The sequence below is a fragment of the Triticum aestivum genome, chromosome 3D (assembly GCF_018294505.1).
Source record: "Triticum aestivum cultivar Chinese Spring chromosome 3D, IWGSC CS RefSeq v2.1, whole genome shotgun sequence".
Lineage (NCBI taxonomy): Eukaryota > Viridiplantae > Streptophyta > Magnoliopsida > Poales > Poaceae > Triticum > Triticum aestivum.
This window is the reverse complement of record NC_057802.1, coordinates 580,962,049-581,034,137: the sequence shown is the minus strand read 5'-3', so window position 1 is coordinate 581,034,137 and position 72,089 is coordinate 580,962,049. Positions and strand designations below refer to the sequence as shown.

General features: G+C 46.2%; 2 protein-coding genes, 1 long non-coding RNA gene and 1 other non-coding gene across 4 annotated transcripts; all 4 read right to left on the bottom strand.

Annotated features, from left to right (window-relative positions):
• Nucleotides 1-19,232: 19,232 nt before the first annotated feature.
• LOC123075610 (amino-acid permease BAT1 homolog) lies at nucleotides 19,233-23,253 on the bottom strand. The gene is made up of 7 exons (XM_044498172.1): nucleotides 22,757-23,253; nucleotides 22,081-22,099; nucleotides 21,475-21,694; nucleotides 21,133-21,314; nucleotides 20,647-20,936; nucleotides 19,741-19,870; nucleotides 19,233-19,649 (listed from the first exon to the last, which is right to left on the bottom strand). Exons 1-7 carry the CDS (start codon nucleotides 23,134-23,136, stop codon nucleotides 19,299-19,301), a joined length of 1,572 nt encoding a protein of 523 aa, XP_044354107.1. The 5' UTR covers nucleotides 23,137-23,253; the 3' UTR covers nucleotides 19,233-19,298.
• Nucleotides 23,254-27,059: 3,806 nt separating this feature from the next.
• LOC123081244 (5.8S ribosomal RNA) lies at nucleotides 27,060-27,215 on the bottom strand. Its single transcript, XR_006438714.1, has one exon. It is a non-coding gene; the product is annotated as a 5.8S ribosomal RNA (ribosomal RNA).
• A 19,035-nt stretch (nucleotides 27,216-46,250) lies between these two features.
• On the bottom strand, nucleotides 46,251-47,957 carry LOC123075609 (uncharacterized). The gene is made up of 2 exons (XM_044498171.1): nucleotides 47,021-47,957; nucleotides 46,251-46,918 (listed from the first exon to the last, which is right to left on the bottom strand). The coding sequence occupies exons 1-2, from the start codon at nucleotides 47,881-47,883 to the stop codon at nucleotides 46,279-46,281; spliced, it is 1,503 nt and encodes a 500-aa protein (XP_044354106.1). The 5' UTR covers nucleotides 47,884-47,957; the 3' UTR covers nucleotides 46,251-46,278.
• Nucleotides 47,958-66,962: 19,005 nt separating this feature from the next.
• LOC123075608 (uncharacterized) lies at nucleotides 66,963-68,528 on the bottom strand. The gene is made up of 3 exons (XR_006436173.1): nucleotides 68,150-68,528; nucleotides 67,135-67,263; nucleotides 66,963-67,055 (listed from the first exon to the last, which is right to left on the bottom strand). It is a non-coding gene; the product is annotated as an uncharacterized lncRNA (long non-coding RNA).
• Between the last annotated feature and the right edge of the window lie 3,561 nt (nucleotides 68,529-72,089).

The following is a 72,089-nucleotide window of genomic DNA, read 5'->3' as shown; positions in this document are numbered from 1 at the left end:
CCGGAGTCTCATCCCGACTTGTGGGGGAATCATAGTCTCCATCATCCTTTCCTCACTGGGACAATGCTCCAGTAATGATGATCATCACACTTTTATTTACTTACAACTCAATATTACAACTCGATACCAGAACAAAGATATGACTCTATATGGATGCCTCCGGCGGTGTACCGGGATGTGCAATGATCTAGCGTAGCAATGACATAAAAAACAGACAAGCCATGAAAACATAATGCTAGCTATCTTACGATCATGCAAAGCAATATGACAATAAATGCTCAAGTCATGTATATGATGATGATGAAAGTTGCATGGCAATATATCTCGAAATGGCTATGGAAATGTCATGATAGGTAGGTATGGTGGCTGTTTTGAGGAAGGTATATGGTGGGTTTATGGTACCGGCGAAAGTTGCGCGGTACTAGAGAGGCTAGCAATGGTGGAAGGGTGAGAGTGCGTATAATCCATGGACTCAACATTAGTCATAAAGAACTCACATACTTATTGCAAAAATCTATTAGTTATCGAAACAAAGTACTACGCGCATGCTCCTAGGGGGATACATTGGTAGGAAAAGACCATCGCTCGTCCCCGACCGCCACTCATAAGGAAGACAATCAATAAATACCTCATGCTCCGACTTCGTTACATAACGGTTCACCATACGTGCATGCTACGGGAATCACAAACCTCAACACAAGTATTTCTACTAATCCACAACTACCCACTAGCATGACTCTAATATCACCATCTTTATATCGCAAAACTATTGCAAGGAATCAAACATATCATATTTAGTGATCTACAAGTTTTATGTAGGATTTTATGACTAACCATGTGAATGACCAATTCCTGTCAACTCTCTAAATAGATATAAGTGAAGCAAGAGAGTTTAATTCTTTCTACAAAAGATATGCCCACACTCTAACAAATATAAGTGAAGCAAAAGAGCATTCTACAAATGGAGGTTTTCTATGTGAAGAGAAACAGGCAATCCAAACTTCAAATGATATAAGTGAAGCACATGAAGCATTCTATAAAGCCATACTCAAAAGATATAAGTGAAGTGCAAAGAGCATTCTATAAATCAACCAAGGACTATATCATACCAGCATGGTGCGTAAAAGAAAAATGAAAACTAAAGCAAAAGACGCTCCAAGATTTGCACATATCACATGAATGAAACGAATCCGAAAACATACTGATACTTGTTGAAGAAAGAGGGGATGCCTTCCGGGGCATCCCCAAGCTTAGTTGTTTGAGTCTCCTTGAATATTTACTTGGGGTGCCTTGGGCATCCCCAAGCTTGATCTCTTGCCTCTCCTCCTTATCCTCATATCGAAACATCCTCGATCTTCGAACACTTCATCCACACAAAACTTCAACAGAAAACTCGGTAAGATCCGTTAGTATAATAAAGCAAATCACTACTCTAAGTACTGTTGCAAACCAACTCATATTTTGTTTTTTGATTGTGTCTACTTTAGTATAACTTTTTCATGGCTTAATCCACTGATATAAATCAATAGTTTCATCAAAACAAGCAAACTATGCATCAAAAACAGAATCTGTCTAAAACAGAGCAGTCTGTAATAATATGAACATTCACCATACTTATGGTACTTGAACAATTCTGCAAAAAATAGGAAAAATAAAAACTTTATACAGAAAGACAGTGCAAAACGTTTCAGAACCATTCGACGTTCCAGTAAAAAATGAAAAATCGAGCAGTACAGCCAAAGTTTCTGTCCTGCACCGTACAAACCAACAAGCATTGTAAACATCCTAAAGGCAAACCTTGGCACATTATTTTTATAATAAAATGGAATTGTACAAGGGGATAATTATTTTTGTTGAAAAGTTTCTGTAATCAAGATTCACAAAGTTTCCGTGAGCATGAACAAAGTTCAAGGCTAGCTCCCACTTCAACAATGCTTGTCTCTCTCACTTTCACTTTCCTTTTTGAAAAAAGTTTTGGGTTCCCCTCTTCATCTTTTTGTTTTTAAACTATATAAAAGCACTCAACAGAAATAAATGACTCTCTAAAACTTCCGGGTTGTCTCCCTGGCAGCGCTTTCTTTAAAGCCATTAAGCTAGGCATATAGTGCTCAAGTAATGGATCCACCCGGATCCCAAGGTATATCAAAGCCAATTTTAATTAACAATGATTTAGCATTTAGTAGTGAGCACAAGGTAACATATATCATGCAACAATGAAGTCTAACTCTCTTCCTATGCATCGGCATGTCATAAAAGAACAATTCATGCACACAAAGTAAAGGCCAATGCATAGTATAAACAGTTTCTTGCAATTTTATCGTGTTGGAAACATAGAGAGGTGGAGATATAGTTCCTCTCTCATAATAATTGCAAGTAGGAGCAGAAAGCACATGCATATTATATTCATCAAAATCATCATGTGCAACGGTATACGGCAACCCATCAATATAGTCCTTAATAAGGGTAAACTTCTCCGATATAGTGTAGTTGGGAGTATTCAAAAAGATAATAGGACTATCATGCGTGGGTGCAATAGCAACAATTTCATGTTTAACATAAGGAACTATAGCAAGTTCATCTCCATAAGCATAATTCATATTGGCATCTTGGCCATAAGCATAGCAAGCATCATCAAAAAGGGATATTTCAAGAGAATCAACGGGGTCATAATAGTTATCATAGCAATCATCCTTCGGTAAGCACGAAGGGAAATTAAACAATGTATGAGTTGAAGAGTTACTCTCATTAGAAGGTGGGCACGGGTAGCTAATCCGCTCTTCCTCCTTTTGTTCTTCGCTCTCCTCATCATCTTTTTCATCCAATGAGCTCACAATGTCGTTAATTTCTTCTTCCATAGGCTCCTGCAAAATATTAGTCTCTTCCTGGACAACGGAGACTTTCTCAATAAATGCATCAATATCGGCATTGTATTCATAATTCTCATAGCAATATTTAAGGATAGCTAAATTTTCAGGTCTATAAACAGCATCATAAAGATTTTGAAACTCTTTGAACATAGATTCAATTTCATAAGCACCCATAAAAGCAACAAATTCTTCTATTTGTTCCACATCATAGTAATCATATATACCTCTAGCATAAGAAGCCAAGGTTTCATTATCATTAAATTTGCATGAAAAGGGAAGGTGTGGAGCCTTCATCCTAGAGCAACAAGTATAATCATATCTCAAGCATAGTTGCCTAGCATACCACTTTAACATATAAATTTGATCCCATAATAGTTTCCCTTTTTGAGTCAAGCGATAATCCCTAAAGTATTCACGTTGATCCAACGTGTCTCTCATTACCAGATTGAATGGGGTTTTCTCTGGATTATCAAAGTAGTACATAATATCTGTCACATAACGAGCATCGAGGGTTTTAGGAGGTTCCCCATCTCCATGAGCAGCAAGTACACCTAATTGTTTTGGTAGTTCGTGTTCTATATCCATAACTAAAGATAGAGATCAACTAAGAACAGCAAAATAAAAATTACTTAGTGATAAAGCAAACAAGCACACACGAGAATATTCACCCCACGCTATTGCTCCCCGGCAACGGCACCAGAAAAAGGTCTTGATAACCCACAAGTATAGGGGATCAATTGTAGCCTCTTTCGATAAGTAAGAGTGTCAAACCCAACGAGGAGCTAAAGGTAGAACAAATATTCCCTCAAGTTCTGTCGACCACCGATACAACTCTACGCACGCTTGACGTTTGCTTTACCTAAAACGAGTATGAAACTAGAAGTACTTTGTAGGTGTTTTTGGATAGGCTTGCAAGAAAATAAAGAGCACGCAAATAAAAGCTAGGAGCTGTTTAGGTAAAGACACAACTAAATTAGTTTTAGTAGAGAGCTTTTTGTTACGAGAAAGTTATTTGTCCCTAGGCAATCGATAACTAGACTGGTAATCATTATTGCAATTTTATTTGAGGGAGAGGCATAAGCTAACATACTTTCTCTACTTGGATCATATGCACTTATGATTGGAACTCTAGCAAGCATCCGCAACTACTAAAGATCATTAAGGTAAAACCCAACCATAGCATTAAAGCATCAAGTCCCCTTTATCCCATACGCAAACAACCTACTTACTCGGGAATGTGCTTCTGTCACTCACGCCACCCACCATAAGCAAATCATGAACATATTGCAAACCCTACAGCGGGAATCCCTCACGCTTGCGCAACACGGAGAGCACCATAGGATAGCACCAATAATAAAACATGCAACTCAAACCAATCTTGATCATCAAATAGCCCATAGGACAAAACGGATCTACTCAAACATCATAGGATAGCCATACATCATTGGGAAATAATATATAGCGTTGAGCACCATGTTTAAGTAGAGATTACAGCGGGTAAGAGAGAGGTTACACCGCTGCATAGAGGGGGGAAGAGTTGGTGATGATGGCGGTGAAGTTGTTGGTGAAGATTGCGGTGATGGTGATGGCCACGGCAGCGTTCCGGCGCCACCGGAAGGGAAGGGGAGAGGGGGCCCCTTCATCTTCTTCTTCCTTGACCTCCTCCCTAGATGGGAGAAGGGTTTCCCCTCTGGTCCTTGGCCTCCATGGCATGGGAGGGGCGAGAGCCCCTCCGAGATTGGATCTGTCTCTCTGTCTCTCTCTGTTTCTGCGTTCTCCCCGCTGCCCTTTCACCGTTTCGTGTATATATCGAGATCCGTAACTCCGATTGGATTGAAACCTTCGCCGTGATTTTTTCCCAAAAATTAGCTTTCTTGCGGCCGAAGAAGGGAATCAACCGCCTTATAGGGGGCCCATGAGGGTCAGGGGCGCGCCCCCTGCCTCGTGCCTCCCTCGGGCACCGTCTCGCGTGGATTTTTCTTCGCATATTCTCCGAATATTCCAAAAATAATCTCCGTCCGTTTTATCCCATTTGGACTCCGTTTGATATGGATATTCTGTGAAACAAAAACATGCAACAAACAGGAACTGGCACTGGGCACTGGATGAATATGTTAGTCTCAAAAATAGTATAAAAAGTTGCCAGAAGTATATGAAAGTTGTATAATATTGGCATGGAACAATCAAAAATTATAGATACGACGGAGACGTATCATTCACCGACTCCCTGCCAAGGGATAGATCGTCCCTACTCTAGAGCCCCACGAGAGGGTTGTGTTTCTTGCACATTTCGTCTGTGGGCTGGGCTTCCCTCTTCACCCCTTCGTCCATGGACTGATGTTTTACTACGGGCTAGACTTCCATGACCTGGCCCCCAACTTCATCGTCAACATCACGGCATTCATTGTCATGTGCGAGGCCTTTCTCCGCATCCCATCTCATTTCGGCCTATGGCGGAAGACCTTCAATGTGAAGCCGAAGGTGGTGAGCGGCCAACAAGCAGAGTGCGGAGGCGCCATGGTGGGTAAGATGCCCAACGTTACCTGGCCCGAAGGCTCATTCACAGAGACGGTGAAAGGGTGGCAATCGGGGTGGTTCTATATCACCGAGCCACGTGACGCCAACTGGGTGGCGGCCCCCGAATTCCGATCTGGAATCCCGATGCGGCTCACCTCCTGGCAAGAGAGGGGCCTAACCTGGGGTCCCTTGGAAGAGCTGACTGGGCTCCAGACGTTCGTCTAGAACATGATAGATAGGAAGATCAAGCTCGTCAACGTGGTCCAGGTCATGCTCATTCGTCGGGTCCTTCCGTGCCAACGCCGGACTTGCTATCTGTGGGAGTACGATCCGGCCAAGCACCAGACGCTACTAGAGTTCTTCGGCATGACGCACGAAGAAATCTGGAAAGTGCTCTTCAAGGCCAGCGAGACGCCACCGCCCATGACCGAAGATCGCGGGCTTAGCTTAAAACGCCAGGCTAACCCGGTAAGTTCTTTTAATGTTTTCAAGGCGTACCCTTTACTAGCATATTTTGAGAAAAAGCCTAAGCTTTCCTACCCATGTTTTCAGGCCTAGATCAAGGTAGCAGAGGGGATTAACTGTCCGGCTCCGCTGCCTGAAGACCAAGAATTCCCATTACTGACGAAAATGCTCTTTCCAGCACCTTATGAGGTGCCAGAGAAGACGGCCAAGAAAGCGGCCAAAGGGGCCAAGAAGGGCCCTCGCCAAAAAGGCGCTCCGGACGTGATGTCCGAAGACGAGACTTCCTCTTCGTCCGCTGACGACGATGATGAAGAGGAAGAAGAAAACGACTCTCCACATGAAGTGGGGAGGAAGAAGAGAGCGGCCCCCACAAATCCGGAGGCGAAAGCGCCTAAGAGGGTTAGAGGCTCCCTCACGGATAACTCCGTGTGGGATGTTGATAGCAGTCTGGAGCGACCTCACCGGACCAAGCCTCGGGCCGCCTCGTAAGTACCAGATCCGAAAACGTCTGGCCTTCCCGGTTTGTAATATTGATATACCTTAAACCTTGTTATTGCAGTCCGGCACGCGATGGCTCCCCGCGGTCCTTTACAGAGGGATCGCTAGACTCAAAGGAGATGGCTAGCATGTCTCCGCCACCTGCTCATTCCATCTCTCCCAAGGGTGACGACGAGGTGGTGTCGCAAAATACCTTCCCCGACCGGGGGGGGGGCTTTCGGAGATCGTCGGGGTGGCGCCCCAGGACGATTCTTCAGTTGCCGGACACATGGGGGAAAGAGCCCCTATGGGGACTGGTGACGGGGGCCGAGTTCCCTTCAGACCTGAGCCGGATACCATTTTGAAGATGTACGCGGCCCCGGAGTCCAACGAACGGCATTCCCCAAAAGGAGGGAATGTGCCTGTTCCGCCGGTGACCTCTGTCCAACCAGAGGCACCGGATAATCTGCTGGAGGCGCTACGAGGAGCCTCTATTGTGGATGAACACCGTGCCCTTATGGGCACGGTAATAGAGAAGGTTCAGTTCGTCAAAAGCGAACTGACCGAAGCCTGTACTAGCCTTCTATCGGGCTTTGAGGTAAGTAATGTGGTTGTAGGAAGAATATCACAATATAGACAGTAGCCCCTGATGCTCTGTTTGGTGTTCGGGAAGAAAAAGCCGAACAGAGGATCAAGAAGAAATATCGCAGGAGTCTAACATAAGTTATCTATGTGAATAAGCAGGTATCGCTGCAGGCTGCCACTGCTCATGCTGCGGAGGTCTCCAGACTGCAGCGGAAACTGGAGCGGGCCGAGGAGGAGCTCGGCCTCGTGAAGAAGCAGCTGGAGGATAGCCAAGGTACGCAGTAACCTGTGGGTACATTTTAAGAAAAAATGAATAGTCCGTCCGGACTAAGGTGTCATAAACTTTATTAGGGGCCACGACCGAGGTGGCAGCCCTCAAGAAGGCATTAGCCGAGGCCGAGGACAAAGCGGCAAAGGAACGCGCCGCGCGCGAGAAGCACGAGGCCCGGGTTGGCGAGGCGCAGCAACAGCTCCAGGGCGCGATCGAGAGATTTGAGTCCTTGGAGCACGATTGTAAGGCGCAAGAGTCCGAATTGGCGATGGCCCGTCAGAGCGCACAGGATGCACAAGCCGAAGCCCAGAACGCCCTCCAGGAAATTCAGGCTGCCAAGAAGATTGCGGCGGGTAAGTCTTTCACCATGCAAAGCAAGTATGTAGAAGAAACGTTCCTTCTACTTATCCGAATTTGCGTTTTCCAGGGGCGTTTACGGATCTGCCGTGCAGTATATCAGATGCTGCCGAGCATTATAGAGCCGAAGAAGGGATGTCTACGGAGAAGCTATTCTGGTCCCAATATCCGGGACCCGAACATCTGGTGCCCTTCAGCGACCAGCTAAAGCAGTTGGTCGAGCTGCACAGGTCGGCAGAGCTAGCCATGAAGGACCTGATAGTCCAGCTGTGGCCTGCCGAGCCTATACCTAGCAGCTACTTCGGACTTGTTAAGTGGCTTGTAAGTGCCTGTTCGCGGCTCGAAGCCGTGAAGCGGTCGGTCTGTATTGAAGGTGCGCGTATGGCATTTGCTCGCGTCAAGACGCATTGGGCAAAGCTGGATGCCAAGAAGCTGATGACCGAGGGGCCGCCGGAGGGCAAGGAGCATCATCGACCCGAGCTCTATTTTGATGGTGTCCTGGAGGGGTCCCTCCTTGTGGCGGAGCAATGTTGGAAGGATGTCATATTCCCATGAGAACATTTGTATTATCCTGTCCTGTAATATGGAACAATGATGTTATGTATTATAATGCTTGCGATTTATATTTTACCTCATGTGCGGCCGTTTATGAAATCTAAGGGTTGACCAGTCGTCGGCTTCTACCCCCACGTAGATAGTATGGGGGTGTTCGGGATAAATCTAAACAATCTTTACTCCACATTCTGGTCCTTAAAGAAGGTGTTTAGCGCAACGAACAAGGCAATCAGACTATGCGGCCTTTACCGCCCTCACTTAGCCATAGGAGTTTGACAATTAAGAAAGTTGGCGAAGCCCCTGGTATTCGGAAGGCCGAACTAGGGGCATTGTACACGCCAATTGGAGGAACCGATTCTTCGCGAGAAGCGGAAAAAATCTCTAACGATTTGGAACCTCTCGAACAGCTGACCAGCTCTCGCCGCATCATGACAGTCAGTTTTCGGCTTTCTCTACTGAGGTGCTCGTCCGGAAGAACCGGGACACAATCGCAGTAGTTCTCCCTTTACTACCCTAGCCGATATAGCAGAACGCAAGGTAGTAAGCACAGGAGCCGGGCAACCCAACTATTGACCAAAGACATGATTCGGAGCCGATGCATATAATGCTATAAGTTCGGGGTGCCGAACTATACTGGAAAAGTGTTCGGACTTTCATTGCCGTAATGTGGGGTGTAATTAAGCCCCTGGCGTAGTAATACGTACCATGATGTACGTGTGCAATAAGTAATATATACAAGGGTAAGGAACAGGAAAATTAAGTAATAAGCTGACGCCACCATTTATTCACCATTGTGATGTAATTAGTACGTCAGGGCGTACTTTGTGTAAGTAATGCGATAAGCAAGTAAAGCTATTTAACATGCCGCGACCAAGAGCGAGCTGTGTGCGGGCAAGTTAAACAAGTATGGCAACGTTTATTAGAGACCACCTGGGGATTCCGTTGTATGCCAGAGCTCATTGTCTCCTTGGTGTGTTCCGCAAGCGGGTCGTCCGCATAGACCTTGAAAAGATAAAAAACCCGTAATAAAAAAGAAAAAGTAAAGGCGTGCGAATCCCAGGGTCGGTCAAGCCGCACTGTGGATCGCGAGCGAGTTATGCCTCCGTCAGTACCCATTGGGTTTTGAGTGCGTACTTATGTACGCGCGGTACGGATGCCATTTCCTCATCGGGGTTGGGACGGAGGCCGAATTTACTAATTCAGCTCTTGACGAACCGAGCTGCCCTGATGCAGTGTAGTCCGGACCTTCTTAACGATGTCCAGGGGCTCGGCGGCCGGATTATAGTGCCGCTTGAGAAGGCCGCTCTGTACTTCTGCTGCTAGGGCTGCGGTATGCTCCTCTGTGCGGAGGGAACGTTCCGTGTTTCCATTTACTGTAATGATGCCTCGTGGATCGGGCAACATGAGCTTGACATAAGCATAATGTGGCACCGTGTTGAATCTAGCAAACGCGGTTCGTCCGAGCAGTGCGTGGTAGCCGCTGCGGAAGGGGACGATATCGAAGATTAGCTCTTCGCTTCGGAAGTTGTCCGTGGAACCGAAGACCACCTCCAGCGTGATTGAGCCCGTACAACGAGCCTCTACGCCTGGTCTCCTTTAAAGGTAGTTATCGTCGGCTTGATTCGTGAGGGATTAATGCCCATTTTGTGTACTATATCCTGATAGAGCAGGTTGAGGCTGCTACCACCGTCCATTAGGACTCGTGTCATGTGAAATCCGTTGATGATTGGGTCGAGTACCAATGCGGCCGAACCTCCATGACGGATGCTAGTTGGATGATCATGACTATCAAAGGTGATCGGGAATGACGACCATGGGTTGAATTTTGGGGCGACTGGCTCTACCGCATAGACGTCCCTGAGTGCGCGCTTGCGCTCCCTTTTGGGGATGTGTGTAGCATATATCGTGTTCACCGTTTTGACTTGAGGCAGGAATTTCTTCTGCCCCCACAGTGTTCGGCTGCCGAGGCTCCTCGTCATCGTCCTCGCTCTGCAATTCCCTTTCCTTGTGTCCGCTATTTACTTTGTTGGCTTGCTTAAAGACTCGGCAATCTCTGTTAGTATGGTTGGCCGGTTTGTCTGGGGTGCCATGTATCTGGCACGGACGATCGAGTATGCAGTCCAAGCTGGATGGTCCTCCGCCGTTCCTTTTATAGGGCTTCTTTTGCTGGCCGGACTTGGAGCCACTGAATCCGGCGTGAACTGTAGTGTCATCGGTGTTATCGCCATTGCTTCGGCGTTTGTGTGTGTTGCGCCGGAGCTTGCCGGTGCTGATTTTGGCCTCGGAGGGGCCTGCTTCATTGGCTGTGTTTGTACTATGAGCCAGCCAACTATCCTCTCCCGCGCAAAAGCGGGTCATAAGTGCCGTGAGGGCTTCCATGGACCTCGGCTTTTCTTGGCCGAGGTGGCGGGCTAGCCATTCGTCACGAATGCTGTGTTTAAAGGCCGCTAGGGCTTCGGCATCCGGACAATCAATGATCTGGTTCTTTTTGGTTAGGAATCTAGTCCAGAATTTTCTGGCTGGTTCTCCAGGTTGTTGAACTATGTAGCTTAAGTCATCGGCATCGGGTGGCCGGACATATGTACCTTGGAAGTTGTCAAGGCAGGCTTCTTCCAGGTCCTCCCAGCTGCCAATGGAATTTTCAGGTAGGCTATATAGCCAGTGTCAAGCTGGCCCTTAGAGCTTTACTGGGAGGTATTTGATGGCGTGGTGGTCGTCTCTACGGGCCATGTGGATGTGGAGAATAAAGTCCTCAATCCATACTGCGGGATCAGTTGTTCCGTCGTATGATTCAATATTGACGGGCTTGAACCCCTCGGGGAATTCGTGATCCAGCACCTCATCTGCAAAGCAGAGAGGGTGTGCGGCGCCTCTATATCGGGCTGCATCACGGCACACCTCCGATGAAGTCCGTCTGTGGTTATCGGCCCGGGTGTGACTAGGTTTGTCATGTCCGAATAGGTAGCCGTCATCCCGAGTCGGGAAGCGTCCTCGCGATCCGTAGATTGATCTGGTGTGTCCAGCTCTACTGTCCAGGTCCTGCCGAAGTTCGTATGTATGGTCCCGAGCTGTTCTGTCTCTGTTTTTGCGAGGCGGTGGGGCGGGCTGTTGTTCGGCATGAGTTGCCGTTTTATCCCGACCGCGAGGTGGTCGGTCCACTACACTATCCCGACCGCGCGGTGGTCGGTCCGCATTGCGTGAGGGAGGTATGGGATCTGGTGCCTCCTCATCAAACTGAGGTAGCAGTCTGCGCTATGGGTAACTCTTGGCTGGGCGTTTGAGGCAGTATTCTTCGGCTGCCAGGACATCAGTCCACCTGTCAATGAGCAGGTCTTGATTAGCTTGGAGCTGCTGCTTCTTCTTCTTCAGGCTTCTTGCAGTGGCTATGAGCTGGCGCTTGAAGCGCTCCTGCTCGATGGGTGCCTCAGGCACGATGAAGTCCTCATTGCCGAGGCTCTCATCATCCTCGGAGACTGGACGAAAACTATCATCATCTGGGTCATTGGGCATGGCCTGTTTATCAGGGTTATCTTGCCCGTTTTCTTGTTCCTCCTGTTCGGATGCAGCCCCGACAGGGTCTTCATTGTTTTCGGCGTCGCCCGGAGTACTATTTTCTCTGGTGCCAGTGTTGCCGTCTTTTGAGCGACGAGGCTTAGAACGGAGTTTAGGGCGCCGGCGCTTGGACTGTGTCTCAGAAGGTTTATTCGCAACTGGGTCTTCTTTGTCGTCGTCACTAGCTTTCTTAGGTGTGTCAAACGTGTACACATCGTACGAAGAGGTGGCCGTCCAATGTCCAGTGAATGGAGCGTCTTGGCCTTGCTCCTTGTCGGCATCGTCGTCCATACCGTCGATGTCTTCGGAGTCATAATCAAGCACGTCAGTTAAGTCATCGACAGTGGCTATGAAGTGGGTGGCGGGTGGGAAGCAAAATTCCCCATCATCAGCCTCTAACTCGAACCGAACATAGTTCGGCTGCGAGTCCTTCTCCAAGGAAAAGTTCTTTAAAGAGTTCGGCTGCGAGTCCTTCTCCAAGGAAAAATTCTCCACGGATATCCGCGACGTAGTTCAAGCTTCCAAATCTGACCTGATGGCCAGGGGCGTTGCTATCGACCTGCTCCAGATGGCCAAGCCAGTTGGCCCGCAGTACGAAGCCACCGAACACAAAAAATATGTCCGGGGAGGAAGGTTCCTCCTTGGACAGCGTCATTATCGACGATTGGAGGGGCCATCGAACCTTTCGTCGACGGCACAGTGGAACTCTCAATGAAAGCACCAATGTCGGTGTCAAAACCGGCGGATCTTGGGTAGGGGGTCCCGAACTGTGCGTCTAAGGTCGATGGTAACAGGAGACGGGGGACACGATGTTTACCCAGGTTCAGGCCCTCTCTATGGAGGTAATACCCTACTTCCTGCTTGATTGATCTTGATGAATATGAGTATTACAAGAGTTGGTCTACCACGAGATCGTAATGGATAAACCCTAGAAGTCTAGCCTATATAACTATGGTAATGTGTATATCCTTTCCGGACTAACCCCTCTGGTTTATATAGACACCGGGGGGATCTAGGGTTTACATAGAGTCGGTTACATAAGAAGGAATCTTCATAATCGGTCGCCAAGCTTGCCTTCCACGCGAAGTAGAATCCAATCCGGACACGGATACAGTCTTCGGCCTTCATGTCTTCACAGCCCATCAGTCCGGCCCAATGGATAATAGGCCGGACACCCGAGGACCCCTTAGTCCAGGACTCCCTTAGCAGGGGCCGCCCTTGGCCTCCTTGCCCTTCTTCTTCTTGGCCTTCTTCTCCAGAGCCTGACGGCGCCTGGACCAACATCTCCGTTACCTGGTGCGTGGCCGGGTTCTCCGGCAGCGGCGCCGGACAGTTGATCCGCTCCGCCTTGGCCGTCCAGCCCTGTACGGAAGACAAGTGATATAATCTTCACTATACTTGAAGTATTGACCGGGTAGGTCTTCGGAAAGACTATGCTTGCCGTTGAGGCCGGGTTCTCGATGTCGAGTCCGATGTCCTCGGTCTTCATCGGCAAACTCTTCTGGGCCTTGAAAAGTTGCTTCCATATATCTTTGTGTGTGGTGCCGAAGAAGCGCTTCAAGGTACGTGGTTCTTCCGGATTGAACTCCCACATGGGGGAGGCCCGGAGTTGGCAGGGAAGGACACGGTGGAAGAGCATCACTTGAATCACGTTTCTGAGACTAGTGTTTTTACCCAACACGTTGGAGATGCGCTTCTGCAGCATCATCACCTTCGGTTGGGACCCCCAATCAAGGCCCTTGGCGGTCCATGAGGTGAGTCTCGTGGGGGGTCCAGATCTGAAGTCAGTCGTGGCCGCCCACTTGGCGTCGCGGGGTTCAGTGATGTAGAACCACTCTTGCTGCCACACCTTGACAGTCTCGACAAATGCCCCTTTTGTACCAGAACGCGTTGGGGAGCTTGCTTACTATAGCCCCGCCGTAGTCCGCGTGTTGACCGTCGAACGCCTTCGGCTTCAAATTTAAGACCTTGAGCCATAGACTGAAGTGTGGGGGAGGCGGAGTAGAGCCTCACACACGACGATGAATGCTGATATGTGGAGGAAGGAATTCGGGGCTAGATCATGGAAATCTAGCCCGTAATAGAACATGAGGCCTCGGACAAAAGGGTGGAGGGGAAACCCTAGCCCTCGGAGGAAATGGGGAATGAATACGACCCTCTCGCCGGGCTACGGAGTGGGGATGCCTGATCCTTGTCACGGAGCCTATGCGCGATATCCGCGGACAGATATCCCGCGCTCCGGAGCTCCTTGATGTCCTTCTCGGTGACGGAGGAGGCCTCCCACTTGCCCTTGGAACCGGATCGGGTCATGGCTAGGGAGGGTGGTGGCGGTGGGAAAGATTGATGTTTCGGGCACTGGAGCTCAGAGATGGGAAGGCAGGAGCAAGAAGAAGGCGTGGGAAAAAAGGAAGGGATCTTTATCCTCTTATAGGCGGTGAAACACCAAACGCCCCCCTCTCAAGCCTTAAAACACGCCTATTCCCAAAGAGATCGTGCGAAAGGCACGGTTGGATTACCCAAAATCGTATTGATGAGAATCCCGCAATGGGCGTGAAAATGTAGGATAAGCCTCGAAACGCGAAATGGGGGGGTGTGAAAAATGGTTTGAAATGTTAAAGAGCCAAGTGACGCTTCACCGAAAAAGTTGTCAGTAAAAGACACTGTTTTATTTTGACATCTTGCCTTCGTGGCTAAGGATTGTATTAATTTTGCAGAACTGGATACATTTCCTTTGTGCAGGGAGCTATCCTAAAATATTCAGGAGATGGAACCCGCCTTGTAATGCCGAAGACAATCCGCGTGCCGAACACATCGTCATCGAAGACTGGTTCAGGGGCTACTGAGGGAGTCCTGGATTAGGGGGTCCTCGGGTGTCCGGACTATTTGATATGGGCCAGACTGATGGGCCGTGAAGATAAAAGCAAGAAGACTTCCCCCCGTGTCCGGGTAGGACTCCTATATGCGTCAATGGCAAGTTTGGTGTCCGGATATGTTATTTCCTTCCCCCACAAACCGACTCTGTACAACCCTAGGCCCCTCTGTGTGTATATAAACCGGAGGGGTTAGTCCATAGAGGCTATCAGAATTCTCATAGGGTAGACAGCTAGGGTTTAGCCATTATGATCTCGAGGTAGATCAACTCTTGTAACCCCTATATTCATTGAATACAATAAAGCAGGACGTAGGGTTTTACCTCCTTTAAGAGGGCCCGGACCTGGGTAAGCATTGTGTCCCCATCGTCCCTCGTTACCATTGATCCTCAGACGCACAGTTTGGGACCCCCTACTCGAGATCTGCCAGTTTTGACACCGTCAGCAGGAGCTGTCTCTGAGTAGTCGAAGCAGTATCACCTTTGCAGATTATCATCCAGAGGTTTGTTATCACAAGGATCCACTTCATAGTGAATGCGGTTGAGCACCTGGGATCCATGTCCCTGCAGCTGGCATTAGAAATCTATAGAAGATAGATTTACACTGGACTAGACATCCCACCCCCCTCAGCCCCCGCGTCGCTCCCGCAGGGCGACTCGGGCGGCTCAAACCCTAGCCGCCGCCGGGACTCCTCCCCCATTCTCCTCTTCCTCGGCACCGCTGGAGGTGGTCGCTGGAACGCCGCGCGACCGCTGGGGATGGTGACGGCGAGGATCTGGTCGCTCCGCCCCTGTGGAGGACCTCGGAGCAGAGGTGGCGACCTCTGGTGGTGGAGCTGCGCTGCCCTCAGCTAGCGGCGCCAGCGGGTGCTGCCCGTCCACCTCGGCCATGCGGGCGGCGGGGTGACGGCCGACGACGGCTATGGTGCGCGGTTGCCTCGAGGGCACCCGCATCAGATCTGATGGCGCTTTCCTCTTCATCCTCAAGTCGCCCTTGCCCCAGATCCGTCCTTCGGTGGTCTCCGGGGGCCGTAGCCGTGCCTTATCTTGAGGTGGAGGTGGGAGGAGGGACCGGAGAAATCCGTGGCCGGCTCTGTCCGCCGCCGGCGGCGACGCCCAAGGGCGCCGTCCCCTACATGTAGGCACTGGTTAATTCCCCCTTTTCCACCCTCATCTTCCTCCCATATTGCTCATGTACCGGGTGAAAACCCAAATCTCTCTGGGTTGGGCGGCAGCGACGCTGTGGGCGTCGTCACCTTCAAGGAGGTGTCGTCTTTGGTGAGCTTTGGGGGGAGCGCGCTTGTGCTGGACGGGGGTTGTTGGCGGTGAGGTCGGCAACTTCGTGCTGGTGCTGGCGGCGAGGCCGCACAAGTTCTCATCTTTTGTGGATGCCCATGGTTACCGGTGTTGTCTTCGGCCATTCGGGCAGGGGATAGGGTTCCCCTCCCAGGGTTGTCAGTGCTCGCCAATGGTGGCATGAGCTCGGTTCTTATCTCCATGAACTTGGTGTCGTGCCCCAGCTCCGTTGTGGATGCTTTCCTTCCTTTACTGCTTGGCCATCAGCAGCCTTGTCGTGTAGTTTGCTTCTCCTCGTGTGCAGCTCTCATGTAGTGTCGATGCTCCCCTTGGCTAAGATCGCTGTTGTTTGGTGGTGGTGTACTGATGTGGCCTTCCGGCTGGCAATGGCACCGATTTCACTTTAGCCCTCGGGTGGGCGTCTCCACCTTTCGACGGATCGGCACCCTTCGTGCCAGGGCGAGGGGGCAGGGAGCCCCTTTCGGAGGTGGAGGAGGTTGACATCGACGACCAGAGCTCATGGATCTGACAAAGGCGCTCCGCCAGCCACTGGATGATTCTTCCCCAAGCTTTGCTGGTGTCCTGCGTGGTGCTCTGCTCGCTATGGAGGGCTTCTTCAACTTCTAGCTGTATTAATGCTTTAGTTTTCATATCTTGGCTAGTAGTTTGTGGTAGCCTGTTAGCTATTTACACAGCACCTTGTATCGTCTCGCTGTTTCTTTTCCTTTTACTCTGCTGCTCGTTGTAATCCTGGCCGGTTGATGGCTTTGTTAATTCAAAACCGGGCTCTTCTTGAGCCTTCGTTCTAAAAAAATTTATGTAGAATATAAATTAAGGTGCGTGTTTCCTTCAAAAAAAAATCTCAAACTGAATTTGTAGCACGAAGGAGAACTTACCAGAGAGGGCGGAGGCGAAGTTCTTCTCTGGAGCCTCTCGAATCCCTTACGATTTGATCTCCGCGACTTCACAGCACAGCAAACTTCGACCTATAAGAACTGGGTTGGCAGCAGCAGAGCCAGAGCACAGTGTCGCCGCGCCGCCCGAGTATTTGCAGGTCAAAGCTACAGCAGATCGATCAGTTGATGCAGAACGGGTCAGTGGGTCAAAATCTTCTCGTTGATTTTGTGTACAGCTCGTGTGCTTCAGCATAGATTACGTACGTGCTGACCATATCTGCTAAACAACTACTGTATATACATGAGGTATTTTTCAAGAAGGAGGGTGTATGGCTGACTCTGCCCATAGCCATACATACATACATCATGTACCATCTTTATCTGCTGTGATGGAGAAGAAAGGAGAAGATTGGTCAGACCCCGTACATTAACAGATGGGAGATTTGAGCAACAAATTCAGCTTTGAAAGCTGTGTCTGATCTGCTCTGCTCATGTGAGGTGTTGTGTTATTTTCCATGGCAAGTTAAAGGTAGACAAAGATACTGGCATATCTTCACCTGTCATTTCAAAGTTGTCAACCTGGGTGGGAGTTATATACAAGTGCCCAGTACGGCAATGCACCTCAGAGTGGAAAATTTCTTGCAAATCATATCTCTACCTTTCACGTCCCGCTCATAGGTGACATCCTCCCTCATCTACGCCCAACCCCTGCTCCGAGAGCCACTCCTGCTATATATCTCTACCTGATTAACAAGAGAGTGCGGACTATATTTTTGTTTTGCCAAAAGCTCGTACGACTGATTTTTTTTCTTAACTCGCACTCAAGTTTTCAAAATTGCAAATTTTACTTATGGAAGTGCAATTAGGTTAAAATTACAGATTGTAATTTTAAAAATCAACCGGAACTTATAAGAAATCAGTTCCCTGAACTTCAAACAAGCTTGGAAACTGCCCATAGTTGGACGCCAGCAATCCCCTTCCGCATGATTCGGCATTGTTGACCAACGGGAAGTTGTTTATAATTTTTGTCATCGTGTATAGGCCGTCCATGGAATTATTGTTCAAACCCCCTTCCGTATGATTCAATATTGTTGACCGAGGGGTTATAGTTTATGATTCTTGTTGTTGTCACCTATAGGTCGTACGTGGAATTATTGTTCAAGATCCCTTTCCACACCATTAATGTGGGAGTGGTATGATAAGATAACAAGAGCGTTTAAGTTGAATTTTCTAGTGTCACGTCAATGGTTCCTTGGAGTATGAATTGCAGTAACTTGACCGAAAATGATGTATACTGCGCTCTCCCTTCTGATTTGTATCCCCCCTCCTCCCTCCAAACTAATTTTAGCTAACCTTGGACCATGAGTTATGATATCGAACATAAATATAATATAGTTTTTGTGGCATATAACATATATTTTTTACTCAAATATATAATCAGAGATTAACCTAAATTAGCAGAGAGCCTTTCAAACCAAAAGGGAGGGAATAGAAAGGGAGACTCAATTTTCCAAAATTGCAATTTTTACTTATTAGAAGTCCAACTAGCAGGTTAAATATTACAGGTTGTACTTTTTAAAATCGACCGAGACCTGTAAGAAATCAGTTCCAACATTCAAATTTAGACAAGGTCGCAAACTATCCAAGGGTTAACACGGGAAAGATCCCCTTCCGCATGATTTGGCATTGTTGATCGAGGGCAAATAGTTTATAATTGTTGTCACCACATATGGGTTATGCATGGAATTATTGTTCAAGATCTCCTTCCGCATGATTTAGCATTGTTGACCAACGGTTCCACAATCATTAGCGTGATATGGAGTGATATGATAAGATTACAAGACAGCTCCTCTCCCAGCCCCTGGCTCTTGGATTATGAAAATTGCATTAATTTGACTGGAAAAAGATGTACCATACCGGAGTAGAATATATAGAAAGGAGACCATTTGCCTCCTTTGTACCTGGCTCTTGGATTATGAGAATGGCATTAATTTGACTGGAAAAAGATGTACCATATAAGAGTACAATATATAGAAAGGGAGACCATTTGCCTCCTTTGTTCCCGTCAATGTCAACTGTCAAGCCAGTGTGATTAGGCTTTGTATCCCTGATCTTTATGTCTGCATCGATTGATACACTCTGTGTGATTAGAGATCGTGGTGTTGTTTCATCTTGTTTTGCATTTTGAAGTAGGATACTTTAGTGTAGACGACAAATATGAATGAATATATCGAGTTTTAATTAATCATGTTGTTGTCATAGAACACATGAACTATACATGACACACGATGCATACGTTTTTAATCCCATGAACAAACGAACACATTAATCGTGTATGTTTTTAATCTTTCTGCAGCTTATTGCGGCCGTAGCGCACCGCTAATCGATGCTGCATATGCATATGGATCCGAGCGGGTAACCCCTACCATGGGCAGTCGGCCCGCCCGGTGAGAGATTTTTTGAAAGAGGGGCGGAGAAAAAGGTGTGTTGTGCGGTCAAGATCCCCGCCGCAGCTGCAGAAAATCTACCTCCGGTTCGTGCATAAACATCAAGCAGCCATTAAACTAATTAAGTTTACAAGGCTCATAATTCTAGTATGTGTCAACGTTCACGATGGGTCCCTTGAACCAGAACCGAGCATGGAACACCCAAGAGCCAACACTGAGCAACAACACCCCGCCGACGGCAACTGGCGTGTAGTTGAAGACGTCCTTTCCCACAGGGTATGCCACCGGCAGCGAGAATAGCACGGTGATGAAGGCCACCCACAGCACGGCGGCCCAGCCGATGATCACACCGTACCTGCCGAGATGAAACGGCCCTCGGACGAATGACTTTCGGGCGGTCGTCACCCGGAAGAAGATGGGCAACGCATAAGAGATGTACAACCCTAGAGTCGCAATGGACACCATCGCCTGGAAGGCCACCTGGCTCCCCAGTGACTTCGCACGCCAAATAACATGAAGCAAGGAAATGAGATGTCAGTCGAGGACTAGGGGTAGGACACCGAGTCTGTGAAACATGCATACGTACCGTGAGAGCCATGGCGAAGGCCACAAGCACGGACAGCCAGACAATGTTCAACGGCACCTCGTGCTTGTTCACCCGGTGCCAAAGGTGCGAGTACGGCATGGCTCCGTCCCTTGAGAAGGCATACCCCATCCTGTCGCACAACACAAAGATGACCAATTGAGAGAATACATTGCGACAATATAACTGTGTCTCTCACTTGTGTCGTGCTACTTAAATACATGCGCATTGCAACAAAAATATACATAAATACAGATAGTACTTTGGAACCACATGTGTGAGCAGGGCCCTCGTATGACTTCCAACAAGCCATGAAAAACAAGCTAGTGCAGTTCGTAGGAGATGCCTCTGGATCAATTATACTCCCGAATTTCTCCGCGATTGTATTGTCTACGAATGTATTACCTCTGAGTAATCTATAAAGCTCCAAGTTGCAAAAAAGAAAAGAAAAAAACAAGCCATGAAAAACAGACAACTTTCCCTGTTTCCTCCTTTATGGCAAGAACCAAGCAACAGTCCAAATTTGCAAAACTCGTAACCAACCAAATCATAATAGCAATCTATTATGGCTGTAATGGGACATGCAATATTCGAAGAATTATCAGGCGGTATTTGATATTAATTTTTCTTTTCTAATTACAGCAAAAAGGCCACTGGAACTCATAACCAACAGATTCAGGAGGTGGGAGCGGATGACATACTGAAAAATGACGTCATAAGTTCTCAACTAAATAATATATATTTGTGATTTAGGAATGAGATTTCTGTAAGGGGGCAAATTTGAGGAAGGAGATATTTGTGAGCATAGAACGTCCCAACCATCACGACGACGACGAACACAGCCCCCCCCCCCCCCTCTCCCCCAATAGTAAACAATATATCCAAAGTGATGATAATCTAGTGACGAACCTTGAATTGCTCGTGATGCACGCAACACCGCAGAGGAACATGGCGACAGCAATGACGCCGAGGCACACGAGCCCACCAACACCACTGCCGTACGTCTGGTTGAATATGGTGTAGAGAGCCTGAGCGATGGCATAGCCGCCAGCATCATTATCGGCACTTAGCAGGTACGGGATGTCTGTCACAACTGAAGTCAAGGTCACCAGGTAAATCCACCCAAAGATGTTTGAGAGAACGACCGAAGTGACAATCCCAATCGGACCGCTCCTATCGGCGTTCTTCGTTTCTTCTGTCTGCATATATATCAATATACATAATTAAGCAAGAACATCCCGATCATTAGATCTTTAGTTATATCGACATCGGGGATGGTGTAGTGCAATCGATGTCTAGGAATCAGGGCATGCTCTAATTGGACTCCATATGTGAGTACATGGACCAAGTAATCAACGAAAGTTTATGTGGGAATGAATTAATGTCTTGATGTACCATATGAGCAGATGTATCGTAGCCGATCATGCAGTAGTTGCTCATCAACAGCCCCACCCCTAGAATGTAAGCATTGTTATGGATGCCCATGCCATTGTCCGTGTTGAGGTGCGTGAAGATGAAGTCGGCACTCGACCGCTCCTTGGCAACAGACGGAATCAAGATCACCAGCACAAACACACCTACCATTGTTCAGAGAGTACAGGCACACCAACAATCAAGGACCAGCAAAAAGTTGATGTGTACACAACTACACCTAACATTGGTCGTATGAAATATGCATGCAAATACCAAAACAAAATGCATGTTCAGCTTAGCAATGATCAAAGAATATGAGTATACCTGCAGCGTTCCAGAACGCGCCGAGCTGCCCAAACCAGGAGAGCCAGTGGATGGGGAGGCTGTTGATGAGGCCATGCAGGATGAGGATGAAGCCGTAGATGGCCAAGACGACGTACTTAGACGCGACGTAGCCGCCGCCGTTGGTGCCGCCGGTGGCCAGCAAGATGATCACCTGGATGAGCTGGGCCAGCGAGAAGTCCACGCTGGTGGCCGTCGCCCACTAGGCAGGCATGACGGTCAAAAGAAGAGGCCGGACTGCGTCAGAAATGTGCCAATAATTTAGTTCTATCTATCTGCTCTTTGATTGGAGTATGAGTTCACTGCCTCAGTGGTCAGTCCACTCCGTTGAATATCGACAGGGACGTGGGAGATCCCGCGTTCTGAACACGGTGCTGCTATTTTATCCAAGAATCAACGGTTTTGGTGGACGGCCACATGCATTGTATTTCTTATATAGATATGTTACTAGCTTCAAGTACTAGCGTCCAATACTTATAGATCTATGTACTGAGGCACTACTATTATTATATTTCTTGTAGAAAGGGGAGTGTACTTGAAGCTGCAGATAAATGTAGAAATGGGAATGGAGCGTAGGAGTTGAAGTACCTGTCCCACGATGTTGAACCTGTCAAAACAGAGCATAACTAAGATTATACTCCGTCCCAAAATTCTTGTCTTAAATTTATCTAGATGCAGATGTATAGGGAGGTAATACTTGGAAAGGGAACTAGTCCTATTAATCTGCAAAATGAGAAAAGGGGCATATATGGCCGAGTTTGCAGATATCAAATTTGAGCAAACTGCTACTCAAATGTCAGATATAGTCCATCGTCCATCGCAATGTAGAGAAAGTTCCAAGCATAACAGCATACCAAAAGTCCAAAATCACCCATTCCTTATCATGAAGCTAATTAAGCATGAACTCTAAGAGCATGGTTAATAGTATAGCTAGCTGCTGGCTATAAGCCAGTGCCATGTCATCTACAGCCCATCTTATAGCCAACATGTATAATATAGTAGATCAAAAGAGTGTACAATTTTTTTATTATGTGGTCCACCTTTCATTCTCACAAAGTGTATAGGAGCACGTGCTAGAGCTGGCTCTTCACGAAGAGCCCGCTTACCTTCTCTCTCCTCTTCTCTTTCCTTCAACTAAGCAGAAATATACTAGTTTATTCCTTATGGCCCGCTGACTCAGGTCTATTATACTTGCTCTAATGTGTAGCCAAGCATACTATGCCAACTATAAATGCAATTGACTAATTGAGTAATTAAGTAGTACCAGCCGGTGACCCAGGAGGCAAGGGACGCCCACTTCTTGCCGGCGAGCTTGGCGCTCCAATAGTAGAGCCCACCGGAGGTCGGGTAGGCCGAGCAGATCTCCGCCATGGACAGGGCGACGCAGCCGTTGAACGCCGCCACCACTAGCCACCCCAGCGTCATGGACGACGGGCCGCCGTAGCGCAGCCCTGTGTTGTACGTGGACGTGACGCCGGTGAGCACGGAGATGATGGAGAAGGAGAAGGCGAAGTTGGAGACCACGCTGAGCCCGCGCTTGAGCTCCTGCTTGTAGCCCATCTGGTGCAGCCGGGCTCGGTCCGCGTCGTCGTTGGCACCAGCGTCGGTGACCGCCACAGCGACGGAGTGCGACGACACGGCCATATCGACCGCTTCTGCTTGGGTGAGGCGCTAGTACTACTTGGGCAGTTGAGCTTGTGAGAAATGGTGTTTGGTGTACTAGAGGGAGTCAAAAGGAGGGGAGCTGGGAGTGGAAATGATCCACGATTGCGGCAGCCATGTAGGAACTCTTATTGTACTGCTTCATATCCCAGATTTATCCTGTCATTCAATCGTGTCGTGTGTACAATTTTCTCAGGGGCGACAAAGACCGGGCATTTAATTAAGTGTATATATCTTATGTTAACCTCAAACACGAAATTGAGATGCATGTACTTCGGATAAACTTTTATAATATGTCTGGTATAAAAGAAAAAAGAATCAAACACGAATCTGCGCTAGGTTGACTTTTAATACAGTTGTATGAGGGTTCGGCTTGCATCTCTTAATAATATACTCCTTTTAAAACGAGCTTTCCCATACACACAACACTTTTCTAGAATACGCATACGCACAAAACTGAATAACTCAAAATAATAATTTTGAAAAGAAGGATAACGCCGGCCTCTGCATCAATCGATGCATGCAGCCATATTATTAAATAAAAACGTAACAAAGTCTTAAGGTGCAAAGTAGCTCATAAACTGAGCAGTCGTTGAAAGAAAAAAAGTCTGAACCGGCGATATAAAACTGAAAAGTGCCACATCCGGGCGATAAATAACAAGTTACGATGCCTACACACCTAGCCTATTATTAGCTCGTCACCCAAATCGGCTGAAGGTAGCCCGTGCTACCGTCTCCCAGCGGTTGTACCCAATACCCATAAGCTCCCTGAAGTCCGCATGAGTGAGTAAGGACCACATACGGATCCAAGCTGTAGCTCTGTAGATAACCTGCAAAAAATTAATGAATTTTGTCCCATTAAAAATCATATCATTCCTAGTGTTCCATATAGCCCAGAAAAGTGCACATATTATGATCCGAATATGTTTAGCTATGTCTATGTCCACTCCAGTAAGCCACGTCCCAAATAACGTGTTTATGCTTGTTGGTGGATGGACGTTAAAAGCTATATGAATTGATCGCCATGATAATTTTGCCAGAGGACATTCGAGAAAGAGGTGTTTAATCGTTTCATTTTGATCACAGAAACAACATATGGAGTTACCTACACAATTCCTTTTCACTTAAAACTGAATAACTCATGGATGTAAATCATACGGTCTGATCCATACACTACCACAACATCATTGACCACTAACAGGCGCTTTAACCTCTCCATTGGTGAGTTTTTTTCACATGACAATGATTAAAGGTCACTAGTAACAAAAATAATTATCGATGGGCCTCCCTTCCTCACTAGAACTTTGTTGGGCATTCTCTTCTCCCCCATAGTCGCCGCCATCTCCTCTTCCATGATGGCCTTCAGGGCCTCATCCTTCGTCTTCCCATAGGCAGAGGCGTCCCACTGGGTCAAGTCAACCACGAGAGGATGTGTGTCTCTCTCAAAAGGTGTGTACAGCAAGGATGATTGTGGTGAACTAAAAAGCAAAGACTGAAATCATACAAGACGCTCCAAGAAAAACACATATCATGTGGTGAATAAAAATATAGCTCCAAGTAAAGTTACCGATGGACGGAGACAAAAGAGGGGATGCATTCCGGGGCATCCCCAAGCTTAGTCTTTTTGGTTGTCCTTGGATTTTACCTTGGGGTGCCTTGGGCATCCCCAAGCTTAGGCTCTTGCCACTCCTTGTTCCATAATCCATCAAATCTTTACCCAAAACTTGAAAACTTCACAACACAAAACTTAACAGAAAATCTCGTGAGCTCCGTTAGCGAAAGAAAACAAAAAACCACTTCAAGGTACTGTAATGAACTAATTATTTATTTATATTGGTGTTAAACCTACTGTATTCCAACTTCTCTACGGTTCATAAACTCCATTACTAGCCATAGATTAATCAAAATAAGCAAACAACACACGAAAAACAGAATCTGTCAAAAACAGAACAGTCTGTAGTAATCTGTATCAAACGCACACTTCTGGAAAATCAAAAATTCGAAAATAAATTGCTGGACCTGAGGAATTTATCTATTAATCATCTGAAAAAAGAATCAACTGAATAACACTCTCCAGTAAAAAGTTGTAGCTAATTTCGTGAGCACCAAAGTTTTTGTTTATTACAGCAAGATCAAAAAGATTTCACCCAAGCCTTCCCAAAGGTTCTACTTGGCACAAACACTAATTAAAACATAAAACCACATCTAAACAGAAGCTAGATGGATTATTTATTACTAAACAGCACCAAAAGGCAAGGAACTAAAATAAAATTGGGTTGCCTCCCAACAAGCGCTATCGTTTAACGCCCCTAGCTAGGCATAAAGGCAAGGATAGATCTAGGTATTGCCATCTTTGGTGTTGGGAAAGAAAAGAGAAAATTTATTATCTATAGCATTTATCTTTCTATTTTGATAAAGCACGTGGCCATTAATGGTGGAGTAAAGATTAAGCACGCTACGAAAATTTGCATCTAAGCTAACTTTCATCTATTTGATAATTTCGTTTTGGTAAAAGCACAAAAGAGAGGTGGATTCAAATTTCTCACTCACAGGGTGCCCAAATATAGTTTTCATCTTTTCATAGGTATCTATGGGATCCCCTTCAAGAAAACCCTCTTCAAAAATAGAATCTAAAACTTGCTTGAATGAAGAGGGCAACCCAACATAAAAGCTTTTTAGGTATATCTCAATTTGATATTGGGGCACATAGCTAGCTCGGATCCTTAAAAGCCTATCCCAAGCATCTTTCAAAGATTCATCAAGTAAATAACGAAAAATTCCGGGATCATCTTCATCGAAATTATTCAAACCCTCATTGACAACCCCGGTAGGTCTTTCCATAGCATCATTATTTATGAGCTTAGAGAGGACAGAGGGACTATCCAAAGTATGAAAACCATGGAGAGAGCCCTTGGCCCTTTTTGATTCGGCCATGGCACAAGAAAAACAACGGGAAAAAGGCGAACGGAAAGAGAGGGCGAATAAAACGGCAAAGGTGAAGTGGGGGAGAGGAAAACGAGAGGCAAATGGCAAATAATGTAATGCGAGGGATAAGAGTTTGTGATGGGTACTTGGTATGTCTTGACTTGTGCGTAGACTCCCCGGCAACGGCGCCACAAATGGCTCGTTGTCGGGAGATCAAATCTTGACTTGACTTGGCGTAAGCCTCCCCGGCAACGGCGCCAGAAATGGCTCGTTGTCGAGAGATCAAATCTTGACTTGACTTGACTTGGCGTAAGCTTCCCCCGCAACGGCGCCAGAAATCCTTCTTGCTACCTCTTGAGCATGCGTTGGTTTTCCCTTGAAGTGGAAAGGGTGATGCAGCAAAGCGTAAGTATTTCTCTCAGTTTTTGAGAACCAAGGTATCAATCCAGTAGGAGGCCACACGCAAGTCCCTCGTACCTACACAAACAAATAAGAACCTTGCAACCAATGCGATAAAGGGGTTGTCAATCCCTTCACGGCCACTTGCAAAAGTGAGATCTGATAGAGATGATAAGATAATATTTTTGGCATTTTTATGATAAAGATTAAAACTAAAGATTGCAAAATAAACGGCGACAGAAATACCTAGTTGACAGGAGATTAATATGATGGAAAATAGACCCGGGGGCCATAGGTTTCACTAGTGGCTTCTCTCAAGATAGCATAAGTATTACGGTGGGTGAACAAATTACTGTCGAGCAATTGATAGACAAGTGCATAATTATGAGAATATCTAGGCATGATCATGTATATAGGCATCACGTCCGTGACACGTAGACCGACTCCTGCGTGCATCTACTACTATTACTCCACACATCGACCGCTACAGCCCGATCTTCGGTCCACCGCCCCTTGCGAGACGAGGGACCAGATGCCGCATCCCGATTCCCGATGAGGTTGGTTGGGAGCGTGTTTTGGCGTGACGCCCAGGCAGGCGTGCCCTCGACCGAGTGGCCTCGGGCGCAACTTGCGTTCATAGACTCGATGGTTCGCGGGATTCTGCAATTCACACCAGGTATCGCATTTCGCTACGTTCTTCATCGATGCGAGAGCTGAGATATCCGTTGCCGAGAGTCGTGTGGATTAAATAGCTTTGCAGCACAAGGGACGGCTAGCAAGCTAGCCATGCCCCCGGGTTAGGCACAGTGTTCCTTGACGCCTTCGGCGTCGTGGGTTCTTTTACCCCAAGCCCCCAGCATGCATCTAGAGTATTAAGTTCATAAGAACAGAGTAACGCATTAGGTAAGATGACATGATATAGAGGGATAAACTCAGGCAATACGATAGGGGCAGCAAGGCACGTATTGTATTGTTGCCATCGAGGATAACAAGATGGGGTTTATATCATATTGCATGAGTTTATCCCTCTACATCATGTCATCTTACTTAAAGTGTTACTCTGTTCTTTTGAACTTAATACTCTAGATGCATGCTGGATAGCGGTCGATGTGTGGAGTAATAGTAGTAGATGCAGGTAGCAGTCGGTCTACTTGTCGCGGACGTGATGCCTATATACATGATCATACCTAGATATTCTCATAACTATGCTCAATTCTATCAATTGCTCGGCAGTAATTCGTTTACCCACCGTAATACTTATGCTATCTTGAGAGAAGCCACTAGTGAAACCTATGGCCCCCGGGTCTATTTTCCATCATATTAATCTCCCGTCAACAAACTATTTCTGGCGCCGTTTATTTTGCTTTCTTTACTTTTACTCTTTATCATAAAAATACCAAAAATATTATTTTATCATATCTATCAGATCTCACTCTCGTAAGTGACCGTGAAGGATTGATGATACGTGTCCAACGTACCTATAATTTTTTATTGTTCCATGCTATATTATATTCTGTTTTGGACATTAATGGCTTTATTATACACTTTTATATTATTTTTGGGACCAACCTATTAACCGGAGGCCCAGCCCAGAATTGCTTTTTTTTTTACCTATTTCAGAGTTCCGTAGAAAAAGAATATCAAACGGAGTCGAAACGGAATGAAACCTTCGGGAACGTGATTTTTGGAACGAACGTGATCCAGAGGACTTGGACCCTACGTCAAGAAAGCTACCAGGAAGGCACGAGGTAGAGGGGTGCGCCTACTCCCCTGGGCGCGCCCTCCACCCTCGTGGGGCCCACGTTGCTCCACCGACGTACTTCTTCCTCCTATATATACCTACGTACCCCCAAACTACCAGATACGGAGCCAAAAACCTAATTCCACCGCCGCAACCTTCTGTACTCGTGAGATCCCATCTTGGGGCCTTTTTTGGAGCTCCGCCGGAGGGGGCATCGATCACGGAGGGCTTCTACATCAACACCATAGCCTCTTCGATGATGTGTGAGTAGTTTACCTCAGACCTTCGGGTCCATAGTTATTAGCTAGATGGCTTCTTCTCTCTTTTTGGATCTCAATACAATGTTCTCCCCCTCTCTTGTGGAGATCTATTCGATGTAATCTTCTTTTGCGGTGTGTTTGTTGAGACCGATGAATTGTGGGTTTATGATCAAGTTTATTTATGAACAATATTTGAATCTTCTCTGAATTCTTTTATGTATGATTGGTTATCTTTGCAAGTCTCTTCGAATTATCAGTTTGGTTTGGCCTACTAGATTGATCTTTCTTGCAATGGGAGAAGTGCTTAGCTTTGGGTTCAATCTTGCGGTGTCCTTTCCCAGTGACGATAGGGGCAGCAAGGCACGTATTGTATTGTTGCCATCGAGGATAACAAGATGGGGTTTATATCATATTGCATGAGTTTATCCCTCTACATCATGTCATCTTACTTAAAGCGTTACTCTGTTCTTTTGAACTTAATACTCTAGATGCATGCTGGATAGCGGTCGATGTGTGGAGTAATAGTAGTAGATGCAGGCAGCAGTCGGTCTACTTGTCGCGGACGTGATGCCTATATACATGATCATACCTAGATATTCTGATAACTATGCTCAATTCTGTCAATTGCTCAACAGTAATTTGTTTACCCACCGTAATACTTATGCTCTTCAGAGAAGCCAGTAGTGAAACCTATGGCCCCCGGGTCTATTTTCTATCATATTAATCTCCCGTCAACAAGCTATTTCTTTTGCCGTTTATTTTTCTTTCTTTACTTTGCATCTTTATCATAAAAATACCAAAAATATTATCTTATCATATCTATCAGATCTCACTTTCGTAAGTGACCGTGAAGGGATTGACAACCCCTTTATTGCGTTGGTTGCGAGGATTTTATTTGTTTGTGTAGGTGTTAGGGACTCATGCGTGACCTCCTACTGGATTGATACCTTGGTTCTCACAAACTAAGGGAAATACTTACGCTGCTTTACTGCATCACCCTTTCCTCTTCAAGGGAAAACCAACGCAGTGCTCAAGAGGTAGCAAGAAGGATTTATGGCGCCGTTGCCGGGGAGTCTACGCAAAAGTCAACCTACCAAGTACCCATCACAAACCCTTATCTCCCGGATTACATTATTTGCCATTTGCCTCTCGTTTTCCTCTCCCCCACTTCACCCTAGCCGTTTTATTCGCCCTCTCTTTTCCGTTCGCTTCTTTTTCACTTGCTTCTTGTTTGCTCGTGTGTTGGATTGCTTGCTTGTCACGATGGCTCAAGATAATACTAAATTATGTGACTTTACCAATACCAACAATAATGATTTTCTTAGCTGGTCGGGGTGGCCCTGATGGCGGCGGCCCTGACCGAGGCCCCCTCGGCTGGTCGGGGTGGCGGCGCAGTGGCGGTGGCTGCGCGGGTGCGTGCCCGGCGGCTGCCGTGGTGGTGGCAGGTTGATTGCGGCGGCGGCCAGATTGTTCTGGCGTCGGCTCGTCTGTAGGCTGCCTGTATCGGCCTTCGACTCCTCTCCTCGGCGTCCGTTCGCTTCTCTCGCCGGTGGGCTGGCCTTCTCCCGGCTGCTGTCCATCGACCGTCTCGCACCCGGTGCCGTAGGACTGAGCTGGTCTCGCGCCCGGCAGCAGGACCGGCCGGTCTCGCGCCCGGCAGCAGGACTGCGCTCGTCTCGCGCCCGGCAACAGGACCGGCCCGTCTCGCGCCCGGCGGCAAGACTGCGCTCGTCTCGCGCCCGGTGTCGCAGGACGGCTCGATGGAGGCTTGTCGCCGGCCTATTGGGTCTCGGTGCTGGGATTGGCCAGGGGTGCGAAAGGCGGAGCCTTTCCACCCGTCTCTGCGGTTGGGGTATCAATGGGGCTCGGAGGACTTGGTGTCAAGGTCTTGGATTCCGGGGCGGCGGCCCTGGTGGTGGTGGCGCGGTGCTCATGGGCAGAGCTCGTGCCTCGGTGCTGCCCGGCTGCCACGGTCGTGTGGGCGGCGTGGTAGCCGGGGTGTGGCGTTCGGTGGCGGTGTGTGTTGGCCGGGGTGAAAACCTACTCTATCTTCGGACGGACTGGCGACGGCGAAGATCGCTCCCTTCTTGAAGGCGTCGTCGCGGCTATCACTGCCCATCGTGTTGCTCCAGGGGAAACTCTGATCCTCGGATCGGGCGGTGGCGGCGCTCCGGTGCCGTATCCTTCCTGAAGGCGCCGCCTTGGAGCCCACGGTTCGTCATATGCGGCTTCACTTCTTCGCGGTGTCCACGGATGAAGCTCCCGGCGGCTCGTGTAGTGCTAGGGAATGTGTTGCTGCGCTCAGCGCCTATGTATCCTGCCTTGGGTGTGTGTGCGTTTGTGGTGGGTGCGTGTGGTTGTACTGGGCACTGTTGGTCTATGATTTATATATAAAGCGGGGCGAAAGCCTTTTTCGATAACACTTGATTGCTATCTACTGAAGAAAACAATAGCCGTGTGCAGCAACAGGAAATCATCCAGATGGCCGAAATTTCGTGATCAGCATATACTTGGGTGGCAGAATCGCTTGCAAAAGAAGGAGACTCGAATCATAAGTCACACGCTAGCCTGAATTATATCTCCCCACTTCTGATAACCGGACACCTACCTGGATCGTAATTCGTGCGCCGCCCAAAGCGATCCCCCCCCGGGCTAATCTAATACAATCCAGAGGCGTTTCACATCGGAGAGACGCGAACAAAATACTTTATTTTATCCCGCTCGAGTTACTCTCGGCAGCGCCCCGCGCCGATTCGACAGAGGCGGCCAGAAAGCGGAGGGGATCGACGGGTGCGTACCGAGCGCGAGGCGGCCACCGCGCGACGAGGAGGCTGCGCCGTCACCTGTGGTGGTGTCGGGGGCGGGGTCGATCTCCGGCTAGAGGAATCGGTGGCGATTGGAGAAGGGCCAGTGGTGATAGGGAATAGGATGCTCTCAACCAGCGGTCGGGTCGGCTTCCGAGGGAAGAAGTCATGGGGACGGGCCGAGTGTGGGGTCGTTTGGCATGTGGAGGCAGTGGACACGCTGAGTAGTAGCGTGGGTGTATCGCTAGCGCTATAGCTATTCACTTAATAGTAGCATAGGATTTACGACCCGCGTTAGTAATATTTTTTTATCTGGTGGTCTGGTATGGCACACTTACCGGTAGCGTGCCCAAAAGAAATTAACGCTACTGCTAAGCCATAGCAGAAGCGCGCTTTGTACCCAGCGCTACTGGCACTTACCAGTAGCGTGGGGACACAAATAAACGCTACTGGTAAACTTCTATGTATAAGCATTTTCCTAGTAGTGTGTATAAGTCATGAAGAAAGCAATAGCAATAAAACCTAACGATCATTATACTAAGCTAACGGATGGGTCTTATCCATCACATCATTCCAATGATGTGATCCCGTTCATCAAATGACAACACATGTCTATGGTTAGGAAACTTAACCATCTTTGATTAACGAGCTAGTCAAGTAGAGGCATACTAGGGATACTCTGTTTTGTCTATGTATTCACATGTGTACTAAGTTTTCGGTTAATACAATTCTAGCATAAATAATAAACATTTATCATGATATAAGGAAATATAAATAACAACTTTATTATTGCTTCTAGGGCATATTTCCTTCAGTCTCCCACTTGCACTAGAGTCAATAATCTAGTTCACATCGTCATGTGACCAACACCCAAAGGTTTTACTAGTCAGTAATCTAGTTCACATCGCCATGTGATTAACACCCAAAGAATATTAAGGTATGATCATGTTTTGCTTGTGAGAGAGGTTTAGTCAACGGGTCTGCCACATTCAGATCCGTATGCATTTTGCAAATTTCTATGTCTACAATGCTCTACATGCAGCTACACTAGCTAAATGCTCATACTTTCAATATGTATCCAGATCGAGACTCAGAGTCATCCAGATTGGTGTCAAAGCTTGCATCGACGTAACTCTTTACGACGAACTCTTTTATCACCTCCATAACCGAGAAATATTTCCTTAATCCTCTAAGGATAATTTTGACCGTTGTCCAGTGATCTACTCCTAGATCACTATTGTACTCCTTTGCCAAACTCAGGCTAAGATATACAATAGGTCTGGTACACAGTATGGCATACTTTATAGAACCTATGGCTGAGGCACAGGGAATGACTTTCATTCTCTCTCTATCTTCTGCCGTGGTCGGGCTTTTGAGTCTTACTCAACTTCACACGTTGCAACATAGGCAAGAACTCCTTCTTTGACTATTCCATTTTGAACTACTTCAAAATCTTGTCAAGCTATATAGTCATTAAAAAATCTTGTCAATCGTCTTGATCTAGATCTCGATGCTCAATATGTAAGTAGCTTCACCGAGGTCTTTCTTTGAAAAACTCCTTTCAAACACTCCTTTATGCTTTGCAGAAAATTCTACATCATTTCCAATCAACAATATGTCATTCACATATACTTATCAGAAAGGTTGTAGTGCTCCCAATCACTTTCTTGTAAATACAGGCTTCACCACAAGTCTATATAAAACTATATGTTTTGATCAATTCATCAAAGTGTATATTCCAACTTCGAGATGCTTGTACCAGTCCATAGATGGATCGCTGGAGCTTGCACACTTTTTAGCACCTTTAGGATTGAAAAAACCTTCTGGTTGCATCATATACAACAAAACCATTAAGGAATGCAGTTTTAACATCCATTTGCCAGATTTCATAAAATGTGGCAATTGCTAACATGATTCGGACAGAATTTAAGCATCGCTACGAGTGAGAAAATCTCATCGTAGTCAACACCTTGAACTTGTCGAAAACCTTTTGCGACAAGTCGAGCTTTGTAGATAGTAACACTACCATCAGCGTCTGTCTTCCTCTTGAAGATCCATTTATTATCAATGGCTTGTCGATCATCGGGCAAGCCCACCAAAGTCCACACTTTGTTCCCATACATGGATCCTATCTCAGATTTCATGGCCTCAAGCCATTTTGTGGAATCTGGGCTCATCACTGCTTCCTCATAGTTTGTAGGTTTGTCATGGTCTAGTAACTTGATTTCCAAAACAGGATTACCGTACCACTCTGGTGCGGAACGTGCTATGGTTGACCTACGAGGTTCGGTACTGACTTGATCTGAAGTTTCATGATCATTATCATTAGCTTCCTCACTAATTGGTTTAGGCATCACTGGAACTGATTTCTGTGATGAACCACTTTCCAATTCGAAAGAAGGTACAATTACCTAATCAAGTTGTACTTTTCTCTCATTCACTTCTTTCGAGAGAAACTCCTCTAGAAAGGATCCATTCTTAGCAACGAATATATTGCCTTCGGATCTGTGATAGAAGGTGTACCCAACAGTTTCCTTTGGGTATCCTATGAAGACGCATTTCTCCGATTTGGGTTCGAGCTTATCTGGCTGAAGCTTTTTCCCATAAGCATCGCAACCCCAAACTTTAAGAAACGACAGCTTAGGTTTCTTGCCAAACCACAGTTAATACGGTGTCATCTCAACGGATTTAGATGGTGCCCTATTTAACGTGAATGTAGCTGTTTCTAATGCATAACCCCAAACGATAGTGGTAAATTGGTAAGACACATCATAGATCTGACATCATTTGTTGTTTTTCAAAGCGACGTCATCAATTTCAACACGTTCTTGTTGGGAATCGTAGCATAATTTTAAAATTTTCCTACGCTCACCAAGATCCATCTATGGAGTATACTAGCAACGAGGGGAAAGGAGTGCATCTACATACCCTTGTAGATCGTGAGCGGAAGCGTTCCAATGAACGCGGATGACGGAGTCGTACTCGCCGTGATTCAAATCACCGATGACCGAGTGCCGAACGGACGGCACCTCCGCATTCAACACACGTACGGTGCAGCGACGTCTCCTCCTTCTTGATCCAGCAAGGGGGAAGGAGAGGTTGATGGAGATCCAGCAGCACGACGGCGTGGTGGTGGATGTAGCGGGTCTCGGCAGGGCTTCGCCGAGCTTCTGCGAGAGGGAGAGGTGTAGCAGGGGAGGAGGGAGGCGCCCAAGGCTGTAATACTACTGCCCTCCCTCCCCCCTTTTATATAGGCCCCCTGGGAGGGGGGGGGCGCCGGCCAGAACCCATCTGGATGGGGGGGCGGCGGCCAGGGGGGTAACTTACCCCCGAAGTCAAGTGGGGCGCCCCCCCCCCCCACCCTAGGGTTTCCAACCCTAGGCGCAGGGGGAGGCCCATGGGGGGCGCCCCAGCCCACTATGGGCTGGTTCCCTTCCCACTTCAGCAAATGGGGCCCTCCGGGACAGGTGGCCCCACCCGGTGGACCCCGGGACCCTTCCGGTGGTCCCGGTACAATACCGATAACCCCCGAAACTTTCCCGATGGCCGAAACTGGACTTCCTCTATATAATTCTTCACCTCCGGACCATTCCGGAACTCCTCGTGATGTCCGGATCTCATCCGGGACTCCGAACAACTTTCGGGTTTCCGCATACTCATATCTCGACAACCCTAGCGTCACCGAACCTTAAGTGTGTAGACCCTACGGGTTCGGGAGACATGCAGACATGACCGAGACGCCTCTCCGGTCAATAACCAACAGCGGGATCTGGATACCCATGTTGGCTCCCACATGTTCCACGATGATCTCATCGGATGAACCACGATGTCGAGGATTCAATCAATCCCGTATACAATTCCCTTTGTCAATCGGTATGTTACTTGCCCGAGATTCGATCGTCGGTATCCCAATACCTTGTTCAATCTCGTTACTGGCAAGTCTCTTTACTCGTACCGCAATGCATGATCCCGTGACTAACGCCTTAGTCACATTGAGCTCATTATGATGATGCATTACCGAGTGGGCCCAGAGATACCTCTCCGTCACACGGAGTGACAAATCCCAGTCTCGATCCGTGCCAACCCAACAGACACTTTCGGAGATACCCGTAGTGCACCTTTGTAGTCACCCAGTTACGTTGTGACGTTTGGCACACCCAAAGCACTCCTACGGTATCCGGGAGTTGCACGATCTCATGGTCTAAGGAAAAGATACTTGGCATTGGAAAAGCTCTAGCAAACGAAACTGCACGATCTTTTATGCTATGCTTAGGATTGGGTCTTGTCCATCACATCATTCTCCTAATGATGTGATCCCGTTATCAACGACATCCAATGTCCATAGTCAGGAAACCATGACTATCTGTTGATCAACGAGCTAGTCAACTAGAGGCTTACTAGGGACAGTTGTGGTCTTGTATTCACACATGTATTACGATTTCCGGATAACACAATTATAGCAAGAACAATAGACAATTACCATGAACAAATAAATATAATAATAACCATTTATTATTGCCTCTAGGGCATATTTCCAACAGTCTCCCACTTGCACTAGAGTCAATAATCTAGTTACATTGTGATGAATCGAACACCCATTGCGTCCTGGTGTTAATCATGTTTTGCTCTAGGGAGAGGTTTAGTCAACGGATCTGCTACATTCAGGTCCGTATGTACTTTACAAATATCTATGTCTCCATTTTGAACACTTTCACGAATGGAGTTGAAGCGACACTTGATATGCCTGGTCTTCCTGTGAAACCTGGGCTCCTTTGCAAGGGCAATAGCTCCAGTGTTGTCACAGAAGAGAGTCATCGGGCCCGACGCATTGGGAATCACCCCTAGGTCGGTAATGAACTCCTTTATCCAGACTGCTTCCTGTGCTGCCTCCGAGGCTGCCATGTACTCCGCTTCACATGTAGATCCCGCCACGACGCTTTGCTTGCAACTGCACCAGCTTACTGCTCCTCCATTCAAAATATACACGTATCCGGTTTGTGACTTCGAGTCATCCAGATCTGTGTCGAAGCTAGCGTCGACGTAACCCTTTACGACGAGCTCTTCGTCACCTCCATAAACGTGAAACATATCCTTAGTCCTTTTCAGGTACTTTAGGATATTCTTGACCGCTGTCCAGTGTTCCATGCCGGGATTACTTTGGTACCTTCCTACCAAACTTACGGCAAGGTTTACATCAGGTCTGGTACACAGCATGGCATACATAATAGACCCTATGGCCGAGGCATAGGGGATGACACTCATCTTTTCTTTATCTTCTGCCGTGGTCGGGCATTGAGCCGTGCTCAATTGCACACCTTGCAATACAGGCAAGAACCCCTTCTTGGACTGATCCATATTGAACTTCTTCAATATCTTGTCAAGGTATGTACTCTGTGAAAGACCAATGAGGCATCTTGATCTATCTCTATAGATCTTGATGCCTAATATATAAGCAGCTTCTCCAAGGTCCTTCATTGAAAAACACTTATTCAATTAGGCCTTTATACTTTCCAAGAATTCTATATCATTTCCCATCAATAGTATGTCATCCACATATAATAAGAGAAATTCTACAGAGCTCCCACTCACTTTCTTGTAAACACAGGCTTCTCCATAAGTCTGTGTAAACCCAAACGCTTTGATCATCTCATCAAAGCGAATGTTCCAACTCCGAGATGCTTGCACCAGCCCATAGATTGAGCGCTGGAGCTTGCATACTTTGTTAGCATTCTTAGGATCGACAAAACCTTCCGGCTGCATCATATACAACTCTTCCTTAAGGAAGCCATTAAGGAATGCCGTTTTGACGTCCATCTGCCATATCTCATAATCATAGTATGCGGCAATTGCTATAATGATTCGGATGGACTTCAGCTTCGCTACGGGTGAGAAAGTCTCATCGTAGTCAACCCCTTGAACTTGTCAATAACCCTTAGCGACAAGTCGAGCCATATAGATGGTCACATTACCATCCGCGTCTGTCTTCTTCTTAAAGATCCATTTGTTTTCTATGGCTCGCCGATCATCGGGCAAGTCAGTCAAAGTCCATACTTCGTTTTCATACATGGATCCTATCTCGGATTTCATGGCTTCTAGCCATTTGTCGGAATCCGGGCCCGCCATCGCTTCTTCATAGTTTGAACGTTCACCGTTGTCTAACAACATGATTTCCAGGACAGGGTTGCCGTACCACTCTGGTGCGGAACGTGTCCTTGTGGACCTACGAAGTTCAGTAGTAACTTGATCCGAAGCTTCATGATCATCATCATTAACTTCCTCCCCAGTCGGTGTAGGCACCACAGGAACATTTTCCCGCGCTGCGCTACTTTCCGGTACGGAAGGGGTGACTATCACCTCATCAAGTTCCACTTTCCTCCCACTCAATTCTTTCGAGAGAAACTCCTTCTCTAGAAAGGACCCGTTCTTTGCAACGAAGATCTTGCCTTCGGATCTGAGGTAGAAGGTATACCCAATGGTTTCCTTAGGGTATCCTATGAAGACGCATTTTTCCGACTTGGGTTCGAGCTTTTCAGGTTGAAGTTTCTTGACATAAGCATCGCATCCCCAAACTTTTAGAAACGACAGCTTAGGTTTCTTCCCAAACCATAATTCATACGGTGTCGTCTCAACGGATTTCGACGGAGCCCTATTTAAAGTGAATGCGGCAGTCTCTAAAGCATAGCCCCAAAATGAGAGCGGTAAATCGGTAAGAGATATTATAGATCGCACCATATCCAATAGAGTGCGATTACGACGTTCGGACACACCGTTTCGCTGAGGTGTTCCAGGCGGCGTGAGTTGTGAAACTATTCCACATTTCCTTAAGTGTGTACCAAATTTGTGACTTCAATATTCTCCACCACGATCTGATCGTAAGAATTTTATTTTCCTGTCACGTTGATTCTCAACCTCACTCTGAAATTCCTTGAACTTTTCAAAGGTTTCAGACTTGTGTTTCATTAGGTAGACATACCCATATCTACTTAAATCATCAGTGAGAGTGAGAACATAACGATATCCTCCGCGAGCCTCAACACTCATTGGACCGCACACATCGGTATGTATGATTTTCAATAAGTTGGTTGCTCACTCCATTGTTCCGGAGAACGGAGTCTTGGTCATCTTACCCATGAGGCATGGTTCGCACGTGTCAAATGATTCGTAATCAAGAGACTCCAAAAGTCTATCTGCATGGAGCTTCTTCATGCGCTTGACACCAATGTGACCAAGGCGGCAGTGCCACAAGTATGTGGGACTATCGTTATCAACTTTACATCTTTTGGTATTCACACTATGAATATGTGTAACATCACGTTCGAGATTCATCAAGAATAAACCATTAACCAGCGGGGCATGACCATAAAACGTATCTCTCATATAAATAGAACAACCATTATTCTCGGATTTAAATGAGTAGCCATCTCGAATTAAACGAGATCCAGATACAATGTTCATGCTCAAAGTTGGCACTAAATAACAATTATTGAGGTTTAAAACTAATCCCGTAGGTAGATGCAGAGGTAGCGTGCCGACGGCGATCACATCGACCTTGGAACCATTCCCGACGCGCATCGTCACCTCGTCCTTCGCCAGTCTCCGTTTATTCCGTAGTTCCTGTTTTGAGTTACAAATATGAGCAACCGCACCGGTATCAAATACCCAGGAGCTACTACGAGTACTGGTAAGGTACACATCAATTACATGTATATCACATATACCTTTGGCGTTGCCGACCTTCTTGTCCGCTAAGTATTTGGGGCAGTTCCGCTTCCAGTGACCACTTCCCTTGCAATAAAAGCACTCAGTTTCATGCTTGGGTCCATTCTTTGACTTCTTCCCAGTAACTGGCTTACCGGGCACGGCAACTCCCTTGCCGTCCTTCTTGAAGTTCTTCTTACCCTTGCCCTTCTTGAACTTAGTGGTTTTATTCACCATCAACACTTGATGTTCTTTTCTGATCTCCACCTCCGCTGATTTCAGCATTGAATATACCTCGAGAATGGTCTTTTCCATCCCCTGCATATTGAAGTTCATCACAAAGCTCTTGTAGCTTGGTGGAAGCGACTGAAGGATTCTGTCAATGACCGCATCATCCGGGAGATTAACTCCCAGCTGAGACAAGCGGTTGTGCAACCCAGACATTCTGAGTATGTGCTCACTAACAGAACTATTCTCCTCCATTTTACAGCTGAAGAACTTGTCGGAGACTTCATATCTCTCGACCCGAGCATGAGCTTGGAAAACCATTTTCAGCTCCTCGAACATCTCATATGGTCCATGTTTCTCAAAACACTTTTGGAGACCCGGTTCTAAGCTGTAAAGCATGCCGCACTGAATGAGGGAGTAATCATCAGCACGCTACTGCCAAGCGTTCATAACGTCTTGGTTCTTTGGGATTGGTGCTTCACCTAGCGGTGCTTCTAAGACATAATCTTTCTTGGCTGCTATGAGGATGATCCTCAGGTTCCGGACCCAGTCCGTATAGTTGCTGCCATCATCTTTCAGCTTGGTTTTCTCTAGGAACGCGTTGAAATTGATCTACAAGACATAGTGTAAAGATTTTAGACTAAGTTCATGATAATTAAGTTCATCTAATCAAATTACTCAATGAACTCCCACTCAGATAGACATCCCTCTAGTCATCTAAGTGAAACATGATCCGAGTTAACTAGGCCGTGTCCGATCATCACGTGAGACGGACTAGTCAAGATCGGTGAACATCTCCATGTTGATCGTATCTTCTATACGACTCATGCCCGACCTTTCGGTCCTCCGTGTTCCGAGGCCATGTCTGTATATGCTAGGCTCGTCAAGTCAACCTAAGTGTATTGCGTGTGTTCTGAGGCCATGTCTGTACATGCTAGGCTCGTCAACACCCGTTGTATTCGAACGTTAGAATCTATCACACCCGATCATCACGTGGTGTTTCGAAACAACGAACCTTCGCAATGGTGCACAGTTAGGGGGAACACTTTTCTTGAAATTATCATAAGGGATCATCTTACTTACTACCGTCGTTCCAAGCAAATAAGATGCAAAAACATGATAAACATCACATGCAATCAAATAGTGACATGATATGGCCAATATCATTTTGCTCCTTTGATCTCCATCTTCGGGGCACCATGATCATCTTCGTCACCGGCATGACACCATGATCTCCATCATCATGATCTCCATCATTGTGTCTTCATGAAGTCGTCATGCCAACGATTACTTCTACTTCTATGGCTAACGCGTTTAGCAACAAAGTAAAGTAATTTACATGGCGTTATTCAATGACACGCAGGTCATGCAAAATAAGAAATACAACTCCTATGGCTCCTGCCGGTTGTCATACTCATCGGCATGCAAGTCGTGATTCCTATTACAAGAATATGATCAATCTCATACATCACATATATCATTCATCACATCTTCTGGCCATATCACATCACATAACACATGCTGCAAAAACAAGTTAGACGTCCTCTAATTGTTGTTGCAAGTTTTTACGTGGTTTGTAGATTTCTAGCAAGAACGTTTCTTACCTACGTATGACCACAACATGATTTGCCAATTTCTATTTACCCTTCATAAGGACCCTTTTCATCGAATCCGTTCCGACTAAAGTAGGAGAGACAGACACCCGCTAGCCACCTTATGCAACTAGTGCATGTCAATCGGTGGAACCTGTCTCGCGTAAGCGTACGTGTAAGGTCGGTCCGGGCCGCTTCATCCTACAATACCGCCGAAACAAGATACGACTAGTAGCGGCAAGAAGAATTGGCAACATTAACGCCCACAACTGCTTTGTGTTCTACTCGTGCATAGTAACTACGCATAGGCCTGGCTCATGATGCCACTGTTGGGAATCGTAGCATAATTTTAAAATTTTCCTACGCTCACCAAGATCCATCTATGGAGTATACTAGAAATGAGGGGAAAGGAGTGCATCTACATACCCTTGTAGATCGTGAGCGGAAGCGTTCCAATAAACGTGGATGACGGAGTCGTACTCGCCGTGATTCAAATCACCGATGACCGAGTGCCGAACGGACGGCACCTCCACGTTCAACACACGTACGGTGCAGTGACGTCTCCTCCTTCTTGATCCAGCAAGGGGGAAGGAGAGGTTGATAGAGATCCAGCAGCACGACGGCGTGGTGGTGGATGTAGCGGGTCTCGGCAGGGCTTCGCCGAGCTTCTGCGAGAGGGAGAGGTGTAGCAGGGGAGGAGGGAGGCGCCCAAGGCTGTAATACTACTGCCCTCCCTCCCCCCCCCTTTTATATAGGCCCCCTGGGAGGGGGGGCGCCGGCCAGAACCCATCTGGATGGGGGGGCGGCAGCCAGGGGGGTAACTTACCCCCCAAGTCAAGTGGGGCGCCCCCCCACCCTAGGGTTTCCAACCCTAGGCGCAGGGGGGAGGCCCATGGCGGGCGCCCCAGCCCACTATGGGCTGGTTCCCTTCCCACTTCAGCCCATGGGGCCCTCCGGGACAGGTGGCCCCACCCGGTGGACCCCCGGGACCCTTCAGGTGGTCCCGGTACAATACCGATGACCCCCGAAACTTTCCCGGTGGCCGAAACTGGACTTCCTATATATATTCTTCACCTCCGGACCATTCCGGAACTCCTCGTGACGTCCGGGATCTCATCTAGGACTCCGAACAACTTTCGGGTTTCCGCATACTCATATCTCTACAACCCTAGCGTCACCGAACCTTAAGTGTGTAGACCCTACGGGTTCGGGAGACATGCAGACATGACCGAGACGCCTCTCCGGTCAATAACCAACAGCGGGATCTGGATACCCATGTTGGCTCCCACATGTTCCACGATGATCTCATCGGATGAACCACGATGTCGAGGATTCAATCAATCCCGTATACAATTCCCTTTGTCAATCGGTATGTTACTTGCCCGAGATTCGATCGTCGGTATCCCAATACCTTGTTCAATCTCGTTACCGGCAAGTCTCTTTACTCGTACCGCAATGCATGATCCCGTGACTAATGCCTTAGTCACATTGAGCTCATTATGATGATGCATTACCGAGTGGGCCCAGAGATACCTCTCCGTCATTGATCCGTGCCAACCCAACAGACACTTTCGGAGATACCCGTAGTGCACCTTTATAGTCACCCAGTTACATTGTGACGTTTGGCACACCCAAAGCACTCCTACGGTATCCGGGAGTTGCACGATCTCATGGTCTAAGGAAAAGATACTTGACATTGGAAAAGCTCTAGCAAACGAAACTACACGATCTTTTATGCTATGCTTAGGATTGGGTCTTGTCCATCACATCATTCTCCTAATGATGTGATCCCGTTATCAACGACATCCAATGTCCATAGTCAGGAAACCATGACTATCTGTTGATCAACGAGCTAGTCAACTAGAGGCTTACTAGGGACACGTTGTGGTCTATGTATTCACACATGTATTACGATTTCCGGATAACACAATTATAGCATGAACAATAGAAAATTACCATGAACAAAGAAATATAATAATAACCATTTATTATTGCCTCTAGGGCATATTTCCAACAGTTCTGACATCATTTGTTGTTTTTCAGTCATTTACCTATTTGTTTAGGGAGCTAAATGACCGTGAAATTAAAAATCACTACAAAATGAACCTTGAAAATGTTGGAACTTGGCGTGGTAACATCATTTCACCCGCATAGCATGTGCAAAAGAGTAGAGAGGGTCACGGCGAAAATTGGACGCATTTCGTGTACAAACTGGACAATCTCTTTCGGAGTATCAGGGTTTCGGACGAGAACTCATCTGTTACACGGGCACTTCAATATTTTTTAAACTTATTTGAACTTCAGACTATTTTTGCGTTCAGTATGATGCTTCCAAAGCGACGTCATCAATTTTCAACACGTTCTGACATCATTTGTTGTTTTTCAGTCATTTACCGATTTGTTTAGAGAGCTAAATGACCGTGAAATTGAAAATCACTACAAAATGAACTCTGAAAATGTTGGAACTTGGCATGGTATCATTATTTCACCCGCATAGCATGTGCAAAAGAGTAGAGAGGGTCACGGCTAAAACTGGACACACTTCGTGTACAAACTGGACAATCTCTTTCAGAGTATCAGGGTTTCGGACGAGAACTCATCTGTTACACGGGCACTTCAATGTTTTTTAAACTTATTTGAACTCCAGACTATTTTTTCGTTCTGACATCATTTGCTGTTTTCAGTCATTTACCAATTTGTTTAGAGAGCTAAAGCAAAAATATTCACAAAGAAACTAAATACAGCAAAAAAACTATATAAAACATTGTTAGGGCGCTGCCCAGTGGGCCTGCCAGGCCTAGGGTGTGCAAATTCAGGCCCAGAAGGGCCAGCAGGCTCACAGGGCAGCGCGCCATAGTTAGGCCCAGAAGCCTACTATATAGAGAAGTTCGAAGGAGCAGCCGCGGCTGGGTTTATAAACCAGTGCGGCTGCCCTTCGCTCGGCGAGGTGGGACTAAACATTGTGCACCGCGGGTGGCAGCGCACAACCATTAGTACCGGTTGGTGGCTCCAACCTGGTCACGATGGCGGCGGCCCTGACCGAGACCCCCTCGGCTGGTCGGGGTGGCGGCGCAGTGGCGGTGGCTGCGCGGGTGCGTGCCCGGCGGCTGCCGTGGTGGTGGCAGGTTGATTGCGGCGGCGGCCAGATAGTGATGTGCATTACCGAGAGGGCCCAGAGATACCTCTCCGACAATCGGAGTGACAAATCCTAATCTCGATCTTTGCCAACTCAACAAAGACCATCGGAGACACCTGTAGAGCATCTTTATAATCACCCAGTTACGTTGTGATGTTTGATAGCACACTAAGTGTTCCTCCGGTATTCCGGAGTTGCATAATCTCATAGTCATAGGAACATGTATAAGTCATGATGAAAGCAATAGCAACAAACTAAACGATCATCGTGCTAAGCTAACAGATGGGTCTTGTCAATCACATCATGTTCTAATGATGTGATCCCGTTCATCAAATGACAACTCATGTCTGTGGTTAGGAAACTTAACCATCTTTGATTAACGAGCTAGCCAAGTAGAGGCATACTAGTGACACTCTGTTTGTCTATGTATTCACACATGTACTAAGTTTCCGGTTAATACAATTCTAGCATGAATAATAAACATTTATCATGATATAAGGAAATATAAATAACAACTTTATTATTGCCTCTAGGGCATATTTCCTTCATAATGGCTCCTGGTGAAACTTGGGGAGGGAGCAAACTCCTTGTGTGGTGATTGAATTGTGAAAGTAACTTCATCCACCAAGGTTCAAATCAGTGAGCTCTTTTTTATGCACGAAATGGAAGCGGATTTTTGGGACATGGTTCCACGCGAGGATGTAATCTGGGCAGACCATGCATGCAGTGTGATTAGCACTTTGTATAGCGATTATATGAATACACCAACGCTATGCTTGGTTAATTCAGCAAATACAGATATATGGGCTGGTGGTTGGCTATCTTAAATGAAGCTGGATACGTACTTGAGAGATCAATGTGAGGTGCTATGCATTTTTTATGGTTGAGTGGTTTCCCAGAACACCTTGAATGCTGATAATTACCACGTGGGCTTAACGACTCATTTTTTCTTCTTTGGTCAGCCGTTGTTCATAGTATGTGTTTTTTTTAAGTTGTTCATAGTACTTGTTGGGATTGTAATAGTGCCTCCCCTAGTGGAGACCGTGGGGTTCGGCATATATATGATGTCTTCATTTTTCAAACGTCATATACATGATGTTAGGGGCTAACACAATTTAGTTACTAGCCTTACTGAGGAGATATAACATTACTTTTTGAAATAAAAAAATGTTAACACAAACATCTATACATGCAGAACTTTAAAAACTGGATTGCAAGAAACTGGTATTACATTAGGAGCAGCTGGGTTGTGGCCTTCATTACTACCATAGGTACATGATAAGGATGCAAATAATACGTACTAGCAAATAAACATGAACGTGAGTACATCTGCTAGGGTGGGTTGTGATAATGAGCCATTATCAACATCATTATGGTGGGATCAATGGCAAATGCGATGTGGGTCAGGTATCATCATTGCTACCGAAAAGGCCAGCATATGTCTGGTCACTGACATAGTAATTTGGATTATTTTCACAACTGCCCCTCCTGCCCATCTCCTTCCGATTGGAAGGATATCCCATGATAGAATTTTTCAAAAAATATATTTAAATGTTTCAACAAATTCTGAAAATAATTATGAGTGTTCATGTGACATATGTTGACAACCTGTAAAAAGTTCAAGTCAAAAATTCAAAATACACATGTGGAAACAAAAAGGACAAATACGAACGTAAATAGTGTCATTCTAGATTTTGTCTTTTTGTGGCACTATTCATACTCAATTTGTCTTTTTTGCTTCTCGGCGTGTGTTTTGAATTTTGATTCGAACTATTTACAGATTGTAGACACATGCCTTTCGAACACTCACAATTTTTTTTTTAGAATTTTGTGAACCATTCAAATACGATTTTTGAAAAATGGTATGGTAGCATGTAATGTGTGGTAGCATATGAGATTTTCACCTCTCGCCTGAAGCTTAGTTCAATGTGTTCTGATCTGCACAAATTCAGCCTAACAAAAACTCAGTGCGCTCAGAGCGAATAGGAAAACTATACTACCTTGATACAGTGAAGAGATATTAGTATACGCGCTTTGTGTATTAAAATTGCATGAATCACGTGGGAGCTGACCGGCAGGATTACATCCTCGCGTGATACCATGTCCAGTCGTGATTTATCGCTAAGTATATTTCAATAAAAATATTAGCAAGATTTGGGGTACTCATCGATCTTATGCATGTCATGGTGTTTACATGTACACCTATGTATGAAAAACATAAGAAGGTACCAGACACAATTGATGACAAACAAACTGAGAAGACTATAAACGTAAAACAAATGAGAGCAAATAGATAGCAGTCATAAAGCAAGGTTGGGACATAGATATATGTACACTAATCTTAATCTTCATCATCATCTTCATATTCGTATTCATATTCATCATCTGCTTCCTCTTCATTTTTATTGGAGTAGGCACTTAGTGGAATATCTCCGATCATGCAAGGTGTGTATAGAAATGACTCGTCTATTCCCAATGTTGGGCAGTCAGAGTTTGGACGGAGATAACCTATGTACTGAACTTTTGAGGTGTTCAAATGGTAAGCCACTACATCATAATACCCCACCAAGAAGAAGGCTGTCTCTTTACAGGGATGAAATCCAATTAGAAAGTTTCCACGAAGATGTCCACGCTCATTTGTGTTAAGAATATTATCATCGTCCCAGCTCCAATCAAAACATTGCCCCGCTAGGCTTTTGTTATTTCCATATTTGTCGAGAACATGATTGTTATCTAAGATCCAAGGCTTGCAAATTCCTTTCGGGCTGAGTGAAGATATATTTGCAAGGTCAATGCTATTCTTGAACACCCAGTCTACCTGACCGCTTGATTCACTCAGGGTCCAAATCCGGATTTGATCATGGATCTTTGCAAAGTACACATCCTCCTCCAATCTTCCGAGATAATGCCTCCTAACTTTGCCTTCATTGGCATCTATTGGAGTTCTTATTACTTTATATTTGCCACTAGGCAATGAGAACCTACAAAAATGTCAACAACAATTCGAATGTAAATTATAAGCAGTATGAATACTAGAGTTGGCAAGAAAATTTAATTTCATACGCTTCTGTCATGATGTTTACCTGGTGACAAATGCACCGCCGTAAAGTAGCACATGTAATGCTCCATGACAGTACACGCCGTAGCGCCATCTGCATGTTGACACCAGAAACATGTACATGAACCACACTCTACCCCGCAAATTTACAGCTCTCGTCATAGCACCACCTTCCCTAGCAAAGGACCTCCTCTGCCATTGTCCCGTGCTCGATGAGAAAACATCTAGCACCAACTCAGGCGGCGGCCATTCGGTCGAGTGTGGTGGCGCCTCCATGTCCATGCTCGTGCTCCGTGAAGACCAACTTATCGTGAAGTTTTCCTCGATGAGCTGTTCTGGCAATACTTCTGCCGACTCGCAGTCCCTCACGTTGAACAGTCCTAGATCCTTAGGTTGTATCAAGAACACTGTGTAGTGCGGCGACACTGTAGGATCAAACGTCAGGTACGCGGTGGAGCTTTCTTCGTCAGGCGTCCCCAGGAGGCGCTCCCACCGTCGTGTGGCGGGGTTAACCACGCAAAACACCCTCATGCCGCCACAGTTGGAGAGGTTGTAGCCGTCGCCATAGAGGAGGAGGCCGTTGCAGTGGTCCAGGATCTTGTTGTTGTCCTCCGCGTAGCCGGGCAGGAAGTGCAGATTGCCGTAGTCAACGCCGGGGTGCCGCGTGGAGGGGCGGCCGAGGAAGTGCGGGCGGTCGTAGCTGCAGTAGTTGGTGAAGATCCCCTCGACCGAGTCCGGCAGGTGGTGGTTGCGCGGCAGCAGCCGCTGCCCGTCCACGATGGCGAGCCACACCCTACGCACGCGGCGGCAAGCCGCCAGGTCCCGCCGCGTGGGGCGGCTGAGGATGGCTGCGAGCACGTCGTCCGGCAGAGCCTCCGTGTGGTCCATGAACGATGATCACGACAGCTCGGGGTGTTCTCGGTTCCGACGAAGGTTAAACCTGTCCCCTGCCGTGCTTTATATGCAAGATTTTACGGCCATAGATGGTTGAATTTGTCTGTACTGGTGTCATGTAAAAAGGGAGTGGAAAACTTGGCAGGTACGGAACCAAGTTTTCGAACGGAAAATTTTACTTGTGGCTTACGAGTTACGATCCATGTGCTATGCACGCAAGGTCGAAATTACAGGTTTCCACGGCAAACTATTCTTTTTTGAATGCAACATATATTTCTGATGATACACATGATATACTACATGGTAAAAAAAATACTACATGGTAAAATTTGTAAAAGTGAGCTCCAGAATTCCAATGATCGAGGAATCGAACCTCGCGGCTAACTAAGGTACAGATTACAGAATAATCCAAAAGGAAGCGGTAACAATGTGCTGGTACCCTAGATTATTAAAGTTAGGACAACGCTAATGCCCACACGTGTGGTGGGAGTCAAACCCGCCCACACGCCCTATAGTACACATACTACGCCATGTCACCGCATGCATGCATGTGGAAATCTTTGGACGCCGATAAGTGCCACACGTGTGGGCGTTAGGGGGTCTGCCCACACATTTTGTGTGGTAAATAAGAGGAACAGCTCACACACCTACATGTGGGCAAAACAAGTAATGCCCACACATCTTTTTTCCCTCCCGATCCCTCTCACACGCGTGCGTGTGGGCGAAATAGATAACGCCCACACGCCCCGTACATCAGGCCTCGTACCTCGTGGTCCCGCACGCCCCACGTGACAGTCACCGCGCGTCCCGCAGTTGCCATGGTCCAGACCCTCGTCCATGTTCGCTTAACTGTAGTTGCCATGTCGCTGAACTTCGGTTGCCATGTCGGACAACTACAGTTGCCATGGTTGGTCAACTGCAGTTGCCATGTATGGTCTGGTCTACTGCAGTTACCATGATTTCAAAACTTTAGGAGTTGCCACCCACTAACACTAGGCAGTTGCCATGTAGCACTACAAAAAAGGCATGGCAAAAAAACATGTTCGGGTAAAAAAGAGAGTTGCCATGTGCTCACAAGCACGCTAGGGCAGTTGCCATGTAAAGAGAAAGAGTTGACATCTGCTTACGTGCACGCTAGGGCAGTTGCCATGAACCATGCAAAAACACATGGCAACTCGGATAAAAGAGAGTTGCCATCTGCTTACAAGCAAAGCTAGGGCAGTTGCTATGTACCCTACAGAAACACATGGGAACTGCCAGCTTTTGGGTGTGGGCGAGTAGACGGGCGTGTGGGCGAAGTGATAAATGCCCACACACCAGCCCCCCTCTGCGTGTGTGAAAACTGGTGTGTGGGCGAATTGCTAAACGCCCACACACCACCCCCCGTGTGGTGAAAAAGGAATTGTGGGCGACCGGATGAATGCTCACACACCAGCTTAGTCCTACGTGGCACACAAAAACTGCTAGAAGGCGCCAAGATTCGTGCATAATTGGTTGGACAAGGATCCATGCGTATGGGCGAGTTGCCAGACGCCCACACGTGTGGGCGTTAGTGATTTCGTAATCTTTTTGGATTTTCTGTTTTTAAAATGTTTTATCTCTTAAATGAAAAATCCAATTGAAGATCCGTTTTCACAATTAAATCCCTCGCAACGAGATCGAAACTAGATCTCATATCAATATATTTCGACGTAATTTTTTTGTTAAAAGTTGCCGTGTCTATTGCACATGAATTTTGCATGATGTTTACACTAAAGTTGCCATGATATATTTCAGCTATTTTCTTCTATATTTAAAAGTAAACTTTGACATATTATAAAACGGGAAATTAAGAAACTAGACTTTCCATGCACCATAAATTAAAAATGCCATGATACATGCACTTAAAATTTCCATGGTTCATACAAAAAAATATTTTAAGGGTCAAAGTACTAGAATTGCCATCATCGAAAAACTAAAATTGCCATGATCTACAAACTAAAATTGCCACATGGCAACTTTAGTTTAAGCACTATGGCAACTACAGTGTAAACATCATGGCAACTTTTGGGCTAAAAAATTTCGTCGAAACATATCAACATGGGGTTTAGTTTTGAAGATCTCGTCAAGACGGATTTAATGATGAAAACGGATTTTTAATTCGTTTTTTTAATTAGGAGATAAAACATTTTTAAACCAAAAATCAAAAAGATTTCTGCTTATGTCATCTGTTCATACGTGGCAAAATGAGTGATGATGGAGGAGTGTGGGTGATGTGCAAATGCCCACACGTGTGAGCGTTAGTTTTTTCGTAAAGTTATTACACATGAAAAGCCCTACAGGCACATATGATCCATCCGCGCGTTGACTCACTGTTCAGAACGTCGATCGATCGATTGGATCTCCAAGGGGAAACGTGGCCTCCAAAGGGATCTCCCTGTTGTCAAACGAATCGAAAGAAAGAAAAGAAAAAGGTGTTTCGAATCGAATCGCGGCAGCATGCAAACCCGTACACGTACGAGACTATCCAGCCAGCCCCACTATGTTGTTTTCTCCACGCAGGCATCCTCCGAATTCTTTTTTTTTCTTCCAGGCGACCGCCGCGTGCGACGCCAGCTGACGCATTGTTTATTACTAGGTAGGAAGTGCGGCTTGCCGCAACCGGCAGGCGGTGCTGCTGCTGCCGGATATAGTCATATCCAACCCGCTAATACAGGTATTGAAGCATCGCAAATATAAAAAAAAAACTGCATAATGTAGTTGTGTTTATCATCTAATATATCAAGTTTAGGTCAGAAGCATTGCGTCGATATATACACATTCAATACATAGCAATTGGCCCAGTAAAAAACAGAATGCTTCAGTCCAAAAGCAAGCTATATATATTTAGTACTGGGCAATTGGCCTTGAGGATGCGCCAGTATGTGAGATAGCATTACAATATGTGCGGAATGGGCCTCTCGTCGAGCCTGCGCGGGAGAAGAGTCTATCGCCACAAATGCGAAATCTGCTACGTTGGTACAAGCAATTCATAACATGGGCCGACAAAGAATATATTTATGCGGATGTTACAGAGGAGCATCACACCAAACGGTACTCTATACAAGTTCATATGAGTGAATTGTTCCAGCTGTTCAATCTGCGCGACCTCGACAAATCTATGCTGAGTTGCTACGTTCTGTAAGTGATTTATTTCAACCTTATCTCGTTCTTCATTGCCTGCACTATATATATTGTCCTAACTATATTGTTGCGTACGCTATTATGCAGATTGAAGATTTGGGAATGCAAAATAAGAAACATCCATGATGTTGGGTTCATTGACCCACATATCGTTAATGGACATGTGTTACAATATCACCCCGAAGACGTGGAGAAAGACTTGTACAAGTTTCTTAGAAAGCATCAACTCAAAAGTCATATTCTATTTCCTTACCATTTTGGGTGAGTGTTTCTCTCTTGTGCCCATTCTCTTTTGTTTACTCCATGCATGGTATATCTAATCGATGAGTTATGCATGACTGTGCATGTAACGTGTCCGCAGGTTCCACTGGATTCTGCTAAATATTGAACTTCACACCTCCAGAGTTCTAATCATGGACTCTATGGATTCGGATCCAAAGCGTTGGGCCGACATGAGAAAAATGCTGCAAAAGTAATTATTTTCAATCATTTGAGCTCTATATCGATCGGTCTCTTTCGTTCATTTTCTAATATCAAGTAACTAATAACTCCCATGTTCATTTAATTTTCTTTGCCCTGTAGGGTTTGGAGACGGTTCTCAGAAGAAATTGTCGGTGAATTCAAACATGAGCTAGATTTTAGAAGGTTAGTTAATGTGGATAAGCAGCCACCGCGGACCAATCTATGTGGATACTATGTTTGTGAGAACATCCGGAGACTAACCTCTGAGCGGAAGGCATCGGATAGCGTGCGGAAGGCGACGGATAACTTGCGGAGGAGGCTTAGTCCAGAAGCTCGTTTCCGACCAATTCAAGATGAATTAGCAGGATTTTTCTTGAGGGAAGTCATCAATCCTAAAGGAGAACACTATACCGAGGACGCAGACATTTATATGCATACCCGAGATTGAAACTTGTTCGAAGTTGTATATGGTCCTCCATCCTAATTGTGTATGGAAACTTGTTCGAAGTTGTATATGGTCACCCGAGATTGAATATATATTATATATTCCTCTTGAATTCTTCTTGTTTGAAATTTCATATGCATGTATATAGTATCGTAGAATATGTGTACTGAAACTTCATCAAAATTAAAACAAAACACAAAATAAAATATAAAAGAAATAAAACACTACAAATTAAAAAGAAACCAGGTTTAGGGGGGCTAAAACCCTAAACCTGCGAACGAGGCCTTTAGTCCCGGTTAGCCATAAGAACCGGGACTAAAGGTCCTCCGCCCCGACGGACCCCTGGCGGCCACGTGGACAGGCCTTTAGTCCCGGTCAGCGACGAGAACCGGGACTAAAGCCTTTAGTCGCGGTTCGTAAGAGGCGCGACTAAAGGAGGGGGGTCTTTAGTCGCGCATATTTAGTCCCGGTTGCACAGCCTGGACTAAAGGCCTTTGCGAACCGGGACTAAAGGGCTTTTTTCTACCAGTGAATTCAGATAACTCGGTACCAAGTCCTATGCATTTAGACAGAGGTCGACGTGATTCGTTATTACATACCGCATCTACCAAAAGAGAGCATAAATGATAGTGTTACATAGTCCAATTAAAGGTGAAATGCATATGGCAACGGGATTATAAGAGGCATAAGACTGAAGACTGAAGCGTATCCTTCAAGATTCGCAACAACAATCAATAGCTGCAGAGAAGAGCACATATACTGCTTAAGTACTGATATATTCTGTAGCTGCCATAGGAAATGATTTTAGAAACTGGCTTACATGCTGCCATAGGAAATGCGCCTTGGTGCACAGTGCCTTGCTCAACATATTAACCCGTCGTGTAAAGAAAGCATCTATTGCTGCAAGAGTAGCTGAAAATGGATCACTTCAATGCATCAAACTAACATCATAAGCATTGCATTTCCTTTATATATATATCATAAATTATGCTCAATATGTAGCATCTGTCCAATCAATGCAAGGGGTCGTCACATAGTAGATACATTTTTGCTCCAAAAGTAAACCAACACAATGGGGTCGTCACATAGTAGATACATTGGGTCATTACATAGACCAATGGAGCCACATATTGTAAGTAGCTGCACTATAAATTAATATTTGATAGCTTTCTCGGGTCGTCCTGTTGCCCAGCTCCTTTAATGCCGTGATATAGGAGCCTGCCACAATTATATAGTTTAGCCAATGCAATCACAAGAAGCATTTGCATAGTATGAGTACGACTTTGTAATCAACCCTCTCAAAGCGGGTAGATAGTGAAGAGACGGTTTAACAGTGTAATTCAAAGCGGGTAGACAGTGAAGAGACGGTTTAATAGTGTAATTAAAAATGAAGTAATCCTGTAGCCAATCATTCTCTACAGTTCTAATTGCGGTTTACATGCCTCACTATCTACTTGTCTAATTCAAAATGAAGTAATCCTGTAGCCGATCACATGAAGCATTTGCATGTCTAATTGCGGTTTACACATTCCCTCTTATAAATGTTGTTGTCCGCAGAAAGAAATAACAATGTAATTCAAAATGAAGTAATCATTTTAGAGGAGTGCTTTGTCCTTTGAAAACAAAAAGGAGAATGGTTTGAGATATATTTTGCGGCACAAGAGAAAACATCTTTCGTTATTATTTGAACACAACACATACCCTGCTCCAGATTACTTAATTAAAACTGAAGCAATACAAGGAGCTATCACAAATTGGCATTATATGGCTAATGATCATCTTATACAGAGTAGCAACAACGCCACTTTAATTACCAGCTTACATATAATAAACATGTGCCTATAGTCAACATGTAATGTTGTACCTCAACCGGTCTAACTACATAAGCTAGTAGGAAAAGGGGCTTTTACCCCGGTTTGTAAGGGACTTTTATCCCGGTTTTCGAACCGGGACTAAAGGGTCGTTACTAAAGCCCTAACCCTTTAGTCCCGGTTCTTACACGAACCGGGACAGAAGGTCTTCCACGTGGCCGCTGCTGCCAGCCCAGGCAGGGGGGCCTTTTGTCCCGGTTGGTGCCACCAACCGGGACCAATAGGCAGGGCCTTTTGTCCCTGTTGGTGTCACCAACCGGGACCAATAGGCATCCACGCGTCAGCATTTTAGGGGCTGGGGTTTTTGTTTTTTTTTGAAAGGGGGGGGGGGGGTTGGGGGGTTAATTTAGGTGTTTCATATATTGTGTTAGCTAACTAATTAATAGAGAGAAGTGTCCTCTCTTATCTCTGTGCTTGGTCGACACTACGTACTATATACGTATGGAGAGGACTAGACACGCTAGCTAGTAATCAAATGAAGGAAACAGAAGATCGTCATGAACATATGCATACAGAGAGAAGTGATATCGACCACCTCTCCTTCTCCGAGAGATTGGTCGAACAACAAGTTCTCGTATATCTATCCGACACTATCGGCTACATATATACAATAATTATCTCTTACAATACAATCTCCTAATTAAATTGTAAGAACACAGGGTCCATATAATATTCTCCGTTTTCAGCGATCACGTGGTCAAGGAAGAATGCCGCCAATTCCTCTTGAATTGCTCGCATACGATCTGGTGCTAGGAGTTCATCCCGCATCTGAAACATCTAATTTGAAGAAGGGGGTGAATACATATATATATATATATATATATATATATATATATATATATATATGAATAAATGAAACTCAACACAAATGATGGTAATAAAATAAAATTGTGAATATTATTGCTTACGCACTTCATATTGTTCGTCAGAATAGCCCCGCTCACAGGTCGTGTAGCGGATGGACTCGCAAACGTAGTATCCACAGTAATTATTCCCGGGTTCCTGCCACAACCACTTTACAAGAAATAGAGGTCAATCAAACTGATAAGCAAGCATGCTAAATGGTATTGATGAAACTAGCGCTTGAATCACTAGGAGATGCGCGGAACATGCTACTATAGTACTTACTTTCGGGTGTTTAAATTGCAGCTTCTTCGGCAGTCCCGGAGCTTTTGTGGTGAATTTTCTCCAAACCCTGCCAGACAAAGAAAACAATTACTTGATATCAGGAAATGAACAAAGTTGCTGATATGGTGGATAATGATCGATTTAACTTACTTCTCGAGCATTTGAGTCATGTTCGCATAGTCCTGGGGATCTTTTCGTCTCGAGTCTAAGACGGTTACTACTCCCTGCTCAAGCTTAATCTCTAGGAGAATATAGTGGAAGCTGCGCATGCATGCATAAGTCATCAATTACATTACCATAACCTGGACTAATAAGGGAAACCGAATATGCACAAGACAGTAACACTCACTTGAAGTTGTAAGGAAAGAGTATTATATCTTTGTTTTGATTTAATACCAACGATCGTAGCAAGTTGGCCTCGGCTTCTTTGGCATGTTTTTCAACCGTATATGCATCTATGAGATTTGTGTTAATGAACCCAATATCACCGATTTGTCTTTTCTTCAATTCGGCGATCTTCAATCTGCATAATATAGTGAGGATAATTATAAATACATGCAATGAAAGAGCTGACCTATATAGAGAGACTTAATGACAGAAGTAGTACTACTTACAGACAGTAGCAAGTGATCGTTGTTTTATCGAGGGCCTTTTGATTGTAAAACTGGAAGAAATCCTCAAATGGAACATTCAGCAGTTCAATTCCAATGAGGTCATGCTCCGGTTTAACTCTCAGCGTCAAAGTACTCATCCCATCAGACTCTCTGCAGGTTTTCATGTACCAATCATGTAATCTTCGCATCATCATTGTTAGAGATCTTTCATCTTTGACGAGAGGCTTCCCGTAATGGTATTTGTGTTCGTCCACCTCCATGATTTCATAATGTACATCGTCGGACAGGTAATCTCCAAGATTGCTATAACCGGCCACCATCCTCGGATCATTAGCGACGATGTCTTTTGACACCTTGAGCGGGGGGCACGATTGGTTCGCTTGTTCGCCGAGCTGGGCAATTTTTTTCCCAGCTCGTCGTTCTTTTAACCTTTGATCACTGACAGTACTTCCCGACCGCTCCGCTTCGGCATATGTCTTTGCAAGAATGCGCTCATAGTTGCCTCTCGGCGGAGACTTTGGTGGTTTTGTCAGGGCAGCCAGAGTGCGCTTTGCTTTCACCGGATCTACCTTCTCCTCCGGAGGTGGATGTTTCTTTGCTTTCACCCCTTCAAAGAAGTTTGTCACTTCGGCTCGCACGATCTTCCTGGTTTCCTCCTCGGTCCTCTCCTATGGTAACTTCTCTGGAGTCTTCAAAGAAGGACCGAATCTGTATTGCCTCCCGCCTCTAGCAGCTGTACTGCTAGACGCCGCCAGAGCAGACGGAGCGGCTGCGGCTGTCTTCTTTCCTTGCTTACGAGGCGGAGGAGAAGGACTACGACGCGCCGGAGCAGCCGCAGCGGCGGCGGGTCTCTTCCGCCCTTGCTGACAAGGCGGAGAAGGAGGAGGCTGGCTGCTCTGGCGCGCCGGCGCAGGCGGAGAAGGAGGCGGAGTGCCGCCACGCGCCAGAGAAGGAGGCTGAGTGCCCTGATCACTCGCCGGAGGAGGAGGCGGAGTGCCGCCACGCGCCGGAGAAGGAGGCTGAGTGCCCTGATCACTCGCCGGAGGAGGATGCGGAGTGCCCTTACTCGCCGGAGCCGTCCAGTTCGGAAGGTTGATGAGCTCCTTCCGCCATAGGCACGGAGTCTTCAGAGCTAAACCCAGCCGAGTCTCCCCTTCACCGGTAGGGTGGTCAAGCTGGAGGTCCTCAAATCCCTCCGTTATTTCATCCACCATCACCCTAGCATATCCTTCTGGAATCGGCCAGCAGTGGTAGGTTGCGCCGGGTTCAGGAGGTAAAACAGAGCCAACAGCCGCCTTGGCTTTGAAGTTCTGCCATTGCGCCATAAGGTGGCAATGTTGAGACTCCGTGATAGCATCCACGGGGTAGCTAGCAGGAGCCGTCAAGACATGCTCCAGCTGAAGCAGCTCGGTGGAAGCCACGCTGCTTCTCCGCTGAGATGGCGGGGTAGCTTCGGGGGTAGTTTTGGCATGTCGATTGCTGTCTCGTTCCTCTAGCGCTTGAACCCTTTCGTGCAGCTTCTGAATTTGGGTCTGCTCCATTTTTTTCCTCCTCTCCTGGCTTTTGTAACCGCCTGCGTCCGGAAAACCAGCCTTCCACGGAACGGAGCCTGGCGTGCCTCGTGTCCGTCCAGGGTGCTCAGGATTCCCGAGGGCCATTGTGAGCTCGTCGTTCTCTCTGTCTGGAACGAACGTCCCTTCCTGCGCTGCATCGATATATTGCTGAATCTTCTTGACTGGTATTCTCAAAAGCTCGTTCGTCCAAATGCACCTCCCTGATACAGGGTCCAAGGTTCCGCCAGCCCCGAAGAACCAAGTCCGGCAACGGTCTGTCCAGTTCATTGTCTGTGGTTCGATCCCTTTTTCAAGCAGATCATTCTCAGCCTTGGCCCACTTAGGCCAGGCTTTGAGGTAGCCACCTGACCCCGTGCGATGGTGAAGCTTCTTCTTCGCAGCATTCTTCTTGTTTGTCGCTGACATCTTCTTACCTTTTCCGATGTCTTGTGGGCCACAAATGCGGGCCAGTGATCTCTGATCTTCTCATACCGGCCGATGAATTCTGGTGTCTCTTCTTTGTCGAAAAACGTTTTCAGCTCATTCTTCCACCTCCTGAATAGGTCTGCCATCTTCTTAAGAGCATGAGACTTGATTAATTCCTCTTTAACTGGCTTCTCTGGATCCTCCTCTGGCGGTAGGGTGAAATTTGCCTTCAGCTCAGTCCAAAGATCATCTTTCTGCATATCATTGACATAAGACACCTCAGGGTCTTCCTTCTTAGGCTTATACCATTGGTGGATGTTGATCGGGATCTTGTCCCTAACTAGAACCCCGCACTGAGCAGCAAATGCATCCTTTGTCCGGATGGGTTCAATCGGTTGGCCGTCGCGTGCGATTGCTGTGATCTCAAACCTTTCATCCGAGCGCAACTTTCTCTTCGGGCCTCGTCTCTTTACCGCAGTTGTGCTCGATCCGGAGGGCTAGAAAAAAGAAAAAAGACGAGTGTTAATTAATATGTGTACATACCAAAACAATGAATGCATCAATTAGCTAGTCAGCACAGGCTTAACTAATATATTTACCTGGCCGGACTCTGTTCGGTCACCGGAGCCGTCACCACGGGCTCCTTCTTGCACCAGCATTGGGTCACCGGAGCCATCATAATCATGTCTTTCCTCCTCCACTCTTCGATCACCGTAGCCTGCTTCTTCACCTTGTTCTTCCAGACCATCATTGTCGTTAAGATACGACAAGATATCACCTCCGGCTAAGATTATGTCCCCCAACACCCCTTCTGCGGGCCTGAATCCTGGCCCATGGATGGGTTTCTAATCGTATTCAGGCCGTGGTGGCCCAGTAGGTGGCATAATTTTTAATTTTTGGCCTGTTATTTTTCATGCATTTACTAATTATTTTGAGCTATAAGACCCTAAAATTGAAAAGCATTTCAAATGAACTCTGAAAAGGTTGAAAGTTGGCATGGTATCATCATTTCATCCACATAGCATGTGCAAGAAAGTTGAGAGGGTTACGGCAAAAACTAGATGCACTTCGTGTACAAAACGGACAATGGTATCATACTCGTCTGTTACAAAGTTGGCATGGTATCATCATAATAGTTGCGGGAGAAAGTCTTCATTTTTTCTTCGCTTGTGTCATTTGCTTATTGCGCCGTAACCATGGATAATCTTCATCGTTTATCGGGATGCTTGGGTGAGCCTTGACTTTGAAGGGAGGAATTTCATGAAACTTTTCATAATCTTCAGACATGTCAGTCTTGCCCTCCACTCCCACAATGTCCCTTTTTTCCTGAAAGAACTATGTGGCGCTTTGGCTCATCGTATGATGTATTCGCTTCCTTATCTTTTCTTTTTCTCGGTCTGGTAGACATGTCCTTCACATAGATAACCTGTGCCACATCATTGGCTAGGACGAACGGTTCGTCAGTGTACCCAAGATTGTTCAGATCCACTGTTGTCATTCCGTACTGTGGGTCTACCTATACCCCGCCTCCTGACAGATTGACCCATTTGCACTTAAACAAAGGGACCTTAAAATCATGTCCGTAGTCAAGTTCCCATATGTCCATTATGTAACCATAATATGTGTCCTTTCCCCTCTCGGTTGCTGCATCAAAGCGAACACCGCTGTTTTGGTTGGTGCTCTTTTGATCTTGGGCGATCGTGTAAAATGTATTCCCATTTATCTCGTATCCTTTGTAAGTCAATACAGTCGAAGATGGTCCCCTGGACAACGAGTACAACTCATCACAAACAGTGGTGTCACCTCTGAGACGTGTTTCCAACCAACTGCTGAAAGTCCTGATGTGTTCACATGTAATCCAGTCATCACACTGCTCCGGGTGTTTGGAGCGCAGACTGTTCTTGTGTTCATCGACATACGGGGTCACCAAGGTAGAGTTCTATAGAACTGTGTAGTGTGCTTGAGACCAAGAATATCCATCCCTGCATATTATTGAGTCCCCTCCAAGCGTGCCTTTTCCAGTCAGTCTCCCCTCATACCGCGATTTAGGGAGACCTATCTTCTTAACGCCAGGAATGAAGTCAACACAAAACCCAATGACATCCTCTGTTTGATGGCCCATGGAGATGCTTCCTTCTGGCCTAGCACGGTTACGGACATATTTCTTTAGGACTCCCATGAACCTCTCAAAGGGGAACATATTGTGTAGAAATACGGGCCCCAGAATGACAATCTCGTCGACTAGATGAACAAGGACGTGCGTCATGATATTGAAGAAGGATGCTGGGAACACCAGCTCGAAACTGACAAGACATTGCGCCACATCACTCCTTAGCCTTGGTATGATTTTTGGATTGATCACCTTCTGAGAGATTGCATTGAGGAATGCACATAGCTTCACAATGGCTAATCGGACGTTTTCCGGTAGAAGCCCCCTCAATGCAACCGGAAGCAGTTGCGTCATAATCACGTGGCAGTCATGAGACTTTAGGTTCTGGAACTTTTTCTCTGGCATATTTATTATTCCCTTTATATTCGACGAGAAGCCAGTCGGGACCTTCATACTGAGCAGGCATTCAAAGAAGATTTCTTTCTCTTCTTTCGTAAGAGCGTAGCTGGCAGGACCTTCATACTGCTTCGGAGGCATGCCGTCTTTTTCGTGCAAACGTTGCAGGTCCTCCTGTGCCTCAGGTGTATCTTTTGTCTTCCCATACACGCCCAAGAAGCCTAGCAGGTTCACGCAAAGGTTCTTCGTCACGTGCATCACGTCGATTGAAGAGCGGACCTCTAGCTCTTTCCAGTAGGGTAGGTCCCAAAATATAGATTTCTTCTTCCACATGGGTGCGTGTCCCTCAGCGTCATTCGGAACAGCTAGTCCGCCGGGACCCTTTCCAAAGATTACGTGTAAATCATTCACCATAGCAAGTACGTGATCACCGGTACGCATGGTGGGCTTCTTCCGGTGATCTGCCTCGCCTTTGAAATGCTTGCCTTTCTTTCGACATTGATGGTTGGTCGGAACAAATCGACGATGGCCCAGGTACACATTTTTCCTGCATTTGTCCAGGTATATACTTTCAGTGTCATCTAAACAGTGCGTGCATGCGTGGTATCCCTTGTTTGTCTGTCCTGAAAGGTTACTGAGAGCGGGCCAATCGTTGATGGTTACAAACAGCAACGCGTGCAGGTTAAATTCCTCCTATTTGTGCTCATCCCACGTACGTACACCGTTTCCATTCCACAGCTGTAAAAGTTCTTCAACTAATGGCCTTAGGTACACATCAATGTCGTTGCCGGGTTGCTTAGGGCCTTGGATGAGAACTGGCATCATAATGAACTTCCACTTCATGCACATCCAAGGAGGAAGGTTATACATACATAGAGTCACGGGCCAGGTGCTGTGATTGCTGCTCTGCTCCCCGAAAGGATTAATGCCATCCGTGCTTAAACCAAACCATGCGTTCCTTGGGTCAGCTGCAAACTCAGCCCAGTACTTTCTCTCGATTTTTCTCCACTGCGACCCGTCAGCGGGTGCTCTCAACTTCCCGTCTTTCTTACGTTCCTCACTGTGCCATTGCATCAACTTGGCATGCTCTTCGTTTCTAAACATACGTTTCAACCGTGGTATTATAGGAGCATACCACATCACCTTTGCAGGAACCCTCTTCCTGGGGGGCTGGCCGTCAACATCACCAGGGTCATCTCGTCTGATCTTATACCGCAATGCACCGCATGCCGGGCATGCGTTCAGATCCTTGTATGCACCGCGGTAGAGGATGCAGTCATTAGGGCATGCATGTATCTTCTGCACCTCCAATCCTAGAGGGCATACGACCTTCTTTGTTGCGTATGTACTGTCGGGCAATTCGTTATCCTTTGGAAGCTTCTTCTTCAATATTTTCAATAGCTTCTCAAATCCTTTGTCAGGCACAGCATTCTCTGCCTTCCACTGCAGCAATTCCAGTACGGTACCGAGCTTTGTGTTGCCATCTTTGCAATTGGGGTACAACCCTTTTTTGTGATCCTCTAACATGTGATCGAACTTCAGCTTCTCCTTTTGACTTTCGCATTGCGTCCTTGCATCGACAATGACCCGGCGGAGATCATCATCATCGGGCACTGGTTCCTCTTGATCTTCAGCAGCTTCCCCCCTTGCAGCATCATTGGGCACATCGTCTGGTTCCTCTTGATCTTCAGCAGCTTCCCCCGTTGCAGCATCACCGTATTCAGGGGGCACATAGTTGTCATCGTCCTCTTCTTCTTCGCCGTCTTCCATCATAACCCCCATTTCTCCGTGCCTCGTCCAAACATTATAGTGTGGCATGAAACCCTTGTAAAGCAGGTGGGCATGAAGGATTTTCCGGTCAGAGTAAGACTTCGTATTCCCACATGTAGGGCATGGACAACACATAAAACCATTCTGCTTGTTTGCCTCAGCCACTTCGAGAAAATCATGCACGCCCTTAATGTACTCGGAGGTGTGTCTGTCACCGTACATCCATTGCCGGTTCATCTGCGTGCATTATATATAATTAAGTGTGTCAAAAACCATTACAGAACATCATGAATAGATAATTAAGTGACCAAAGAGTTCCCTATATATACCCCATCACCACAGCAGAGCACTCCACAGTGCTCTATTTTTTCTGGCCGGCGAGGGGAGGGCATTTGGGTGCTCTAGCTCACCTCCTATGCACATGAGGTGTTCGATGAAATGTCTGAGCCACACTAGTTAATCTTTCTCCTCTCGAAACTCGACCTCCGAGCTTCATTTTCCCCGAGATTTGTCTAGGTTTAGCGGTCTGTCACGTCCCGTCCCCGTCTTCACCGCCGTCGATCGCCCGCGCCGATCTCGTCGCCAGCACCACCGTGGTGAGCCTCTTGTTCTTATCTTCTTTCTGAAAGGAAAAAATTCTTACTTTAGATAGTTACTTGTCTAATTTTGTTACTTTTATTATTCCTTCTTATTACATAGTGCGATGGTTTTGGTATCCGCCCCCGTCGGCCCTCGTCCTATCTATGATTCGGATGTGGTATATATTATCTTTTTATAACTATTTGGTTCATTTATTGTTTATGAGAAATATACCGACCAACGTGACATAGATTTTATTTATCTAGGAGGTAGTTGAACCGGAAATTCTAACCGACCATATTGTCGAGAGGTTAAATTTAGTTGAAGAAGAAAACAATTACTTGAAGGAAAAAATAAAAAAAATTGAGGAGGAGAAGATGATATTGGAGTTGCATGTTGCGGATGTCGTCGATGATCACAAGATCAAGATGGATGCAATGCGCTTGAAGATTAGAAAGATTAGAAAATATGCCATTCATACCGAGGCTTGGTATCATTATGCCGTTGGATCAATTGTTACCTTGGTTGTGATTATGATCGCATTTGTTTTCGCATTGAAATGTTTTACATAGTTTCAATGTATGGTTTAATTAATTAGATGCTCTGGAGAGCTATATATATGTTGTTAGATGAGAACTATGTATGTACTTTGGTTTTAATGTGATGATGAACTTCTATTAGTTTGGTCACTTAATTATCTATTCATGATGTTCTGTAATGGTTTTTGACACACTTAATTATATATAATGCACGCAGATGAACCGGCAATGGATGTACGATGACAGACACACCTCCGAGTACATTAAGGGCGAGCTCCTCTCAACTGCAGGCTTTCGGGCCTAACCGTTCTCTTTGCCTGTGGGGCCTACTGGGCCTTCTGCGGGCCTGAATCCTGGCCCACGGATGGGTTTCAAGTCGTATTCAGGCCGTGGTGGCCCAGTAGGTGGCATAATTTTTTTCTCTATTTTTTCTTTTCTCTTTTGCTTTATTTGTTTTGTTTTGTTTCTACTTACAACAAAAAATTATTTATTTTATTTCTAATTACTTATGTATTTTACTTTAATTATTTTATTTTTATTTATTTTACTGCTGCTATTTTTATTTAATTTATTAAGGTTTATTTATTTTAGTTACTATAGTTTATTTTATTTTATTTTATTAAGGTTTATTTATTTTTATTTATTTTAGTAAGGTTTATTTATTTTATTTACTATAAAAAATGAACATAGATACGCCTATAGAGAAAATTCAACCTAAATTCATAATAAATTTCTATGAAATTCAAAGAAATTTACTATGAATTTAGGTCAAATTCCCTGTATAAGGGCATCTATTTTCACTTTGAGAGGAGCTCAACAAGGCAGAGAGGGACGGGCTTATAAACTGGTGTGAGCGCCCTTCGGTTGGCGAGGTGGGACTAAACACTGGCCGCAACTAGGACCAGCCCTTTAGTCCCGGTTTGTGGTATGAACCGGGACTAAAGGGTGGTGGGCCAGGAGCGTGGCCCATTGGTCCCGGTTTGTCCCACCAACCGGGTCCAAAGGGGCCGGACGAACCGGGACCAATGCCCCCACGAGGCTCGGCAGGCCCCTGGCCGCACGAACCGGGACCAATGCTCGCATTAGTCCCGGTTCGTGATTGAACCGGGACTAATGTGAATATTGCCCTGTGACCAAAGCCCAGTTTTCTACTAGTGAGTAGATATCCTTTAAGCAAGTAAGAGCATGCTTTTCAATCCAGGTGGATAAACTAAACAACTTTTTAGATAAATTGCAATCAATAAAGGGAACGAAAGCTACAAAGCATCTAGTAGACGTGACCTAGAGCCTAGAACACTCGTTTTAGAAAGGTTGTCCACAACTAAAAGAACGTCACAGAAATATAGAGAGCAAAACCGCAGTTGAATTGGTTGCTAGAAGGGTTGCTACCTTATTCGACGGGGCCACCTCACGACGTACCTTCCTCTCCCGGTCACCGAAACAGCGGAGAACAACTCCCTCTACGTGCAAGAGCCCATCACACACCAAGAATCACCAAGAGACCAACAATGTTGCATAAAATAGGTAGACATGGATCAGATACGCAAGATCTGCGTCATGAAGCAAGCATAAGAGGAAGGAAAAAAGTTGACCTTGCCCGAAGGGAAGGGAGGACGCGCTGCCATCGGCATGAGTTTGAAGGGAGAGCAGCCGAGCTTATCTGGAAGTTGGTGGCATCTGTCCGCCTCACACCAACAGGAAGAGAGAAGCACCACATTTATAAATTTGGCCTTTTCTTTTAGTTCCTCATAATTTGCTTTTGATAAGGTCTCTTCTGTATGTAAAGGAGATGCTGACAAACAATATAGGTGCTTCACACAACTAAACTGCCAACGGATGACTGACTGAATGTAGGTCTGACATCCAAGCTGAGTACCCCCAAGAACTGAGCGATAAAGGAATTAGCATTGTATAGAAACAATTTGCAGGACATGATGGTGTCTGCAGCTCACAACCATATATAACCGCAAACAAAGCTAAACTACTACTAAGAAGCTAGCAACTAATGTCTGTGAAACTGATGAACGAATCCCACACAGAGTCTACTATTTGTTAGCCAAAGGAAATTTTTTCCAAGAAAACCAAAGAACTACACAGGAGCCATCATGGCTATACCAACATCATATTAAGAAAATGCAAAGGAATAGCAAAAGAACAACTTCAATAGCCCAGCTTAGCTTATATAATGCACCACATATGTTGCATGTTGACTGAAACCAAACTATTTCCTAAAACTACGTCTCAAGAATATCCTATTTAAAATTTAGAGGAAGTAAGATGCCAAAGCAAGCAAATTTAATATATATATATATATATATATATATATATATATATATATATATATATATATATATATATATATATATATATATATATATATATATAGGAGGGCTTTCCACCTGGATTTCATTACCGTATCAGGAAGTTCATGTCTAGAGCTGCGGAGGCAAAATGGTCCAGAGAAATAATATCGCATGGAAGCGGCATAGGCAAGCTTCCATGGACTACTTAGCATTTCTAATATTCAGAAATGAGAAGTCAAGATATAGATTGAGCATCAGTATTATTTTCAGCCTGCGTAAAATCAAATCAAATGTATGAGCACTCCATGGATATACTATATACTGTTGCTTTTCAGATTCAAAATGATCAAAAGTAATGAAATAACGCCAAAGGCAACCGACAACATGATTTGGGACCAGAAAGCTATAAAACCATTTATAGGAAAAGTGCCACATAATATGTTACTATGACAGGTTTATTGAAGACAGAATAATCATGAGCAATACAAAATGAAGAAAGTAATTTCTTACATAAACAACAGCCAGCTGAGCTGCCGCCAATTCATGTTCCTGCAACCTGTAATAACACACTCGAGTTCATTTGATCAACACATGCATTATTTTCAGTGCAAACAAAGCTGATTACCCTTAAAGATAAACCAAGTGTTGTAATTGAAGTAACTGTAAGAAAATATCATCACTGCGCTTTTGAAGTTGCAGCTAACAAAAAAGACAGATCAGAATGCCCGTTAAGATACACTTGCCAGTCAAAAGTGACTATAAGTTGGTTGAGGAAACATGAGTAACACCCATGTTGCAGATTTATATGAACATGAAAGGACACCACATATGGCAACAAGACTCTGTCATGTAGTTCTAAATCAACGGTTCATTCAGGAAAGCAGACAACATCAAAAGTGCTCATTCATATGAACCAAATAATGTAATATTTGCCAAGAACACAAGGGTGTAAAATTAGAATAACAGCATGAATCTCCATCTCAATCAATAACTTAAGCTAGGAAAAAAGAGCAAATCATTCACGCTGGTGTTTTATTTCCATTCATGAGTCATTGTCATCAAATTATCTTGTCTCTTCCTTTGTGTGAGATTGCACCTACATATTCAGGTCAGAATCATACATGAGCTTTTTTACTGACATACTTAAACAAAGATCATGCTTTGAATAAATCCTGACTGGATGCTAGCATTTATAGCATGGTTCAGACATCAGTTAATCACAAGGGTTAGAATACAATCCATCGTCGTTGTAGCACCCGGTACAATCAATTTAAAATGTAAAATAGACGGAGCAAGCACAAAAAGGCCACCAAACATGGGGCATGAATGTGGTAAAGAGATGATTCATCACTTGTAGGAACGAAATTGAGGCACAAAATATGAATCATGGTAAGGGGATATGCTAGAGAGAGAGAGAGGATTCAAAAGGAGCACATATTCACCTGGGACTTAGACCTTTGATTTGGCGGCCATGGAAGAAAATCCCTAGCTGAGCAGTGTCGCCTTGCTCGATCCTATCAAGAAGAAGCCCCAAATCAGCTTAGTCGATTCACTAAAAGGAAGAACAGAGAAAAAAAATTCTCAGGGATCTCCCATGAACAACAACAAAACTATTCTAGAAGAAATACTACTACTCCTGCAAGGAGAATAAACATGTGAAACAATAGAGCAACCATACCAAAACAATACTTGGGGGAAATGGGTCAGAAAACTTGCCTTGCTCCACACTGCAACTGTGCTTCCTGCCTCCTCGCGTCCCTTACGTACCGGGGTTAATCACCTTAACTACTAATTCATTATCCTTCCATCTGCAATATAAGTCCCGGAGTAAATAACTACGAATGAAAATACATGATGGATAATAAGTACACGGATTGGTCCACCTACTAATTTAGCCCACAAGCCATCGAGTAGTATCACAACATGCCATCATTTGGGATCTTTCTTCATGGAACTTTAATTGAGATATCTCACATTCTACCCACAAAACCTTCGAGCCATCTCTATCCAACCAATCTGTGCATAAACAACATGGTTAATTAAAATAGGAAGTAATCCAAACAAATGGTATTTCTGAAAGAAAGAGGTAGGAGCAAGCATACATAACAATCAATGGCATCACATAATAGCAGACAAGGATCGAAGTTATGTAGTACTTAATGAATCATAACAAAAGGTAGTACACCCCACAAACATATATATAGGAATTGATCAAAATATGAGAATTCTGGAATCATACTTTCGAGAGATTTGCCCCTATCTCTTTCCGGTGGACACTCAAGCAAAAGAGCAGATTAGCTTCATATGATAATTTTGGAATCATACTTTAGAGGGATTTGCCCCTTTCTCTTTCTGACAAACACGTAACCAAAAGAGCAGGTTGTCAATCGCCTTGTAGTAGGCAGCAAACCAAGCAACTGCACTAAAACTTACTCCAATTGGATCGATAAATTGCCGCAGCTGTATCTGGTATTACACCATTGCAGGGCAATAAAATTAACTATAGAGAGATTAATTAAATTTCCATTGTTAATTGATGGCCAACACAACTTCTGTAACTCCCACATCTTTTAGAGTCTCGATCTGGCGAGAAAGGCATTACAAAAGAAATTAACCACAAGATACACTGAATAGTTCCCACATCTTTCGGAGCCAGGATCTGGTGATGAAGGCATTACAAAAAAATAATCACAAGATACACTGAAAAATTAAAGGTTTTTGTTCAGTGTTTGTTGTCCTAGAGCATAGAGGATATCATGACTGACCTAATTTGCAAATTTTGCAGGCAATATCTATGTACAAGTATCAAAAGGAGAATATCTTGACTCACCTAATTTCCTCTAGGACAACAGGCAAATCCACAAGAAAGAGAGAGGAGGAAACTATGGAGAAGTCGGCTTACCTTCGGGGGAGCCCGGTGGTGGCAGTTGACGGCGTAGTATGGAGCATGCTACACCCTGGTGGCCACCTCGTCGTCGGCCAGCACGGATCCGCGGGGCGGCACGACAACCTTGCCACGTGCACCTCCTTCACCCTCCACCACGCCAGGGACGCCATCCCTCTCTGTTGTCGTCCTTCACAGCGCCGTCTGGTAGGTGGTGGTGATGGCATGGCGGCGGCAAATGGGGAGGATGGTGGCGGCGGCGGGCAGGGAGGATGGCTGGCGGGGAGCGAGTCGGCGACTGAGCGAAGACGCGGGATGCGGAGGGTGGTCGACGGCCACGGGAGGAGAGGAGGCAGGGTGGCGGCGCGAGGTGGGGGAGGAAGCGAGAGGGAGTCGGGGTGAGAGTGGGAAAGGAGAGAGGCAGCTAGGGTTTCACCACAGGGTGCTGTCTTTTATACGTTCATGTGTGAAAAGACGAGAATGCCCTCGGTGGGGCACGGAAATTACCGGCGGTGGCATGGTGCTTTTGATCCGACGGTGAGGCTCTCTCTATCACACGATCCGACGGCCAGACTCTCTCCATCACACGATCCAACGGCCAGATCTCGTTTGGACACGCAATCGGACGGTCCAAAATCACATGGCCTGAGAAGGCTTCATTTTGTTCCAGACTCTAACAATGGGATTAGTATCACATTGGTCCCCTAGACGCGTAATCACTACTGTAATTTAAATAGCCCCATCCACCCAGGACGTTAAGTCCTTTATCGTGGCAGCCCTACCTCATCATGCTGGTGTAGGCGATGCTACAGAGCAACATCTACATCAGCCTAGTAGGGTAGATCTGTCCACGATCAAGGAGTTTTTTTCATGTAATTTTTTCCGACATTTATAAAATCGACCCAAAAATTATTTGAATACTTATGTCATCATTACGAGCAATTTTGCCATGTCAGTTTTCGAGCAGGGCGGCAGAGCGCCGCCGCTCTTCCCGGACAGGAAGTTTAATGCCTGTGTCGCGTGAGGAGGCCTCCGCCCCTCATCTTACTATTCGAAAAGAGCAACCGCAGCTGCACAATTTCACGGAGTGCTGCCCGCACCAGCACCATTCGGGTCTGCCAGAGGGGAAGTCTGAAGCACATTTTTTTATTCCAACTCCGCCAAATGACCCTAAACTTTTTTCACACATTGCCATCACCATGGACATCGTGCATGATCTTCGGGTGGGAGCAAAGGGCCCGTCTCGAATGACATTTTTTCGGCGTCCTTCAAATGGACTCAATTTTTTTTTCATAGCCTTGTATCATAATGACAAGCATGCGTCCCAAGTTTCATAGCTTTTCTACTATGTATGAATTTTATATGGTTTTCTCAAACATAAAACCCTGAAAAACTGTCCAGACATGACGCAATGTGCGTATTTTGTCGGAATTCGATGAAATTTTGCATGGTGTCCTAGGGTGGGCATGCCCATTCAGTCGCAAAATTTGGACTCACTCGGAAGATGCCTAAAAAATGACCTTGTCAGCGGAGGCCGTTCTAGTGGGAGCGAAGGACCCGTCTCGAAGGATGTTTTCGGACATCCTTCAAATGGACCCAAATTTTTTTCATAGTCTTGTACCATCATAACAAGCATGCATGCCAAGTTTCATAGCTTTTCGACCATGTATGAATTTTCTATGGTTTTCCTGAAGATAAAACCCTGAAAAACTATCTGGATGTGATGCAACATGCGTATGTTGTCGGAATTCAATGAAATTATGTGGGGGGTCCTATGGTGTGCATGCCCACTCACTTGTGAAATTTGGAGTCATTTTGAAGATGACCAGAAAATATTGCCCAGACGTTCAATGCATTTTATAGAGTTTCACGATGATAAAAGCCTAAAATATTGCCCGAACGTGACGCAACATCCCCTGGTTATCCAAATATATGGATACTAATACTAACCCATAGGAAGCGCTCTACAAAATACGGAAATTTTTTTGTCCAAAGGACCAAATAAAAATCCAAAAACGATGTCAACAGATCCCGTAATAAAACCCCTAGGCAAGCGACAGTTAGTTATTGTTCATTATTTATGGACCTTTTTTTAATTTTTGTGAACATTTTCTAAAAAGATTATGGACATTTTTTTCCAAATTCCCGAATATGTTTGGAATATTGGATTATTTTTTTAAAATCATGAACATTTTTTATTTCATTAACATTTATTTGAAATCAGAATTATTATTATTGAGATGTGCAAAAAAATTAAATTTATTATAACATATGCATATTTTTTGAAATCCCGAATAAATTTAGACATGAAAAAACAAAAACTAAAAATTTAAAATTAAATAAAAATCAGAAACTATAAAATATATAAAACAGGGGAAGCCAAGCCCGCGCTTGGGCCGACCCATTACCGCGGGCCCAAGGACGAGGCCCGGCGAAGGGTGTCGTCTTTTGGCCCGTCGTAGGGTGCCGTATTTTTTCATTCAAAATTTCTTCCCCGCCTCTCGTCCGCCTCGATGCCTTTATTTTAAAACTAATTCGAACGAAATTTAGGGATGCCCGTGACGTCGGGTAAATTTCATTCAAAATTTGGAATTTATACAAAGTTTTTTTGAATGAAATTTAAACGTAAACATAAAAGCCCTAAACTACTCCGAGTCGCTCCACACCGGCTCCAGGAAGTACCTGCCGGAGCCGCCCACGTCCGGCGCGTCGCTGCGGGCCGTGTCGCCTCCAGCGCCGCCCACTGCCAGCTACAGCCCAGCCGCCAACGCCGACCGCCGGAGCGTCTCCAAGAGGCCCGGTGAGTCCTCCGGGTCATACGGTGCGCACTACAGAACCCACCCGCGGTTGTCGCCGACTCACAGATGGTGCGGAAGGGGCCCGGGATGTCGTTGGGTTCACCTTCTCGGAGCGCCGTCAGCTTCGGCAGGACCCGTGGCACCGGTGGTGGGGGGCGATAGCTGCTAGTGGGGCGATGGCCACGGCCGCCGCCGGAGGGGGTGGGGGCGGGGGAGGGTGCTGCACAGGAGGCGCCGCACCGGCGAGACAATGGCGAGCCTCCTCGATGACCTTGTCGAAGTCGCAGCCGTCCCAGAACGTGCGGCAGCTGTGCCTGTTGAATCGGCCGCCATGACCGGTGCACTCATGGCCGCGGGCGATGGGGGGCCCTCCACCGCGTAGCCACCGCCATCAATGTGCCAACCTTACGGCAGGCGAGCAGCCGGCGGCACGAGGACGCCGTACCGGGATAGGTCGTCGGCCTGGTCGACCGTCGGCGACAACGGCCAGGACCCCGCCCTCGCAGCGCCGCGCCTGCCGCCGCTCAACATCGCCGCCGGTGGGAGTGGGATCAGGTCGTTTTGGATCGTGTCGCTGCAGGGGGTGTGTGGTGCGAGGGGGGAGGGGCTTCGCGGCGATGCGTCCATTTATAGGGAGAGGACAGGGGGCGGGGTCGATGGCGCGGCTGGGAGCCTCAATTAGACTTATCGGGAGCCGGCGGGACACGTCATCAATGGCGTCCCTCGGGACCCGGTCGCAACACACCTTTCAGTGCCGCCGAGGGGGCAGTAGGCGGCAAGGAGCGTATTGCGGAGGGAGAGGGAGGCGAAGGCGTCACGAGCACTGGTCCATGGCGACGGGAAGGCGCGCAGTCGAGGACGGGGACCAGAGGAGAGGTGGGGACTCGGGGAGGTAAGCTCCTGCCGGCGGGGTTGCCGGAGAAGCTGACGGCGAAGTCACGAGATATGGTCAGCGGCGGTGGGGAGGCGTGGGGTTGGGGGCGGGGGGGGGGGGGGGGGGGGGGGTGTGTGTCAGGAAGGTGAGCCCCGGCCGGCGAGGTAGCCGGAGATGCCGTCGGTAACGCAAGGGGTAGCCCCAGCTCCCGGTCTCCTCTGTGCGTTGGGGCAGAAGGGGGAGGGGGAAATGAGGCTGCGGGGTGAGAGATGCGAGGGATTTGTGA

What these genes read in the sequence shown, in the direction of transcription:
- LOC123075609 (XM_044498171.1), bottom strand. Translation starts at nt 47,883, where the DNA reads ATGGACCACACGGAGGCTCTGCCGGACGACGTGCTCGCAGCCATCCTC. An exon ending in GGCGGTGCATTTGTCACCAG is followed by an intron (nt 46,919 to 47,020) that starts GTAAACATCATG and finishes ACATTTTTGTAG; the next exon opens with GTTCTCATTGCCTAGTGGCA.
- LOC123075610 (XM_044498172.1), bottom strand. Translation starts at nt 23,136, where the DNA reads ATGGCCGTGTCGTCGCACTCCGTCGCTGTGGCGGTCACCGACGCTGGT. An exon ending in CGCGTTCTGGAACGCTGCAG is followed by an intron (nt 21,315 to 21,474) that starts GTATACTCATAT and finishes GAACAATGGTAG; the next exon opens with GTGTGTTTGTGCTGGTGATC. An exon ending in CCTTCGCCATGGCTCTCACG is followed by an intron (nt 19,650 to 19,740) that starts GTACGTATGCAT and finishes TGGCGTGCGAAG; the next exon opens with TCACTGGGGAGCCAGGTGGC.